Here is a 72,089-nt window from a genome sequence, read left to right on the forward strand (position 1 = left end):
TGATCCATCAAATGATAGTCTAGAATGATAACCTAGGGTTGTTCTGCCGAATCAAATTTTAATGGTAAAATGATAGTTGGTGTACAATTTCAACTAATTCTAACAATGGCCTCAATTTTGTTGTGTGGTTTTTCTTTTCTCTTTCTATGTTTGCGAGGAAACATAGTTTGTTAGCATTGCCTTTTCAGTGAAAAATTGTTTGATTTATGAAACAGTTGAGTCATTTTTTATTCTCAGGGATAGTACTTTGATCATCTAATTATTTACCTGTGAAAAAAATAAATGACTTGCATTGTTAGGAAGAAATGGAGCATAGTTATCGTAAAAGAGGCCGCCCACGGAAGAACATGACGTCGGACATACAAATGGACAATATGGCAATGGCAATCGAACCAAGATTCCCCTTGGTAGCCGGTCAATCAACTCCGAACGCAAAACTCCCGCCGCCTACGCAAAACCGGGCAAAGAACTCGTGCAAATGCAACAAACCCATCCAGCATTGTAAACAGTGCAAACAAAGGCGGTGATGAGGTGGAATACAGGCCACGTAAGAGAGGACGTCCATGCATTGGAATAACTCCAGCTGCTGCCAAACATGTTACATGTGCTACTGAGACGGCGGGGGTTCCCAACGCCCACGTAAACGAACCAGGTGAGATAAGTTATAATTCTATATGACTATCCGCACACGGAGTTCACAAAACGTTTTAACATTAACTTGAAACCACAACAAAGCAGTGCCGCACACAACCTCAGTGCCTACAACTCAGGAGCCGCCTAAAGCACCTACCAGGAATAAACCTGCAGGTACGCCCTTCTTTTTTCCCCAGCATTCTGTAAAAACCGTAACTGAAGAGAGGCATGCAGTAAATGTGTTTTCTACCAACACGTTAAATTAAACAGGCATCGCCCGCAAGGGTGTGACTCATCGCCAAATAGGCCGACCACGCAAGGCCAAACTACCAGGAAACCCCCGCCAATGCCCGACAGACAGCGGCTTGCACACAACAGAACCTTCAAGCTGTGAAAAAACCTCACCAGGTATTACCTTTTCCAATGCGCTTACTTACAAACTGATCTACGGAACTAATGAATATATAACAGTAGTTTAAAATTATTTCCGAGAAACATGCAGGCCCCTCAACTACAACCTCTGAGCACACATCTCTGGAGAGCACAACCCCAGCGGTCATCTTATCTACAAGTAAGCCCCAATTCCTTTAAGCATTTACGCCTATATAAACTACTTTCTACTCATTTCCGACAGAAAAACAAGTACGGTTACTCCACAAGTTTTTTCCCCTCCCTTCAGAGGTTCGTATACCAATTTGAGAACATACTAAACATACCCTGCCAAACAGGTACCATATCTGACATACCAGCGGACAATATGGCAACTGAACCAAGATTCCCCTTGGTAGCCGGTCAATCAACTCCGAACGCAAACCTCCCGCCGCCTACGCAAACCGCTGGCAGCAACTCAGAAGCAAATGCAACAAACCCATCCAGCATTGTAAACAATTCAAACAAAGGCGGTGACGAGGCGGAATACAGGCCACGTAAGAGAGGACGTCCATGCATTGGAATAACTCCAGCTGCTGCCAAACATGTTACTTGTGCTACTGAGATGGCGGGGGTTTCCAACGCCCACGTAAACGAACCAGGTGAGATAAGTTATAATTCTATATGACTATCCGCACACGGAGTTCACAAAACGTTTAACATTAACTTGAAACCACAACAAAGCGAGGTGTCGCACCCAACCTCGTGCCTACAACTCAGAACCGCCTAAAGCACCTACCAGGAATAAACCCGCAGTATGCCCTTCTTTTTTCCCAAAGATTTCGTAAAAACCGTGAATCAAGAGAGGCATGCGAAATGTGTTTTCTACCAACGTGTTAAATTAAACAGGCATCGCCCGCAAGGGTGTGACTCATCGCCAAATAGGCCGACCACGCAAGGCCAAACTACCAGGAAACCCCCGCCAATGCCCGACAGACGGCAGCTTGCACACAATAGAACCTTCAAGTCGTGAAAAAACCTCATCGTGTATTGCCTTTTCCAATGCGCTTACTTACAAACTGATCTACTGAACTAATGTATATATAACAGTAGTTTAAAATTATTTTCGGGAAACATTCAGGCCCCTCAACTACAACCTCTGAACACACATCTCTGGAGAGCACAACCCCAGTGGTCATCTTACCTACAAGTAAGTCCCAATTCCTTTAAGCATTTACGCCTATATAAACTGCTTCCTACTCTACTGTAAGTAGTGAAAAACCGTGAAATGTTACCACCACGAAGAGCAAACGAAATACGCCCTGTCTAAATTAAATTAATGCTGCAAAACCAACAGGGAAATATTTAACAGCATGGAGCTTTGGAGGCCCTACCGAACTCTGTGAGTTTTGTGACGCCCTTGTCTGGAAGGAGGAATCCGTAGGCGAGACCCCCAAAAATGGCCGACCAAAATTCAATATATGCCGCCAAAAGGGGAAGGTAAAACTCACAATGCTCAAAGAGCCTCCAAAATTATTAAAAGAATTACTGGATCCCGTGGGTGGCACACGTTCGGCCGAATTTAGAAGGCTTATCCGGTCGTGTAACACTATATACGCATTCACATCCATGGGTGGCAAAGTCGACAACGCTATTAACAAAGGTGGTGTACCTTACTGCTTCAGACTAGGCGGCTAAAACCACCATAATATCGGCTCACTCCTGCCACCATTGGGGAAACAACCACGATTCATGCAACTATACTTTCATGACACCGATAACGAACTAACAAACCGGGTGACATCCTTGAATGGGGAAGGCAAGAACAGCCTTCAACCGGAAATTTTGGAGGGCCTTTCCTAGATGATGTACGAGCACAACGAAATCGCAAAGGTATGCAAGATGGCCAGGGAGCGTATGGAAAATGAAGACCTAGAACATGTTCAACTACGTCTCAGGGCAGCCCGTAGCAAAGACGACAAACAGTTCAATCTCCCAACAAAGTGAATGAGTTTGCAGGACTCATTATCGGGAATGGGAAACCGAAAAGGGGCACGTGATATCGTAATCCAAGAACGTGCAAGAGGGCTGCAACATCTCGAACTTCACCCGAAATTCATGGCAATGCAAAGATCCCCTAATGTTTCCTTACGATGAGGACAACTATAGATTAGGCATAAAGCACTTAGATGCGCAGCCACAACAAGCAAAAAGAAAAGAAAAACTGTTACAATGCAGGAGTATTACTCTTATAGGTTCCAAGAACGGTGGAAAAATGGGAAACTTATTGACGGGATATGTGTTCTCTGTGGGAGGTTAAGGCAACAGTTTATGTGTGACGTGTTTACGTGTGTTGAGGAGACTCGATTGGATTACGTCCGACACAACCAAAAAACAATTAGAAAATACTCTCTACGTGGCTTAACTAATGTAGTCGCCGCTGGTGAAGTAACCCCTGCTTCACTTGTTCTTCCCCCATCTTATCCCAATTGTTTCAGAAACCTCTTCCAACTATACCAAGACGGACTGGCTATATGCTGATGGGCAGGCCCGCCGGATTTGTTCATCACTTTCACTTGCAACCCAAAATGGGAAGAGATCTCTGAATTCCTAAAAGCCATCCCTGGCCAATTGCCTGAAGACTGTCACGACATCCTTGCTAGAGTGTTCAAAATTAAGCTAGATGAACTCATTGTGGACTTGACCAAGAGAGCTTTCTTTGGTGAAACACTTGAAGGTATTACGTTAATCATTACTTATATTCAATATAACTTATGTTCAACATAATTCAATATACACCGTTATACATGTGCACTAGAACTGTATCCCCAAAAGTTACACGGCCGAAATATCTGACACTGTCAGGAGATGACATTCACGCTAAGCAATGTCTTTTTTCATATTAATTGGTTAGTTATACACTACAGTTCCACAAAATTGGGGTACCACATGTGACAGCAGTCTTATTTCTGTAAAATGAATAAAAAGACAATGACCCACTAGTGGTTTCTAAATACACTACATCCAGAAACACCACAAAATTCATTTGTTACCATCCTTTTTATTTTCCTTTCTACTTCTTTTAAAATTTGTTTAGGTAAATCCCGCTACCCCCAACCTACCAAAATAAATTGAATGCCTACATGCTGAATGTGATATTGTATAAACTAAGGAAAACAAGTGATACGCTACTTTCCAGGGTTGATACCACCGTATAGGTAGCAACCACACTTTAAGAAAAATTTAAGCAGATCATATGTACCTTATTACTAACTTCTTCCATACCACTCAGTTATTTATACAGTGGAGTTCCAGAAAAGAGGGTTGCCGCATGCACACATTTGCTTATTTTTGCGGCCTGAAAGTAAACAAACTGACCCATCGGAGATAGACAAAATTATCAGCGTTGAATTACCAGATAAAGCACAAGATCCTACAGGATATGAAGCAGTCGTGCAATTCATGCTACATGGCCCTTGTGGAGAGGCAAAGACCAGCTCACCCTGTATGGTTGATGGCAAGTGCTCCAAGTACTATCCAAGAGATTTTTGCTCTCACACATCTGTCAGCGACGACGGTTACCCTGTATATCGTCGAAGAAAAGATGGTAAAGAAGCGGAGAAGAACGACCACACTCTTGACAATAGATTTGTTGTCCCTCACAACATTGACCTATTAGTGAAATACCAAGCCCACTTGAATGTGGAATGGTGTAACAAACATAGGTCAGTCAAATACCTATTCAAGTACATGTCCAAAGGGCCGGATATGGCACACGCAAGCCTGCATGAAGTACGTCCTCACATAAACGAAGAGAATGTAAATTAACAAATAGTTGATGAAATTGAAACATATCTTAAATGTAGATATGTGTCTGCTTCCGAAGCTTGCTGGAGGGTGTTCACATTTGAAATACAATACAAGCAACCGCCGGTCCAACGCCTACCTTATCACTTAGAGTTCGAACAAGATGTTTTGTTTGAAGATTCTGAGGCGGCAGATGACATCCTAGAAAGAGTGGGGGATGCAAAAACCACCCTTACTGAATGGATGGTTACAAACCAAAAACATGAAGACGCACGCTCGTTAACATACGCTGAGTTCCCCACTGAATGGGTTTGGGACAACAACGGTAAAGTATGGACAAGACGGAAAAAGGGTTTCAAAATCGAGAGGATATACTTCGCTAACCCAAATTCTGGAGAGTCGTACTACTTACGTCTTCTACTAAACATTGTGAAGGGGGCAAAATGTTTTGCAGATATCCGCACTGTGGACAAAATTGTTCACCCTACATATAAGTCAGCTTGCAATGCTCTTGGCCTATTAGACGGAGACGAGGAATGGCATGTAGCCTTGACCGAAACAGCATCATGGGCAACTGCTCAACAACTACGACAAATGTTTGCAACATTGCTACTATTCTGTGAGGTCGCAGATCCAAAACAGTTGTGGCTAGATCACTGGAAAGAATTGTCAGCAACGACGCCTTGGATAGGCCAAGAGCATTGCAAGCTCTTATCAACTTGATTTCTAATAAAATCCTTATGTTTTTCTGTTTGTAAAATTGACTGAAAGGTTCGGGCATTTGAGACGCGAAGTTGCTTAGTGTTTTTAAAATATGTAAAAGTTGACTGAAATGACTTATTGGGTAATGGTGGAGTCAGTGTCACATGCTTTTTCTTTCGGTTTACATATTTCATTTGTTGTTGGTGGCTAGAATTAAGGTTGTGACTTAAACCTTCGATTCTTTGTGTATGGACAGTTTATCCTTTGCTATATGTATATAGAATTCTCGTAGATTAGTATTAGGTTTTCTTTTTTAATTTATACGTTTTCCCTTTTGGCCTTTTTTTTCTCCTTAGGACCGTATATTTATATGCTATATAGTATTAACTGTGTTTCTGTTATTATTAATTTACTTTTAATTTATAATTGTATTCCCTCTTTAAATTAGACCTTTGATTCTGCTAAATTGCTTGTTGTTGATGTTTCAGTTTTTTAAATTTCTTTACTATTCTTTTCAATTAATGCTGTTTACATTGGTGTTATTGTACGTTTTGTGTTGTCCTGGTTATTTATTGTTTAGTAGTAGTGGTCATTTTAATTGTTTTGATTATTTTGTATGTTTTTATTATCATTGAATTGAATATTAAATTAGATTAGCTGTTAGAAGTCCTCTTATATCTCAATTTTTCTCTTCTCTTTGTAACGGTGATTTTTTGTTTGTGTTTTGTATTTAAGACTTGGTTATTATTTTCGTGGTTATTTGCATTCTCTTTTATTAATTCTACTGATCAATACTCTTTTATTATTTGATCTTCTTGTCTTTTTAGATTACATTAATTAATTAATTTGTGGTGCTTGATATGTATATATATATATATATATATATATATATATATATATATATATAACCTATTTTATTCCATACATATCATGTTGTATTCATCTTATAATCTTTCCTTTTCATTTGTTGTTTATTTTCCAGTTGATTCTTGTTTACGCAATGGCCGTTACTGACGTTGGTGACGTAGTGGAGGTGATGTTTTTCGAGTTGGGCTTTATTGGTTCCTATTTTCTTGCAACCATAGTATATTTATTGGGAGATGCTGAAGTGTATGTTCAGTTTCACCAGCTTTTGTCACCCACTGGTTCTCGCCTTCTGAGAGACGTTATTGGGGTTGAGCACATACGTCCTTTGGCCCCTTCATTGCGAGGATGGAGTATGGTCTTTATGATCACGTTGACGTGTTTGTCAACGATGGCTGGTGGACCGGGCGTGTTATAGACGTCTCCGGTGTAGAAGGTTACTATGAGATATTTTTTGAAATGTATGATGAGGTTTCGTATAATGTTAACTATGAGATGCGCCCGCGTCTCGATTGGGAGAATAATAGGTGGGTGGGCGCATCTCGATTGGGAGATACGTGTCAACCCAAGAAAACCACCCACCTATTATTCTCCCAATCGAGATGCGGGCGCATCTCATAGTTAACATTATACGAAACCTCATCATACATTTCAAAAAATATCTCATAGTAACCTTCTACACCGGAGACGTCTATAACACGCCCGGTCCACCAGCCATCGTTGACAAACACGTCAACGTGATCATAAAGACCATACTCCATCCTCGCAATGAAGGGGCCAAAGGACGTATGTGCTCAACCCCAATAACGTCTCTCAGAAGGCGAGAACCAGTGGGTGACAAAAGCTGGTGAAACTGAACATACACTTCAGCATCTCCCAATAAATATACTATGGTTGCAAGAAAATAGGAACCAATAAAGCCCAGCTCGAAAAACATCACCTCCACTACGTCACCAACGCTGTAACGGGCCATTGCAGAAACAAGAATCAACCTGGAAAATAAACAACAAATGAAAAGGAAACAAAAAAATGATAAGATGAATACAACAGGATATGTATGGAATAAAATAGGTTATATATATATATATATATATATATATATATATATACATATCAAGCACCACAAATTAATTAATTAATGGAATATAAAAAGACAAGAAGATCAAATAATAAAAGAGTATTGATCAGTAGAATTAATAAAAGAGAATGCAAACAACCACGAAAATAATAATCAAGTCTTAAATACAAAACACAAACAAAAAATCACCGTTACAAAGAGAAGAGAAAAACTGAGATATAAAAGGACTTCTAACAGTTAATAATCTAATTTAATATTCAATTCAATGATAATAAAAACATACAAAATAATCAAAACAATTAAAATGACCACTACTACTAAACAATAAATAACCAGGACAACACAAAACGTACAATAACACCAATGTAAACAACATTAATTGAAAAGAATAGTAAAGAAATTTAAAAAACTGAAACATCAACAACAAGCAATTTAGCAGGATCAAAGGTCTAATTAAAGAGGGAATACAATTATAAATTAAAAGTAAATTAATAATAACAGACACACAGTTAATACTATATAGCATATAAATATACGGTCATAAGGAGGAAAAAAAACAAAAGGCCAAAAGGGAAAACGTATAAATTAAAAAGGGTTATTTAACAAGATTACTCCAAACTATAGGTAGGCTTCCCGAAATACTCTAAATTTCATTTAATTCGAGAATAAACCAAACTATTAACCGTTTCTTCTCATATTAGAATAGAGTAACCGACTACCTGATAATCAGGTTATTACTACTTTCTTTTTAATAATATTTGAGTTATCACCTCCTCCTCCACCATTAACATCTAAGCTCAACCATCATAGTCTATTACATATCACCTATCGCCTATCACCGCCAGCCTCGATCATCCGTCGTACAACGAAGCTCGATTGCAGGTGCAACTCACATTTATCAGTTGTTGCAACCAAAAATGAAAGACTTCTCTCCACTTGTGCGCATTACTATAAGACACCAAACTGAATCAAAAAAATCGAAAAATAGTCTGAGTAATCTGGGCATCTCATATTCTAATCTGTACCGGAAGGTACCAAACCAAACCAAAAGTGCACATGGGCTTCAACTTGTGCGCACCACTATCCACCATTATTGATCCTCCTTGACTTCTCTCCACTTTTTTCCCTATTTTTTCCGTATTTTCGTTAATCTGGGATTTGGTACTCAACTTTATAATTTTTAGTAGATCTTGAACTTTTATATGAAGCAAAGGCTTTAATTTTTGTTGGTTTGTTCAAGTTTGTGTGGTTATTTTGCAGACCTAATTGACTAAGGTTGGGTTTTAATCTGGTATTTTGTTTCAAGACCTTAATTTGGGGAAGAATAATTGGGTGTTTAATGGTGAAGATTAGAGGGAAGAAGATGGAGGTGTGCAGTGTTTTAAAAATTCAGGGGTGTGGATTTGGGAAGAAGAAAAATGGTGGATTTGGGAAGATGAAGAGGTGGGACCCTTCTTACTTTTACTGGCTATTATAGGTTAGTAAACGGGCAATACTGTTTAAAGAGAAAGGGTGTAGTTCGGTATAAAGGTAGTTAAAATATAGCTTGAAGTATTTTGAGAAGCATCTAAATAGTATGGAGTATTTTTATTAAATAACCCAATTAAAAAAGAAAACATAATACTAATCTACGAGACTTCTATATACATATAGCAAAGGATAAACTGTCCATACACAGCAACTGAAGGTTTAAGTCACAACCTTAATTCTAGCCACCAACAACAAATGAAATATGTAAACCGAAAGAAAAAGCATGTGACACTGATTCCACCATTACCCAATACACAAATTCTCCCTTATGACGGAGGGTATCCGTCACAAACTTGTGACGGGTACCATATTATCTCACAAAAAACCCATAAGGGTGAGAGAAGGAGCACATGGGGTGGGTGCCCACCTTGTCCCCTCTACCCATCTCCACTCACAAAATACATGTCGCAAGATCCGACCCGTCACAAGGGAGACCTACTGTACCCAATAAGTCATTTTAGTCAACTTTTACATATTTTAAAAAGACATAAAGATTACTATGCCGCGTCACAAATGCCCGAACCTTTCAGTCAATTTTACCAACAGAAAAACATAAGGATTACTATGCCGCGTAAAGAAAAACCTATAATTGAGTCAATATTAGAAAACCGTAGGAAAGGAGCGTTCACTTATTCAAAAGGATCAACAAAAATAATGATAAAAGAACACTGAAAAGACAACATCACAAAACAAGCTTTTCAAAAAATAAGGAATTGCAGCTGAACAACAATAATTACTGTTCCGGGTGTAATTCCAGAGCGAGTATTGTTACCACCCGTGGCTTGTAGAATGATGTCTTGAGTTGGATTCTTCGTCTCTATCGTTCCTCTCGGCCTCTCCTGCAACAATGAACGAACTGAGGGCTTGGCTTTGTGCCAAGCGTACTCAATTGTTCCGGGTGTAATTCCAGAGCAAGTATTGTTACCACCCGTGGCTTGTAGAATGATGTCTTGAGTTGGATTCTTCGTCTCTATCGTTCTTCTCGGCCTCTCCTACAACAATGAACGAACTGAGGGCTTGGCTTTGTGCCAAGCGTACTCACTCCGACGCTCAAGTCAGTAAACTTAGAGGGGTAAGTTGTTGTTACTTGGCTAAGGATGTATTGTAGAGAGATAAGGAAGATATTACCAGATAAATAGTGATTCTTAGGTTAATTTTTGGATGCTTTCCTCAATGAAGGTTGAGGAGTATTTATAGACTTTCACCTTTTGTCACGTAGTGGCCAAGTGGCCAAGTGGCTAGCAGGTGGAAAGACCGTTCTACCCTCGGCCGCTGGACCCATGGCAGGCCGGCCGAGGGTCTTGGATATGAGTACGCGGATATGTGTCCCGGCTGACTGGTTGCCACGCCGAGACCGAGGTGACAGGCCGATAGGCTTCATCGGCTAGGCTGTCTAAGTCGTTGACTTTGCTGTGGATATCCTTGACCTTGCTCAATGTGTTGACTTGGTCAGCGGTGCAGAATATGCCCCATCAATTTGCCCCCAGCGTAGTCTATGCCGTGGTATGGGCTCCGATGTATGCTGAACGTATATTCTGCGCAAGTAATTTCTGAAACTCTTTTTGGTATCGGCTTCTTCTCCCTCGGCCTGGTTCTTTTTAGGCCGTACCATATATATCCCCCCTCTGCATGGGTGTTTAAAGGACATCCGATGTGGAAGAGAAAGTGACGCTGGCCGAGACCAGGGTTGGGAGCGCCGGTTGTTTTTGATTGCCCCCAGGCCGGTGCTTCCTAGCTTGGTTGATCATGTGGCCGACGGATAGCAGATACCTAGGAGTTTGTTGAGGAAGATGAATAGGCGAAGAGAGGTGAAGGGGCGTGTTGAAGACGCTTGATCACTGTTGCATTGATTGACGTTTGACTGTTGCGACGATTGACTTTCCATGGTTGCATGTCTGACACGTGTCTGTTTGCTGATTGGCTGGCGCTTCATGGGCTGTTCTCTGATTGGTCCTTCTTCATGGGCTTTTCCCTATAAATAGGGCAGTTATTCCGTGAAATTGGCCACCAATTTCATTCTCTCCAAAATTTTCCTTTATCTAAACTTTTAAGGGTTTCTTTGTCTTCTAATTTTCAGGGTTGTTACTCCGGCGAGTGTTTTTCTTCAAGGTAAACAAACGAATTTCCTCACTTCTTATTTTGTTAAATACTCATTGCTATCATGTCTTCTGCTGACGCCGGGACAAGCACTTCTGCGCCGGGGGGTTCCCCGCCGCGTCTTGATGGGGAGGGGATACTAGACGCCATCCCGATAAGGTTTGGGGGCCCTAGGTCTCCTTCTCCCGAAGTTGATCCTCAAGTTTTGGAGGAATGGGAGGATGACGATGACGTCGATCATGACGCAGACGATTTTGGTGATGATGCTGGAAAGGCTGGTCCTAATGAGGGGAGGCAGTACGTTATGGATCACGGCGACGCCTGTAAGGTCCGCCTTGACCGTGCTTGGACCCATAAGTTCGCCAGTTGTTCCGGCGAGACATTTTTCGAGGGCCATTTTTTTTTTTGGCAGGGGATACAAAATTGTTATTCCTGAGGAGGGTCAGGCGATCTGTTGCCCTCCCCCGGGTCACATCGGCGTATACATGCGGCACTTGGAGTACGGGCTCCGGTTTCCTTTGAATGAATACGTTATGGCCATCATTAGGGCCATGAACGTTGTTGTTGCCCAACTGCACCCGTTGACCGTGAGGACCATAGTCGGCTTTGTCTCTTCAAGGGAGAGGCCCCAACGGTGAATTTATTCCGCCAGCTTCACCATCTCCGGCCGTCAATCTCTGGCCGCGTCGGATGGTACAGTGTGCAAATGGAGCAGGGTTATGTCTCTGTTGACAAACTTACTTCTTGCAAGGACTGGAAAGATCGGTGGGTGTACGTTAAGGTGCCGGATGACTATCCGCTGCCCCGCTTCTTTCAGCACCAAGTTAATTTGCGGTGTGAGACCAAGGCGGAGCACGACAGATGGGTCACCCGGAAAAAGCTCAAGATGGATGCCAGCAAGGTCCCTCTTAAGGAGGATGAGAAGCTGGCGATGAGGCTCTTTGAGGCGGACAAGAGTGGGGTGCCGAAGAGATGGATTCCCCCAACGCAGATTATCCTTCAGGATGAGCCGCTCTGCCATGTCGGCCTCATACCGGCCCTAGCACAGGTTGAGTGGGGTCGGTGTGAGGCCCATCACCGCTCTTAACGCTCCTGTTTCTCGAACTTCGATTTATTTCTTCTAGTTAACTCTTGCTTTGTTTCCTTCACAGACCACTTTAGACCGGACCTGTCTGAGGATATCCTCCGGAGGATGGGGCTGCACGAAGATAAAACCGTTGCTAATTTGCATCCCAAGGCTCTAACCCATGACCGCAGGACGTCGCCGAATGATCTCATGGATCAGCAGCTGAAAAGCTTGAATGTGGTGGAGGCCCAGGCGAAGGTTGTTAGTAGCATGCCGCGTCATACGCGAAAAACAAAGTCTTCGGCGGCGAGGGCATCGACATCAGTTCCACCTCCCATTGCTCCTGCTCGGAAGGAGACGGTGGAGATTGTTGATATCACCAATGGGGAGGACTCCGATGAGGAGGGGTCTCCCCTTGTCCGTAAGAGAAAAGAGATAGCCTCTACCACTGCCGTTGCTTCTGCTGCTGGCGAGGAAATGCGTCCTCCGGCGAAGAAGGCCAAGCATGGTACTGATCTATCCTGCGGCCCAGATTTGGCCGGTTCATCAGGCGCTGCTGATGACAGGCTCCCTGGCATGTCTATGCATGTTGATACTGATGCTTTCGTTAAATTTTGCAGATCAGCCGCTGTCGGCCGTCGCTTTTATTGAGCAGCAAGCGGAGGAGAACCCCGCGCAGGCTGGTGATCATAACGCCACCATTGACTCTTCATCCCAGAAGGCTTCCCCCTCCCGACTGCAGGCCGGTGATCGAGACGTCACCACTGATTCTTCATCCCAGAAGGTTTTCCCCTCCCAGCTTGTAGCGGAAAGCGCGAGGTTGATCGAGAAGCTGGCGAGGTGGAACGAGCTGACCGGTGCTCGTATTATAGAGCAGGAGAAGGCCGTGGCTCAATCCGCTCTTGAGCTTGATGCCACTAAGAAGGTGGCCGTGAAGGCGAAGCTGGATCTCCTTAATGAGCAGAGGCTTAGGGGAGATGCTGAGAAAGCGCTCTTGGCTGAGAGAAAACTCAGGGAGGATGCTGAAAAGGAGGTCCTTGCTGAGAGAGCCAAGACCGAGAAATCTTTGCGGCCGAAGTTGTAAAGTTTCTTTGGAGAAGTGTGACCTTGTTCAGAGGCATGCCGACCTTTATTTTCAGCAGAGGAATGAATTCAGGGGCTTGCATCAGATCCAGGGGAAGGTGATTCGGAGCAAGGAGGCCATTATTAGACAAAAGGAGGAGGACATTGAGATGCTCCAAACCGTCATGCTCCCCAACATGTGCACCGAATTCCGGGATCTGGCCGAAGAAGCTGCCAGGGAAGTGATTGAGGAGCTCTTCCCTCTTGCCGGTTCCTTTCCGTGGGACAAATTTGACGAGCTGTTTGACGACAAGCTCAAAGCTAAGGAGAAGGCCGTGGAGGAGAAGGCCAAGGAGGCAGTGAGGGTGAAGCAGGAGGAAGAGGTGGCCGCGGAGAAGGCAGCCCTTGCTGAGAAGGCTAAGGCGGCCAAGGAGGAAGCCGAAAGAATGAGGGCAACGATCTTCTTTGAGGCTAAAGCCGAGGCCGTCAAGCCGAGGCTGCTAGGAAAACTGCCGGGTTGCCCATCGAAGAGGATGCTGCAACTGCCGCTGATGGCGAGCAGCAATAGGCATAGGGAGGCGGGCGGTTGTCACCAGGCTCACCCGGCGTTTCGGATAGCTTCCTCCCTGCTACCTTTTGGCGCTCCAAATGACATATTTGTAACTTTTCTCTGTATTCTCCTCGCTTGTAAAATGTCATTTTTAATAAGAGTTCGTTTCTTCTGCCTCCGGATTGGCCGAGGTCTTTATCTCATTTCTTTTCCTTGTGCTAATAGTCGAGGGCCTCAACTGTTCTTAGCGTTTTGACTTTGCCTCTGGCTTGGCCGAGGTCTTTTTTCGTCTTCGTCCGAGTTGTCTTCTTACGTTATTGATTGAGCGTCTCTTTTGTTTCCGCCTCGGCTTGGCCGAGGCAGCTTAGAGTGTGTATCTCAATTGCGTTTACCGCTTCCAAGGCATTTCGATAGCTTTAGCGAGTATCAACTGCGCTGGTCGTGACCGTCGCGGTGTTTGCTTCTTTGTGGAGACTGCCGCTCTTGTCAGGTGTGACAGTGTGAGCCGGCGTCTGCTTCCTGTTAACGACTGCCGTTGCGTCTACCACTTGGGTGACTGCGACGGCGTCAAACCTCTTGGGGGTGACTGCCGTGGCGTCTACTACTTGGGGTGACTGCGACGGCGCCTGCTTCTTGATAATGACTGCCGCTCTTGTCGATGTGACAGTGTGAGCTGGCGTCTATTTCTTGATGATGATTGCCGTGGCGTCTACCACTTGGAGTGACTGCGACGGCGTCAAACCTCTTGGGGTGACTGCCGTGGCGTCTACTACTTGGGGTGACTGCGACGGCGCCTGCTTCTTGATAATGAATGCCGCTCTTGTCGATGTGACAGTGTGAGCTGGCGTCTATTTCTTGATGATGACTGCCGTGGCGTCTACCACTTGGAGTGGCTGCGACGGCGTCAAACCTCTTGGGGTGACTGCCGTGGCGTCTACTACTTGGGGTGACTGCGACGGCGCCTGCTTCTTGATAATGACTGCCGCTCTTGTCGATGTAACAGTGTGAGCTGGCGTCTGCCTATTGCCGGCGACTTGTGGGAAAATTGACATTTTTGATGGAAGATTTGGACGATTTTTCATTAGGTATAAACATGCGTTGGGGTGCCCACAGCTATTTTGGACACCTCCGCCGCTATACAAAGTTTTCCCGAGATTACCAGCGTCCTAATGGCTCATCTAAGGCACACCTTCCCAGTCAGCCGCTGGTTGCATCCATGAGGTCGCCCTCCTGTTGTAAGGATGGACTCTTACCTTTTTCCGACTTCTTTGCCACTTTGAGGGATTGCGCGTTGCATCCTCTGGCAGCTATCTGGACGTTGACCACCTCGTCCTTCTCGTCTTTGGAGACGATCTTATGCGCTTCCCCCCCGGTCCGAGACATACATCAGTGTTAGGGCCCGGATGGACATCACTGCGTCGGCCTCGCTCAGAGTGACTCGGCCAATAAGAACGTTGTAGGACATTCTTAGCCGCACTCCCTTCGCCGAACATCACCGGCAGTCTGACTGACCCCAGTGGTACCAGGCCGGCCCCAGAGAAGCTGTATAATGGGTTGGTGCAGGGGCTTAAGTCCTTGACTTTCAGACCGAGGCTGAGGAAGCACTCCCTGAACATGATGTTCGTGTAGGCGCCTGTGTCAATCAGGCACCTCTTGACCAGGTGGTTGGATATGTCCAAATTGACTACAAGCGGGTCGCTGTGTGGAGCGATGACTCCTTCGTAGTCCTTCCTTCCAATAGTCATATCGGGGATGTTGGAAGCGGGGATCGCTGTGTTGGGCACAAAGTTGATGGCCTGATATAGCTCGTTCAGGTGCCGTTTGTGCCCATGAGCGGACCCTCCGTTCTCGTTGCCCCTGATGACGACATGGATCACTCCTATCCGTTCGAAGACGGATTTCTTATCTGAACCTATGGCGTCGTCTTTTGGCCTTTGGCAACGTACTTGCCGAGGCTTCCCTTCCGGATCGGTTCTTCAATGGCATTCTTCGGATCTTGGCGGTTGTCGATAAGGTGACCGGTATGGCCGTGGTACTCACAGTACTGGCTCGCGTCACCGTCTCCCTTCGGCTTGGGGGGCCTTTCCCACTTCTGGCCCTCGTTTTTGCTCAGGGCGAAGACCTCGGCGGCCGATACGACGAGGGGGATTTTATCATTATACCGCCTCTGGCGGTACGTTCCCGAACTCCTCCCGGCGCCCATCGAGTCCTGTTTCCTGGCAGGTTTATCAGACCGTGACCTATTATTGTCACGGCGTCTTTCCCCAGACCGTGATCGATTATTGTCACGGCGTCTTTCACCAGATAGTGACCGAATGTTGTCACGGCGTCCTTCATCCGGGTTGTCCCCCCGGCGGCTCTGCTTTTCTGAGGGTTCGGCCTCGCTAGGGCCTACCCAGGTTTGGTGATAGTCCTACACTTTAATGGCTTGATCAGCCAATTTCCTGGCGGCGTCCAAGGTCAGGCCGCCGCTTCTGATGAGCTCGTTTTTTAGGTCTCCTCTTGGGAGGCCTTTCATCGCCGCGAAGGTCGCCCGGTTCATTGCTCGGCTCACGAATTTGCTGAACCTTGGCGTCGAACCTCTTTACATAACTTCGGAGGGACTCGCCTCCCTCCTGTCTGATAGTCAGGAGGTCTGATGTCTCCACGGCCCTCCTCCTGTTGCAGGAATACTGGGCTAGGAACGTGTCCTTCAGATCGGCGTAACAGTATACCGACCCGTCGGGTAGCCCCTTGTACCAACTATGTGCCATCCCATGCAGTGTCGTTGGGAAAATTCGACACCAAACCTCATCGGGTTGCTCCCATACTAACATGTGAGACTCGTAAGCCTCGACGTGGTCGGTCGGGTCACCTTCCCCTTTGTATGCTATAGGTGGTAACTTCAGCTTGGTTGGCACCTGGATTTCTAGGACGTAGGCGCTGAGGGGCTGTCTGACCACATGTCGAACGACACGCGGCGATCGGCTCCTCACATTCCTGGTCCGGCCTCTATCCTCGTGGCGAGAAGGACTTCTCCTCCGACTCTGGTGAGTCGGGCTTCTCCTCCAACTCTGACGGGTTGGGCTTCTTTCGCTCCTCCGGGGTGTGTCTCGTTCGTGCCGCGGCGACGCCGCCTTCTCCCGAGTGCGAGAAGGACTTAGGTCTACCACGACCACTTTGGGCTTCTCCGGTGTCTTGACAGGGTCAGCTTCTCCTAATGCTCCGTCCAAGTTTCTTGGGGTCACATTTTGGGCCCTGGTCTCCTGGACGGTTTCCGCCGCTCTTGTCGGTGTGACATTGTGAGCAGGCGTACTACCAATTAGGTCCAGGAGCATCTTCAGTTTTGCTACGTCAACCACATGTCCCATGATGGTGACCTGGTTGGCCGACAGCGGCGTGTCTGGTATTATCGGCATCCCGAATTCCGGTTGGATCTCTCCGCCGGTGGAGGGCTGCACAACTCCGGACTTGTGGATGGCATCATCTTGGTAGAATTCGGTTTCGTCGGTCACGAATGCCTCTTGTTGTTTCGACATCTTCTTAGCTTTTGGGGTGGGTTTTTTTTTTTGTTTTTTTTTGTTTTTTGTTTGGGAATGAATGTGACTAGCTTCTAGTGTCTTTCCCACAGACGGCGCCAATTGTTCCGGGTGTAATTCCAGAGCGAGTATTGTTACCACCCGTGGCTTGTAGAATGATGTCTTGAGTTGGATTCTTCGTCTCTATCGTTCCTCTCGGCCTCTCCTGCAACAATGAACGAACTGAGGGCTTGGCTTTGTGCCAAGCGTACTCAATTGTTCCGGGTGTAATTCCAGAGCAAGTATTGTTACCACCCGTGGCTTGTAGAATGATGTCTTGAGTTGGATTCTTCGTCTCTATCGTTCCTCTCGGCCTCTCCCCAACAATGAACGGCGAGGGCTTGGCTTTGTGCCAAGCGTACTCACTCTGACGCTCAAGTCAGTAAACTTAGAGGGGTAAGTTGTTGTTACTTGGCTAAGGATGTATTGTAGAGAGATAAGGAAGATATTACCAGATAAATAGTGATTCTTAGGTTAATTTTTGGATGCTTTCCTCAATGAAGGTTGAGGAGTATTTATAGACTTTCACCTTTTGTCACGTAGTGGCCAAGTGGCTAGCAGGTGGAAAGACCGTTCTACCCTCGGCCGCTGGACCCATGGCAGGCCGGCCGAGGGTCTTGGATATGAGTACGCGGATATGTGTCCCTACCGGTGGTTGCCACGCCGAGACCGAGGTGACAGGCCGATAGGCTTCATCGGCTAGGCTGTCTAAGTCGTTGACTTTGCTGTGGATATCCTTGACCTTGCTCAATGTGTTGACTTGGTCAGCGGTACAGAATATGCCCCATCAATTACGATTAAATTAATTATACCATATAAGACACTCTAATTACTCACTACCATAACACCACCATTTACAAACTTTAAAAAAAGGAAAATATAAAAAGCCAATCATGATAAGAATATATAGAAACTAATAATAGCAGTAGTAAAGAAGGTAAAATGCATCAAAAAAAAAAAAAAACACAAAACACAAAACACAAAACAAAAAAGGGAATACCACAGAAACATTAACAGTCAGATCAAGGATAAACCAACAGACACAACATAAAATTTATAAATGTGCATACCAAATACAACTACCACATTACCCCACAAAAATATTTCAAAAAGAACTACAAACAATAAAAGATAAACAACAAAATGGCACCTCAAATTGTCAACATTACAGCCATGGTCCCATCGAAATCGAGATATCAACTCACAGCAAGAGCAACACGTATATGGGAGGTTGTAGCGAACCAAAGCGCCAAGCCATTATCCCTCGACATGGTCCTGCTCGACACACAGGTATTACTTACAAAATCAGAAATAAAACTTTAGTAATGAAAAGAAAGACAAATAGCAAAAAATGATATTGAACAATGCATGTCAACAGGGAGATCATATACACGCGACAATCCCACAAAAGTGGATACACAGCTTCAAAGATGACATCCATGAAGGAAGAATATATGAAGTCGCACACTTTGAGGTTGCAAAGAACAACAGGATTTATAGACCACTACACACCAATGAAAACCTAATCAAATCCACACCTTTTACATCCATCGTTCAGAAAACAGAAGACTCAATCAAAATAGAGAAACACAAATTCGAGTTTCACCAACTGGAATTGATTCACGAAAGGAACAACAAGACAGACTACTTGATAGGTAAATTACCAAAGGTAACACAAAGGTAAGAGAAAATTAACACCGCCAATACAACTAACAACATGTTCAAAATACAGATGTCACGGGCGTCCTAACTGGGGTGGAAAACAAAACAGAAGTACGAACAGGAAAAGGCATAACAGAGATACGAAACATCTACATAGAAGATGAAAGGTAAGACAATCAAACCTACTTTAACACAACGTATAAAAAAACCACAAAAAGCTAACAAGCATAAGTCACAGACAGAATGAAGTCAGGGCCACATTATGGGGAGAGGCAGCAAACTTTATCAACGAGGACGATACACGAGAACTAGGAGTCACCCAAATCATTGTCCTCACATCAGTGAGGGTAGCCCGCTGCAAAGGTAATAAACATTTAAATAAAACAAGCAGCCGTAACAATATGGAACTAACACCAAAAAAAACGCAGATGAATACCAACTAAGTAGCACATACGGAACAAAGGTCTACATCAACCTCCAAATACCGGAAGCCAAAGACCTACTAGAGAGGTAAGAAAAACAGAGGCAAAAAAAACAAAAGACAAGGAAGAGGAAATAAATTTTAACCGAAATATAAAAACAAAATGAAACAGGATTGCAAAGCCGAGAACTGTACAACGCATAGAAAACAACAAACAAGAACAAACGGAGGAAGTTATGCTGGCAAATAGGAAAACACTAATGGAGCTCACAGAGATGGACCAAACTGACCCGGTAAGCACCTTGAAGAAATTATTTATTTAACGCACACCACAAAGAAATTAACCATCTGTAAATGTCCAATGCCCAAATAATTAAAAAAAAATAGAAACAAACTTTCACATGCCGAGGAGTGATATCAAGTGTTCGCACCGACGTGGAATGGAGATACATATCCTGCCCAACATGCAGAAAAGGCCTAGACGCAGACAACGTCTGCCCAAAATGCATAGAGGAAATCCAATACCCAACCCAAAGGTAAAGCCAAAGCACCACAACCACAAAACAAATCAGAAAATTACAAAGTTAACAAAATTATTGCCACAGGTACAGAATACTTGCAACACTAGATGACGGAAACTCGGAAGCAAACATTGTCATCTTTGATAAAGAAGCATAAAAGGTCATCGGAAAACCAGTAGCAAAGGTTCTAGGGATCTACGAAAAGGTAAACAACATAGACAAACATGATCACAACTTTAAGGAAACAAAGATATAACAAAATTAAAATGCAGGAAAAAGGGAAGCAGAAGGTATATGAGATTCTCCAAGACTGCGTTGGGAGACAATTCACATTTAAAGTCATCATCGGAACAACAAACTACGGAGACACAAGAGAACTGAAGGTAGTGAAGACATACTTGGGCGACGAACCAAAAGCGGTAAGAACAAACGCTAATATACGAATAAACCACATACAAAAACCCATCAGCAACTAACATACAACTTCCAAAATACAGGACCCAATTACTCCAGCAATAGGGACTGACTTGGTGATGGAGCCAAAGACACCTGAAAAAGACAAGGGGAAAACAAGTGAAGGGTAAGTAAAAAACAATCAGCAACACCACACCAAATGACTAACACATACACAAGAACCACGTGATAATCCCATAATCAAATGACAGGAAGGATGTGGAAAAGGCAACAATAGAGCCGGTGGAAGACAGATGGCCGGGAGACAAACAAGCGACAACGTCGAGAGGAGGAACCACAAGTCGAGCCGGCGACAGAAGCAACACATGCTTAACAACAACAGAGATTCAAGTAAAAAGACTAATGCAAAGCAGACGACTGAAACAGATAACCACACAGGAGCAATGCAACTACTTATAAACCATTATTAAAACCAAAAGGATCAAATATAACAACACTAAAAGTGTCTTTCAAACCTACATCAGCAAGATCATCAATAAGATTAGTAGCTATTAACTATTGATTACGACTTACTAACATCATGCATGCCCTTCATCATCGAGGCGGTCACTAAGCGGGTTTATGTGGACAACTCCGACATGTCCTTCCCGGTTGTCGGACCTGCGAGTTCCTCACGTTTCATTACCTGGTCATGCGACCAAAATTTGCAAATTTGCAGCTACAAGAACCAAAACAATTAATACACTAACATTACCTCCGTCAATAATATGGACACTTTTCCAAACACGGACACGTCTCTCAAGACTGGCGGAAAATCGACAGATAGTCGTGTTAAACGCCGCTCCCAAACTAGAATCAAATCATATGTACAACTAACCCTAATTTCCCCAAATATTCAGGATCCTAATTGCTTTCGGGGGAGAATAAAAGATGAAAGGCGGGATTAATGGAACGGAACATACAACATAAACGGGAAGGGATGATACAATACTCTTGATTAGTTCGGGTGACGGAATACGAACTTCAAGATCGGATATGGAGTTGAAGGAGGAATTGGGGATCTAGAGATGCCAATTTGTTGTACGGCGGGATTAATTGAATTGGGGATCTAAAATGAGAATAAATGATGAACGGCGGGATTAATGGAACTGGGGATCAAATAGGGACTTAGTTTCAATTAAATTACAAATAAAATAATTAATTAATACCGGCATTAAATCGTAGACACTATTCCAATATTAATAAAAAAATAGATGGTGCAGCTTCTAAAACACCGTACCATATACAATAAATAATCTCCAATAAACGGGAAATAATAGATGTTCAATCCTGTCTCCTATCATATCCATACAAAAACACAATATCAAAATTTTTTGCTCAACAATAGCAAAATCAAACTAAAATTACCCGTCCAAATTAGACCAACACTATCGCACTTCTCATTTACACAATCGACGACACCAATATCTTCACCCCGGACAAAGGGAAAATAAAACCAATGGAGCATCTATTGTTCTGTGCAATGGTATTATGTGACGCACAAACAACAACTACAAATATAATCAACTATAATGGAATAGAGAAATAACAAAACAACCTATACGAGAAAGTTAAATAGCACCACACTAACGAAACAATACAAGATAATCAGAAAACAAACACAAACTAGAAACTAAAAACAAAGAAACCTGTGATTCCCACGGGTCCCAAAACTAGTTAGTATCTAATAAAGAAAAATAGTTTGTTACGTCGTAATAAAATACAAAAAATAATATTTTCATATTTTAAGAGGGACTTTTCTTTTATTATCAAAAGGATATGGATATATCCTGATCCAATCCAGATCTTGTGGATCCGGATATGGATATGGGAATTTCAGATCCTGTAAATATGGATCGGGTCTGAATCTTATAGGATCCTATCCAGATCCTACCCATTGTCATCCCTATTTGAAATGTATACTTGTATTTGAGATAACTTTTACTCTTGATAAAGTCAATTCATAGGGGTAGTTTTATCTCTCTTAGATCTTAAAGGGGGAATTTTCAAAAAAAATCTCTCAGATGTCAAACCTAATTTATTTGCTCCATCAGCTGGCAAGATTGACTCGACCCGAGTGACCTAAGCTGAACCCGAGCAAACCCGATCTCACAGAACCCGAGAACATTGCAACCTCAAACCGACTTTTCCACCTGTGACCTCACACAAACCCGATGATCAGTGACCCAAACCCGAACAAGAACCAAACCCGGCCCGAAATTGACTCGACTCGATACTAAACAAATTAAATTGATGGTCTGACAAATATTAAGTTTAATATTAATCAAGATGAATATATTTAGTATTTAGAATGATACGTTTGATTTAGATATGAAGTAATTAAACTAAATAATGATTAAAAACTAAATTTAATTATCAAAATTGAAGTAATGCGATAAACTAACTGGATTCGACAATGACCCGACCCAAACCTGACCTGAATTGATACATCATCCGACCCCATAACGATCCGACCCGAATCCGATACGACATGACCTAACTTGACCCGACCTAACTGACCCGATTGCCACCTCTAGCCACACCCCACTCATCTTCTTTGTAACACCCTCACTTACCAAGAAGGCTTGCCAAGACCTTCCCAAAAAGTAAGGGCGCTACCATCTCGGTTGCCCGAGTTAAGTATATAAAATAGACCATAAAAGAACAACTATTTTTCTCTTTACAATTTACAGTGGAAACAAAGAGAAAAGAACTAACTATTACACTATAAGAAAGTACAACTAGTGAACTACTATCGACTCAAGCCAACTTTTTGTCATGCGATCACTCTAGCATCGCAGCTACAACAAGACAGTAACCATAGCAACCTGAAAAGTCTCACTGCTCACCATTTGTCGGCAATATCAATTGGATCACCGCATACACAGACAAAGAGAGGAAACACACAAACACACCACACAAGTTAGTAACAGAATAATAAGCCAGTAGAATAAAGTAACGCATGTAAACAATACAACTCAATCCAACGATTGCCAAACTCCACCACTCTAACCACATAGTATCCAATGGTTCCAATCGCAACAAGTAACCAACACCGCCAGTGGGAGACCGCAGTCTTGCCACTTAAGCCTCGCTCATCGCAACGAGCGAACCTAGATCATTAATGTGCGCATCCCCTCGTAACGGGAGCCACAAGGGGCGAACTTGGGAGTGAAGATCATCTCTTGACAGTGGCTTCACAATCAATACCGATAACAACTAACCATACCATCACCGCCATCTCAATACTGTAACTGAGTCAACACAACCATACAACCACAACAAAGATGATCACATAATACAATTAGACAGACAACCATGAACTCAAACTGAGTAGGGAAACCCTACCTTTTCGCTATTCCATAGAAACACATCAATCAATTACCGCGCCAAGCATGAATCCGCGTCTTACCCAACCATGATTATGTCCTATTACTAAACTATCAAGATAGACAATACGATAAACCAATATCCACAAACTAACCTCAAAGAACAAACAGATGTTGACGAGGGCGACGACTCAACTCGATGACTCCATGCATAAGCTATCTCTATTTCCTGATTAGTGTCCAAGGTTAACTCATGATTGGGTGGTGAGAGATAAGAGAATCGCGAGAGAGAGAAAATTCGGTTTAGGAAAAGATGAAAATGTATAGTGGAAATGAATTATGTCGCAGCCTCTCTGCTTTATATTAACACGTTTTCAGAACGCGTACTCGGTCGAGTATGAAACATGCTCGGCTGAGTACCCTCCATTCGGTCGAGTACCCACTTTACTCAGCCGAATGACCCTTACTTGGTCGAGTGACCAATAAGGAATGTGAACTCCCTTTTCCATTCTACCAAGGGTATTTCATGGTCAATGGTTCAGTCAATGGGTCCCTAACAGGGCGGGTATTAAATTCTTCCCTTTCGATCTCTCAACTCATTCGCTGGAGATGTAGCTACTCTTTGGCCCATCTCCGGCGGTCCGATTTTACTTGGACTAGCATTGCGCCGGTTTTAACCTCTTGACCGTTTGGCGTTTTGCACCCTTTTTTAGCGGTATATAGGATAATACGCCATTTAAATGCAATAATATGCGCACTTGAAAGTGGTGTAATGTGTTGTTAGGGCCCGAACAGATGATTATAGTGGAAGATGAGATACCATGGTCATTGCCATGCATATCGAGCCTTTTTCAACTTTCTTTTTCATATGGGTAACTTCTTTTAAATTATTGTATGTAATATCATGGTGAAAATTATCTGAATATATATTGGAACACTCCCATGTTTCCGATGATCTTTAATAAGACATTTTCAAGTAAATAAGTATCTTACCATCTCAGTTATCCGAGGCTGTACATATTAAATCAATAATAAAGATAAATTTAAGAACTTTATCAAAAGTCACAAGGTACATCAGAATCACAAATAGTAAAGTATAGTCTAAACTGGATATAACTATAAAGTAAGACTCTAAGGGCATTCACGCGTCCTCCATCCTCATCCAGCAATCCATATCACGACAACATCATTACTTGTTGATAACTGCTCACCATTTGTCGAATGTATCAAATGGATCATCGCAGATAGCGTTAAAAGATATTGACAAAAGAGAAGGCACAAGTCAACTAACAGTTGAGTAATAAAAATCAAGTTCGTACATAACACAACAATAGACACAATCAATCTCTAACTCAATCCCATCATCAATCAGTAAGTGTGCTACGTATCACATGACATACAATGCATGCTACCGATCACATATTCACATGGCACCCAGAGCATGTTACAAATCACATGACACATATCTCATACTTGTTACTAAACGAATAACAAGACTTGTCTCTCGACGCGTGCTATGGATCACACGACATATATCATGTACGCGTTACGGATCACATGACACATCGTGCTTGATACGAATCGCAAGACACGAACTACCCAGATCATTAATGTGCACATTCTTCTTGTGGCGGGCTACACGAGAAGCGATCTCAGAGTGGAGTCAAACACTCGTATTGACCCCTCATCAACAATCATATCACAATCAATCTCAACATCATATATAGTCCATCAATCCCAACATCATTATACAATCAAGAAGAATCATACTAAGCTGAAAGTTGAGTAGAGATAACCTATTTTCTTTGCAATATGCAAGACCCTTCATGACATTATTAAAAACATGCTAAGTTTGATAATGTAATAAACACGGTCATAATTTATAATAATTAATTCAAACTCTCACATTTGATAACATGGTATTAAATCTCAGTATGAGATTAGGCTATTGGAATCGGTTTAAGTTAAGCTTCAAAAGCGACCAAAATCGAATTGTCCAAGGAATCTGTTTGAGTTAAGCTTCAAAAGCGACCAATATCGAATTTTACAATGCAATTTATACATCTCGATTACAATGTCATAATGCTAACTAATGTTTGACGCCATCACAAAGCCGAAAGCCCAAAAAGCATGCCCCAAAACTTTACATTATGAAAGTATTTAGATAGCTTCGAGTAGACACAAGTAATACAAACAAGTAGTCAAACACCATAAATAAAGGGTGATGCTCATTTATGGACATGTTTTACTCTTTTATGTACGAAAATGACCATTTTACCCTTTTTATTCCAGCTCCCAAATCTTCAATTTTGTTTCTCTATTCAATTTCCTCTTGAATACCGCCACCTCCCTCCACCACTCCTGCCACCACCTTGCCACTGTCCTTCCCGACCTCAGCTTGCCGCCAACCACCGCCTCGCTTGCCTTGATTGACGACATCCACCACACTAATGCCCGACCACCGCCGCTTCTTACTCACCTCTAACCCCAATTGTGCTACTTCCAAATTCCAATTTGTACAGTCTCTTGTGCACAAAAATTGGAGACGTTGACAATCTGTAAAAATTCTGAATCCATGCCATGCGAAATTGGAAATCGAAGCCATCATACTCTTTAATTACAGTTTTGGTGGTTATTGCCTCCGTCAGATTTATTTTTGGGGGTTTTGTTTGTTTCCATAAATTGGTCTGTCCAACCATTGTAATTATTTTCCATGAATTTTAAATCCATCATTTTCACTCCACTCGAGTGCTACTTCTTGATATACTCCGAATAAATTGTGTCTTTGACGGATTTGATTAATTTTATGAGGGAGAGAATTAGAGAAACTTAGAGAGAGAATTAGACAAAGGGTATACAATGAAAAAATAATGAAAAAAAGTCCTTAAAAAAGTAAAATCCGTTCATAAATGAGCAACTACGTAAATAAATCCCGTAAATTAGTTATTGAGTTGAAATATTAAGTGGACATAACAAATGTTAACACACATCCTCAAATTTTAGTGGACAAAAGCACCAAAACTATTCTCACCAACTGATTGATTACTCGGTAGGATTGATTCTAGGAAGACACGATGCAAGCCTCATTCATAGCGTTGGGGACAAACACAAACCCAATAGTATCACCTCATAATCGTCGAATACCACAAATCAAAGCCATTCAAACACCGTCACCACCCAGAACCATGGCTACTTCACCCAAGTGGGCCCAGAAAACCATCACTCTTTCTCCTCTCTCCCGTGGCTGCCACCTCATCACCCCTAAGGTCTTCCCCCCTTTTCATCTTTCATTTTTATTTTATTTTATTTTTGATTGTTGATTGAGTTTTGAAAATATTAATTAATTGTTATGTTGGTTAAATTGGGTGAATTTTACGGTATGTGTCGGGATTCGATTATAAAAACGAGCCTAAACGAGTTTCCGATCAGTGTTACTGAGCTACTGCTTGGATTATATCACTTTGACTGAGCTCGAGTCGAGCTTTGACTTAAATGATTAGAAGTTAGAACCATTTAACTGGGATTAGTCAAATCACTATTTGATGAATTCCAAGTATTGAAAATTGGGAGCTCTTATGAGATTAGGATTAGGCTCCTTAGTCAGCTTTGAGTGGTTAGTTGGACAGTGAAGTCAGTTAGAATTCCGGCATTTCCGAATTGGGCCGAGAAGCTTTGGGCCTAATTTCCCTGCCAAATGAGTATGGAAGTTTGGCGGATGTTCGGTTTTGGTATGTCGAGTTGCAATCACATGTTTCAAATTAGGGTGTTAGTGGCCTGCCCTAGTAGTGAAGCTTGGGACAAGAGCATGCAATTGCTGTTAAAATGGAGAAATTTCGATTGTACCCTTCAGCAGTTGTGTACTGAATGTTATTGGTAGTACAGCACACGCTCCGTGTTTCAGATTTAACATATTTTGTTGACCATGATCATCTAATCGTGTTGAGCAGTAAGCACAAAATAAACTAAGATATTGTGTTGGTTCTTCTGATACCATTGTTTTTAACTGTATCTGTTTGTTTTCATCAGGTATTGAAGGAAATTGGATCGGATTTGTCTGATTTCAGCTGTGGGCTTGCTCATATTTTCTGTGAGTGATCTTAGCAATGCATGTCTTTCGGAACTTAAAATGCTTCAAACTTGTACGAATTTCGCCTTGCACTCATTTGTTTGTTTTTGTGCTTGTAATATTTCAGTGCAGCATACAAGTGCTTCTCTGACCATAAATGAGAATTATGATGGTGATGTCCGAGAAGACACTGAGACATTTCTTAACAGGGTGGTCCCGGAGGTTGGCATTCATCATTTCAGCGTTTTCTTAGATTTGTCCTATTCAGCATGGGGTCTTATGTGTGTCGTTTTTTCTTTCTTTCTCCAGGGTCCTTCTGCACCTTGGCGGCATACATTGGAAGGTTGGTTTACACAGTGACCTGTTGAAAACCATCAAGTAGTCAGATATGTAGCTATTACTTGTCATGACAAAAATCAATTCATCTCTTGCCTAAGTTTTTTGCGGATGTAGACTTTTACAGCTCACTTTAGAAGTTTGCCGACACAATTGTCCTTCCAACATAACATGGCAACATGCCTCATAGACACTTCATTTTAGATCTTTAAAACACCCCCTCCCCTCCCCCACCAATAGTCATGTTTGACATTCCTTGAACTTGCGTCCGACACTTGCAGCCGAGCATGACTGCAGGAGTAACAAAGGTACCCGTAGCGTTTTCTTCTAGCAGTTACAGTAGAAAATCCCTTGGTTCAGAGTGAGAGTTCACTACTATTTGATTGTTTCTATATTCTAATATCTAATGATGAGCAATCGAACCACAGATCCTGTTTTTAGTAACATGCACTTTTATTTCGCTAGTGTTTTTTTTTTTTTTTTTTTTTTTCTTTTCCAGCGTGTTGTCACGGTCAGCCTCTCGCTGATCCAAAACATTGTGTTTTTCGGGCAGAATTGTTCGATGAGCTAAGTTATATACAAAATTTTAGAAGATTCAAAGACATTTAAGAGTTGTTTAGAAGTTAAAAATGTCTTGATCATACTAGTTATATGACTTATATCTGGAGCATTTTGGATTCGTCTAGTACATTCTAAAGACAATTAGACCATTCTAGGAAGTTTTGAAGTAGGATGAGATGTCAATAGATGAACCAATGCTTCTAAATTTGCATTCGAGTGTTTAAGAGTTCTAATCAAGCTTTCTACAAAGAGACTTGTGCTCTCTCTGACTCTCTCAACTTCAACCTTCGTCCTACTAGATTAGATATGAAGAGTGAGTGAGAGTGCCTATTGAGGAGCAAACAAATGTGTATGCGAGCATAATCTTAGCTCGTTGATGCATACACTTGAGGGGCTCGAATTTGAGCCAACATTGTGTGACTTATTCATGACATATTGTTGACGGGTAGCGCATGGGACACCACTTGCTTGTGCAGTTGTGCGTGTCTAGAGAAGTTCGTACCGTGACATTGTGCTTATTTTTAGACTCACTAAATTTATTGCGCTTTTATTTTTGAAGTAGCGCTCATTGAAATCAATTCTTAACACAATTTCGGTCATCTCTACCCTCTCCCCAATAGCAGGGGTAAGACTGCGTACTTCCGATCCCCCACCCCACCTTTTACAGAAGCCCGTGGGGCACTAGTGTGATGTAGCTGTTTTGCTTGGTTTTAGCTGAGCCCTTTTTTGTTAATTTGGGATCTTTGGTATTCTGTATAATGGTTCCTATGCTAATCATATCAGTAATTTCATCTGGAATTGTTTCCTGCTCCTAGAATTTTGGACTGACGAATAAAGGCAATGTCTATGTGTGAGAGACAGAGAGGTCGGAGGGAGGGTTGGATAAGATATTAGCAAGCTGACAGTCAGCTTAAGTTAACCTTTAATCTTGATGATAGTGGTGTGGTCAGAATTTTTTCGGGGAAGTATGAACAATAACGCTCATAATAATATTGCCATTTGTTTTCCTCAAAAGAAAAAAATATTGCCATTTGTGAGTGTTCTTATTTAAAAAAGAGATTTTTCAGCTTTTATCTACTGATGCTGAATTGTAGATATTTGTTCGTTTTATCGTGTTTTTGCAGGACATGATGACATGCCAGCGCATATCAAGTCATCAATGTTTGGTTGCTCACTTACGTAATTACCTTAAGACTTTACCTTGAGTTTCTTTGCTGTATTTTTCTTGATGTTGATGTCAATTTTTGCACTTTCCTTAATCTTATTCTTAATTCTTGTTTAGGATTCCCATAAGTAATGGAAAGCTCAACATGGGAACCTGGCAGGTAACTATCATAACTTTGTTTTTGTACTCTTCTGCTGCAACTTGTAATTCTAGCACTGTTTGCATTAATATTAGAACTTTTCAGTGAGGGTAAGCTAATTGTTCCTTAAGATTTTTTTGGGGGTCATGTAGTACTTCTATATTAGCCATAAAATTGGTGGCGACAACGTATTTTAGGTGATTGGATGTTGGGGTTTCAAATGTGCTACATGAATCAGCCTCTTCGAAAGGCCTGGTACATGGGTGACTGCTTTTCCAAAGTGCTACCTACACGACTCATTTATACGGAGTATGAGTTTTACAAACTTTGCTTGGGTAATGATCACGACATCTAGAGGATTTTGTAAAATTGACCCTTTTCTGGAGAGTATGTACTTGTTAGCTATAGTCGTGAAGGTTAATCATATTAATTTTTCTGCTGATCTGATGTTTGTCAAGACTCGAGTGCAAAGTGAAAGCTATGGAAATCTCCTTTTACGGAAGTTGAGTCTTATACTCATATGGAATCAATTTTTCGTGTAACATAGTGATATAAAAGGCCGCTTGAGTGAGTTGTTTTGGTTAATTATTTTTGGCTTGTGTTCCAAAGTTCCAATAGTCAATAAACCTAGCTACAATAAATTGATGTAGTACTAGGTCAATGTAATTCAACATGCTCCTGGATGTGGCTTATTCATCGAAATGGAGGGAGGTATGTTCATTATGATTATGGATATTCCGAAAACAACCTTTGGACTGATTTGAACACTAGGGGAAAAGGCTGTGTGCGTCAGTCCCTTTACCCGCTACAAATGAGAGCTTTTGTGACCATAGGGTAATGTTCAGTAGGTTTTGTATCTTTAGAGATTTCTAAGTCTTCATTTTTTTTTATCATCCTTAATCAGATATATTTCCTGAATTTGTTATTGTGAAACAGGGTATATGGCTATGTGAGCACCGTGATTATCCCACTCCACGCAAAGTGGTTGTTACACTCAATGGGATATAATTGCTTCACGTTCGAACCTTTAAATCCTGCTGCCTAGCATTTGTATAACGGTGGCATCTTGTGTTTCTCTTGGTGAAACATGTATAGTGACTTTTATGGATGGTAGTAGTCCAGGCATAGTTTGGTCACTCAGTGACTTTGTTCTGAATCTAAAACTTCCTGTATTGTGTTTGACTGAAGTGAAGATACATAAGCTCTTGGGAGTCTTGGCTTACAAATCGATCAGACTGATTGGCCCCTGGCTTAATTTTTAGGGTTGCTAAATATCGGGGTATTTTTGCTTACATTATATACCCCCCTCATCGTTTTGCATGCTCTCTAGGTTCACTGGATATATCATGTTATCGCACCCCCTACAAAAAGATTTTATTAATACTAGACGAGTAATGTCCTAACATCAATATCTAGCGATTCTGGAAAAAAATATCATCTTGGATACCAAGCTTGGGACCAATCACCATACTAATAAGACTTCCCGGATCACATAAAGATTCTCCAAGCAGATTTAGCAAGGAGGGCTTGATTAAAGCAACCAATATTGCGAAGACTAAGGCCCTGTTCTTTTGGACTTAATTTCAGTTCAGTTCAGTTCAGCTCGATTCAGTTCGATTCGATTCAGTTCAGTTTAATTCAATTCAATTCAGTTCAGTTCAGTTCAACTATATTATTGTAATTATTATTAGTATTGTAATTATTATTACTATCGTTGTCGTCGTCGTCTGGTTCTTTGAAAAATATATAAATAGACAGCAGTGTGTAATAACGAAATTTTTAGTTCAGAAATAGGAGTCATGATAAAATAAAAATAAAAATTATTAATGTCAATACATCAAATGCTTGCAATTGTGAAAAATGTTTAGATTCAACGCAAATTACAAAATTTAGTTATTCGGATCATCTACTTCCATATGTTCTTCTTCGTTGTCATTTTGCGACACTCCATCTTCATGCTCTTCGGGATTGTTATCTTTCCAAATAGCTTTAGCTATATCCATTCTCACTTTAGACATAAGGCTCATTCGATTTTTATCATCCAAATTTGTATCTGTTCTCCCAATAACTGCATCATGTTGTACAATTGGGATACCAAGCTTATGCATTCGTATGAAATTATGAAGTGTGAAACATGAAACGATAATTGACATCTGATACTTTGGTAAGATCTGGGCCATAGTTTTCAGCACCTTCCACCTTTTCTTCAATTGACCAAACGCACATTCAACTTTCATTCTTAATGAAGAATGTCGGTAATTGAAATGTTCTAACATTCCTATAGGTGGTCCGTGCTTAAATTAGGCAAATGGGATCGACGTTGGGATCGCAAATAGAGAGAGATATCCAATAGTATTAAGATATCCGGAGTCCACCAAATAGTACTTACCTACAAAGTAAAATAAAAATTGCGTGAGAATCGCAAAATAATGAGCTATAAACAAATAAAGAAAATTAGTTAATACTTACCTTCAGGTGGATGAGGAAAAACATATTTTGAGGCAGTTAGAGAATCTCGCCATACTGTAAGATCATGGGCACTCCCTTCCCAACCCACGTTGATAAATGTAAAAATCCTATCAAATGAACAACAACCCAACACATTCCAAGTCTTACGACCATTGCGATTTCGAAATGGTGTACTAGTACGATCACTAATAATTGCTTCTATATGCATTCCATCTATGGCACCAATAGCATCCTAAATAATAGTAGTAATAGAGATGTTAAAACTCAAAGACATAAGGTAGTAAAAAAAAATATAAAAAAATAGCTAAATGCACGAGGTACAATATTACCTTGAAATAAGGCCAATAAAGTGAGTTATTTTCTACCTCCGGAGGCACCTCAAGTAGATCGCGGTGTGGTCTAATGATATCATGTGACAATATAACCAAGGCATCCAACACTTTTTTAAAATACACACATATTGTAGATATGAAATGCTTGAATCTATCAGCAACATCACGATAGGAAGAGCCTTTGGTCAATATGTATAAACAAATTCCTATTTGTTCGTCCACTTTTATATACTTACCATCAACTAACAAATTCCTTTCAATCATCAAATCTACAAGTTGTAGAAACATTACCCGATCAAGTCGTAGTTGTTCAAAACATGATGTAGCGTTTTCATTCAACAACCTGTGAATGTATTCAGTTCCACTTTCCCCTCTTTCTCTTCTAGGCCGCCTACTTGATTATGTTCGTTGTATACTAGCATCACTTGGTACAAGTGATCTTCGCAATTATTCTAATGCAATAATTATAGATGCACGTCTAACATTATCCATTCTACACTAGAATAATTAAAACACAATTATATCAAGTTCAATTATTTTGATATTAAAGTTCAAATATCTTAACCACAAAGTTCAAACATATGAAAATGAAAAGTTCAAACACCTGAAAATGAAAGGTTCAAACACACAAACTTGAAACTACAAAGTGCTTCTAAAACAAACTAGTAAAGGCGAGCGAACAAGGGATCTACGTCCATCACTCTTAGATAGATCCACTTTTGATTATCATTTTTAAGGGATAGGAATATCTTGGCACGTGTTTCATCACTTAAATATCTGACAGCGGAGACAAAGTACGCGTCACCCGATTCTTCTGCAACTTTCATTCTAGTCAATTCATCACTAACCATCTCAATTTGTAGAAGGTCGCTTACTTGAAGAACCAACACCAGTTCCGGACAATAGTGCGATAACTCTATCAAAACTAGTTTCCCTTCTCTTACGTTCTTCTGGACTAATGGGTTCTTCAACCTTTCGTTTACGCGAGGTTCCCACAAAAACTTTTTGGTCAACTAAAGTTGGTGGAGCTTTATGCTCATCATCAAACATGGTTTCTTTAAATTTTTCATCACCTGAAACTTCATTGTCTTGAGATGTTTCATCATTAGTAAGATCCTCAATTTGCCTACTCAAGTAAGATGGCCCTTTTGCCATTGCCGGAGAAAAACAGCCACCCACCCCATGCGCAAATTTTCCATCTAATAGTTTGCTCATTTCATCAATATTAGCCAATTCTCCTCTGATTATTTTTAGCCCATACTTTCCATTCCGCTGTATAAAATAAATTATAACTTAAATTTAGATTTAACTAATAATATAGCAAATTGGAGGTAATTTTAAGATGAGTTAATAATAATTTACCTCTATGAATGCGTTATATCTCTCCAAAGACTTCTCATCTACAGCAACTTTTTTAGTAATAGGATTGAATGATATGCCAGATAAACCTTGCAATTCCTCCCAACCCTTGTATCTTTCTTTCAAATCTGAATAATGATTTTGCACTTGTTTTCCAGTCACATTACATTCTTTTTGTGCATTAAATTTCTTGGCAATGTTTCCCCAATTAAATTTGCTAACTCCTCTGTTTTTCTCCTCATTTAGAATGTTGAGCAAAATTCTTGAATTTTCATCGGGCCAAGAAGTTCTTCCCATTACATTACTTTCAAATAAATCGACACAAATTCATTAAAATATTATCGATACGAAGATTATATATAAAAGGCATTGTATTGTGGAAATGATGTGCAGGCAAACAAATGATGAAGCAGCTAAGAGTGTACAAGCCCCTAGTCCCTCTCCTGCTCAGTACTGTACTTAAAGAGTTCACTGCTAATTTTGTATGAATTCGGAATTCTTGTTTTGCCATTCTCAAGCCGATGAATTCAATTGACATCGAACAAGGCAAATTCATTAAAAATAAAAACTAATTTAAGCAAACTAGGCTGCTCTAAGTTTAGTCCAGACAACTATAGTCCTCAAGGAAGAGATTCAGCCAAATGACCGATTAAATTCACGGTATAATTTCATTGCACTTGGACTTTCTCGCCTGTAAGAATATTTTATTTACACCCACAATTATATACACCTTGAATATATAACATGAATTTTTATTTTGAAATATTATAATGATAAACAAATATTATTTGAGAAAATTATTTATTTGGTTATCACGTATCATTTCGGACTACGACTCTTGTGCGGTTCGCCGATTCATATAAGAAAACAAGCCAGGAAAGCTACCGCCCTAGTATGATTTCAGATCGCAGATCGGAAAACAAAAAACAAAATTCGAAAATGCTACATGTACACAGACAAACATACAACCAATGTCTCAGGCTATGCACATTCATTGGTAATGCCCTGTTAGAGAAATAAATCCATCTAGTCATACCGCATACCGGAAGTCCCATGGCTTTCTGCCCTAAAACTAAAAACTACAGTATTTATCAAAAAAATAAATGGACACATACTGTAGAGTCTGAAACAATGAAAGTTGATTAATGAAATTCATTAAAATATTATCGATACGAAGATTATTTATCACGTTTTAATATTACAATTGCAAAACAAAAGCAATAAATAAAAACAAACCCATTAAAAAAAATATGTGAATTCAATCAAGGCACAAAAGAATAAAAGGGTAATACATAATTAGTGAATACCTTCAAAAGATTGGTTGTTGCGTCAAGGTAGGATTTTTTTTATGAACAAGTTCTAAGGGGAAAGCAGGTTGAAGGCGCATTATTTGTTAAGAGAAATTTTTGAGTAATACGTAGGTTTTTTTTTTTATTTTGGCTCAGTCCAGTTCAGGTCCATTAAATTCAGTTCAGTTCAGTTCAGTTCAGGTCCATTAAGTTCAGTTCAGTTCAGGTTCATTAAGTTCAGTTCAGTTCAGTTCAGTTCAGTTCAGTTCAGACGGATTCAGTCCAAAAGGACAGGGCCTAAGGCCCCCTTCTCCCACATGCCTACTAAGAAAGTCTTTACTACACCAATGAATAGACTTATTAGTTCTAGTTCCACTCCACCAAAAATGCACCATCAAGGACTGAAGTTTTGATGTTACACTTACCGGTATGCGAAATACCGATAGAGAGAAAAAGGATAGTGAAGAGAGAACAGAACGAATAAGAGTCAGTTTACCAGCCGAAGAAAGAAGAGTATTATTCCAGGAGGATAGCCTTCGCTTAGTTTTTCCGACAAGAAATTTAAATAGCTCCCTCTTAGAAGACCCAATACTTGTTGGTAAGCCAAGATAGTTACCAAGATCATGCTTAAGAGTAAATTTAAAGTCAGTCAAGCACTTTTTGACCATCATGAGTGAGCAATTTGGACTGAAAAGAATAGAGGACTTATCTTTATTAGGGCATTGTCCAGAGGCAACACAATATTCATCGATAAGGTTCATAAGAAAGTCCATATCTCCATAGTCACCACGTAAGAAGAAGAGTGAATCATCTGCAAACAGTAAGTGGGAGATTTCCGGATCGTTCTTACATATCTTAATGCCCTTAATGAGATTACTATCCTGGGCATAGAGAATCATTTGGGATAGGACTTCCGTACACAGCGCGATTTTTTTTTTTTGTAAAAACTAAAATAGAAGTTGGGCAAAATTCCAATATCAAATTGCATTAGGGAGCAGTCAAGCATACTCTTTCACTCCACAAACAATTCATTCATATTTTACTAGTATAGATCCCGCTGTCACGTCCTTATTTATTTGAATGCGGAAAAGACATGTGCCACTCGACCAAACCAACGCTATTTGGGCAAGTCAGGCAATCCTTCACGAACAAGTATCACTACAGAAATAATATTGAAGAAACGATATAATACGAAACTAATAAAGTGCGGAATAATCGTAGAATATCGATAAATAAAATGTATTATTATTGAGAATGAGAAATATAATTACAAGAGTTTCTATACATAAACATTGTAGAGGAAAAAGGATTTTGTGGGAAGAAAAGATTGTGGGAAATGAAGGCCAAATGCCTTCTTATATAGGGGAGGGAAATGGCGGTTGAGAGCGAAGGGGTGCGAGAGACACCCCTTGGTGGTTTTGGTGGGAGGAACCAAGGAAAAGGGGCCTTGGTGTCCCTTGGGGTTGGCGGGAAGAAAAGGGAAGGAGGAACCATTGGTTCCTCTTCCAAAATGGCGCCAAAATGGAGGTGTCTAGGGGGCTGTATGTGTGATTGTGAGAGGAAAGGATAAGGATGAATGTGAGTGTAATACATCACTACCCATGTGCCTCTCATGTGCCGCCTCCTCTAGCTAGGGTGGACTAGGGGTGGACTAGGTAGTGAGCTGCCCTAGTGACCCCCGAGTACTTGTGAGCTGACTTCCACTCCCCGTGAGCTCAGTGAACTTGAGTGAGCTAGTCGTGAGCTGAGTGAGCTAGCGTTGAGCTGCGTATAGTTGCCTTGAGCTTGCTTGAGCGTGCTTTGAGCTTCGATTTGTGTTTGTATGTGGATGTTGAGCTGCCCGAGCGTTGCTAGGCCATGATGCTTGCTCAAATAACCTCAGAATGGCTAAGAAAAAAGTGGCGGGTGACACCGCGCAGTAAATGCGTGGCATTTATAGAATATTTACATTTCTCATTCAAATTTATACCTTAACTTTTTCATATTTCACCTTATTATATTTTGATATGAGAAAAAAAACTAAAAAAATTGAGTATGTCATGAAATTTGTATTTTAATGAATTTTTTTTATCACAAAGTTAAGGGTTTCATTTTATTACTTTCGTTAAATCATCTTAATGATTTTTTTTTTTTCACGAAGCTAATAATATTAGTTTATATTTTTGTTTTATAGAGTGCAAGTATGCATCAAGTCATTTTCAAAGAAAGATTAGCAATTTGTATTTTATAATTTTATACCACTTTTATTTTATTTTGATTAAAACATTCTAATTGAGAATTTAATGAAAAAAAGTATACATTAAAGAAAAGATAATAGTTTGGAAAAAGATCTTATTATTTTCCTTCTATAAATAGATGGAGTTTGGAGGGAAAAATTTGATAAGTTTTATTCTCTTAGTATATAGAGATTATAGTAATGATTGACGGTATACTTATTTTTGGCAGTGATTGAGGATTTTATACTTATTTTTTGACAATCAATTTTTACGTTATTTTTGGGCAAGAGTTGATATGATCTACATTTAGTCAATAGTAAAATAGAAGGGGCATTATACATATTTTTTGGCACTCATTTTTTACGTTAGACTTGTCCTATAGTAGAATACAAAAATTAAAAGCCCAAATCGAAGTTAATATTTTAGGCGGGAAAAAACATAAAATCACCTATTCATTTAGTAAATAGGGGATTGTCGGTCATTCTAATTCACGGTTGATTTCGTGTTCCCCTCCCTCGAAAACCTTATAAATTCTCCATTTTTCAAGCCTTCTAATCAAGCTCCGATAGTAATAGAAAACTCTTCTTATATCATACATCCGAAGCAAAACAGAGTACTACTCACAAGTCACAATTCCAATAATAACAAAGTACAATCCAAACAACATAATACTCCAAAATAAGGTATTTAATTGGATAGGATGCCTGATGATTTTATATATTAGTATTTAATAATTTCAACACTCAAATTGATTCGAGTAATAAACAACTTAAAAGTGACATAGGAAATGCCCTACTTAACTGGATATATCGACTTGACAAGCAACAATAAAATATGTTTTTTGTTTCATCACAGGTAGTGTTTTTTTCTTTTAAATTTTTTTTTACAAGTTTGTTGCTTGATTAAAATTTGGGAGAAATGACAAAATACTACTGAGTATTATGAAAATAAACAAAGTTTACTAGAGAAAATGCTTATAAACATTGAAAATGCAATAAATCTTGTTTTTTTCGGCTGAAATGAGCTAAACTGAAGAAGGTACCTTGAACTCAATGCTGCGAAAGTAACAATAAATTTGAAATGAGCTGAAAAGAAATGATTTAAGTTAGAGAACCGAACCTAATATAACTAAAGTTAAATTGAAATGGGATGAAATTAAACGGCTACTACCTTAAGTTATCAAGTTAGACCTCGTATGATCGCATCTCGTTTTCACTCCTTGGAACATATACTCTCTTTGAGTACCATCTCCCTCCCCCAAATTAATTGCACGACAAAAACCACCAAAACCCTAAAAATCAAACAAAACATTCAATCAACCAAACAACTAGATCCAGATAATCGTCACATTCATCCCAATACCCATATTTTTCGTCCGAATCCAACCTACAAACCTATTAACTCAGGTAACAATCTTCATTTTCGATTTCAATTTCAATTTCAATTTCAAATTTTATCGATCAATTGATTGAAAATGTGATCATATTCTACAGAGATGCACGGAGAAGGTGGTTCCAGCGATGGTGAAAGCCAAGAACCCTCAACTCAAAGGAAGATCCCACCTGCTTCATCCATGTTGTGGGTCCGCAATCTTCGTCGTTATATCGGATCTGGTGCCGGTCTCGGCTCCGAAGCTTTGATGGGTTTGTACATTCTTCTCATCTTCACCCCCCTTTCAATTTCCCACTTTTTTTTTTTTCACCTGAGTATTAGTTATTCTATGAAATTTAGGACGCAATTTTCATTGTGTCATCTCGAAACAACCTCTTCTCGTCATTGCGTGGTTAACTGTAGAGGCAAGACTGCATACATTCGACCCCTTATCCTATAATTTTCCGGCGGCCTTAAGGAACTGGGATAATGCTGTTGTGTGAATAACTGAGCAATAACAATGTACTTTTGTATTTCGCGAGTTTGAATGGGATAGCAAACTCTAGCTATGGATCTGTTTTTTTGTTAATTTTTAGTATTGCGTAGGCATAATTATGTAGCTTTCAGTTAGGAAAGTGGAAGTTTTATAGGATTAATCTCCATGGAAAGGGAGTAACTAATTCAATTCTGCTAGAGAAAGCCAACTGTTTTGCGAAAAAGAAAGTGATTGCTTAGGGAATTATATCAACAACAACATCAAAGCCTTAATCCCAAAATGGTTTGGGGTCGGCTGACATGAATCATCCTTTAGAACCGTCCATAGGTGAACGCACACCTCAAAAAGCGAATAGAAAAGGGAAAATGAAAAACGAAAGGGGGAGCGAAAATGTAATGAAAAACAAAAGAAAGTGATTGCTTAGGGAATTATATCAATGTCTTTAATACTGGTACGAGAGTGATGTATTCTCTCATCTCGGGTTTGAATAATTGAATATGTGCAATGTGTTTAGGGACTGGGCTTGTCATTATTTTGGATTATGAGGTTGTTGGTGATTGATCTTTTTACATGTAGCTATTGATGGTAGTTTTTAGGTACGATTCCATGAAGTTCGCTGGAGACTCTTTGCTTATCGGTTAATTACTCGTGTTTTTTTTAGAGCTTGAAACAAAGAGAATCTTACTTGATATATTCAAGGAGAAGCAACAAAAGAGTGCTGAAGCTGGCTCTATACCAAGCTTCTACAAAAAGGTAGGTTAACTAACTGTATTAGAATTTAGAAATTCTTGTATAATGTATGTTGCCAACAATAGTATCTTTTGTTATCAAAAAGTTAAAATTGCGAACTGTACTATGTAAAAATAATGGTTACTTCTGAGTTTAGCGAGTTATTTTCAAAGGTCATGTGACATGTTTTGAGTTGTCCCTCGCTATGATACAATTCATGTAGACAAGTTTCGAGTTGCTATAAGTGGAAGGGCCAGCTTGTCTTTCCTTCTGTCCTTAGCTGGAGACTGTTGTTGCAAATAGCAATTAAACTTGATAATTTTATCTGCTTTGTTGTTCTCTACAGCAACATTACCCAATGCCTCAAAAGACTTCCATATATGTCGGGGTGGGGTGGTGTTGTGGGGGTGTGATGTAATAGATCACACAAACGTAAGCGTAACAATAATCTTGCTGGGTTTTCTTACGATTCTGTCATAACTCATGAGCAGAAACCAGAGGACGGATCTATCAGTTATAGAGTACAGAGGCTGGCAAAATATCGATTTCTCAAGGTACATGATTATTTCTCTCTTAGATAACTGGTTTTTGTTACAATGTTATGTGATAGGTTTTAAAAGGTCTGACACGCCAGGTCTTCTCTTGAGCTTTTGTAATGAGATACATTATGACTGCTTTGTTGGTGGGGTGGTTGTGCGTCATGGTATATAACATCGTATTTGATTGCAAGAAATGCAAATGTTGTGAAATGAAGAGGATGGAGGGAGTAGTAAACACCACTAGTTATGTTTATTCTGCAACACTTGAAAGATTTGATTTGCAAGAAAAATGAGTGTTTGGTTTGTCGTCTCAATGAATGTACAAGGAGTTTCTCAGATATCCTTAGATAGAATTGACGAAGTTCTTGAATGGGTGTTTATGATGAGCCTGTGGGCTGTGGCTACTGTTGCTGCTAATGGTGATGAGATTTTACATAGCCTGTCACACTGGTGAAGCGTTGATAGATTTCCTATGGAAGAAAGTACCAGAATAAAGGGCAGCTTAGATCCTTGACATGATGAACGTTCATTGCACTGATCTTGATCCTATATAGGCTATATTCTTATGCAAAAGTAGCTAGGACCCGTTGTCTGAACGTCTTCTTCAAAAATTTAAGAACAAGGACAATTGTAGGTTCCCTGGCCGTAAGAAAAGCTCTCAATGGACATTTTTGTCTCGTTAGAATTTCATTCGTTTTTGGTGTTTTCCCCTTCCCTTCCACTATTTGAGGATCGCTTCTCCTTACATTTTGCTCTCTCATTTCACTCTCTTCCACTAAATTATTCTTAGTGTTTGGAATAATGGCTTAAGATTGTGTCAGTGAGCCTTTCAGGCTTTCAGCAGTAGCTTTGATTCTTGATGTACGTTTCTGTAATTTGTTACTCTATTTCTTAAATGTTTTGGTTAAATTTTGTTTCAAGATTTTTTGGTCGTTGAATATCGATTAGCATGTTATTGAATTCGTTTTTCTACTAATTAGTTGCAATGTGCATTCCCATTGTGGCAGAAACAATCAGATCTTTTGCTTAATGCTGATGATTTGGATGCTATGTGGGTTTGCTTGAGAGAAAATTGCGTGATTGATGATGCCACTGGTGCTGAAAAGGTTATTCTTATTCTGATTTGTTATTCTTTTTTGTATCTCTCCTTACCGCTTTTTTTTTTTATTTTTTTTTATTTTTTATTTTTTATTTTTTTTAAATTTTAAAAGCGGGCTTAATAACTCCATGTAATTTTGTTATACGATCTCTATTATATGAACATAACATGGGTTTTTTGAATTTCTCTGTGGTCGCTACTGAAATTTTGGCAAATTTAATCTTTCTACCCTTTTCAATTTTGCCCTTGCAAGATAAAGTTAAATACTATGCTGTTAATGTTTTGTAATTACTGAGGAATGAAATTAGTTAAGACAGTTCTCTATCTTAGGTCTATTTCTTCCTGCATAGTACTCCATATCGTTTGGTATTACTTTGCATTATTTTGCTAACTTATCTCATCTAGCATAGCCTGGCTTCCATGTTTTCTTCATTCAAGCATATAATCTTGCATTTCTGAATTATGGATTCTAAAACTGCAGATGAACTATGAAGACTTCTGTCATATTGCTTCAGTATGCACAGAACAAATTGGCCCTAAATGCCGGCGTTTCTTTAGTCCATCTAATTTCATGAAGTTTGAGAAAGACGACCAGGGAAGAATTGCCATTCTCCCGTTCTATCTTTATGTGATGCGAACGGTATGTTCAGCCGTATTCTTTTTTAGTTTTGGCAGTTTTTTTTAACCTTTTGACAGTTCAACAGATATATGATGTAGATGGTCAGGCGGTCAGCTGATTGATCAGTCAATATATCTTGCCCCTCTTTTTTGCAGTATGGAAGTGTCTCATCACTTGTCTATATTCTACATAAAAGGATGTAAATCATGAAAACCAGATTCATATTATAATCAATTCGAATTCATATACTGACGCGCGTTTCGCTCAAATAGAGCATAATTTGGTAAAATTATTACTCTGTAATTCGGAATTGTGAATCGTTTCGCAATTCAATAGCTAACTAAGCAAGTCTGGTTACCCTGGATGTAATTGTAGATTACCCTTCTCGGTGTCCCATCTATTGATGGTTTTCGTTCTAATAATGGTTTATGTTACGTAGGTTTCACTTACACAAGCAAGAATTGATATGAGTGAGCTTGATGAAGATTCTGATGGCTTTCTTCAACCCCATGTATGTCTCCCTCTTTATGCACTTTACTTATGTCATGCTTAGCAGCTTTAGAAATGAAAAGTGACGCGTTTTAAGATGTTCCACCTATGCTCATTATCTATTCTACAGGAAATGGAAGCTTACATCAGAGGCCTTATACCTAATTTGGCACAATTGCGTGATATGCCATCTGCTTTTGTACAAATGTATTGCCGGATTGCTGCTCACAAATTCTTTTTCTTTTGTGACCCACACAGACGAGGTTAGTCCTGCTCTTTAATTGTAATGTCCTGGTGTGTAACCTGAACATGGAAATTTTGTCCTAAGTGGAGAGTTAAGCTAACAATAAGTTCCCAAACTAAGTAAAAACTTAGCGATGAGGTCCTAAGATTTGGAAGTTTAGCTACATTCTGTGCATCTGTTTCACAGCTTTCACCGTCAAACTTGTTTGATGTGAACTATCTGCATGGCAGAGAAATAATTGCTATGTATTTGAACACAGTTCTGGATAAAATCTTAGCTAATAGCGTGGCTTGTTAACATGTTACACACTGTATCATTCAGGTAGGGTGATGTTTGGATTTTCAAGCAGACCTATTTTTTAGATGCCATAAAAATAGTTACTCCGGCGTGTCACGTGTTGACATGACACCACACTGTGTCCGATACACCTGAATGTGACACCGGCGTTGTACTGCGTGAAGCTCCATTAGAGGTCTTACCTGGATTGTTGCTTTTGTCGATTGAAGGAGAAAGATGGTAGCGGCATCACCCTTTTTTATCGCCGGCCAAGAGGAGGAAGATGAATAGATAGAAAGGGGAGAGAAGTAGTGAACATATATAACTCTTGCGGCTACCCTAAGAAGTTAGATAAATTAAGGATTTTCATTTACAAGGGGGTTATTGGTCTTTTGAGTCACGTGGCAAGTGGCAGGATTTACTCAAAACGTGCCACCTTCTCACTATTTATTGTTTTATCGGGCCTATTGAAAAAAAAAAGAAATGCTCCATCTTTTGTAGTCTCCTTAAGAAAAGGGAAAAAGAAACCAAACAAACTTCTAGAAGCTGGTTCTTTTCGGAAAACAATTTCCATTTGTACACACTTTTGAGATGCCGTGTCGTCTCCATCACTCTGGCCCGTAAAGTTGGTTAAGATACTTGTTTGACCATATCGTCCTATCATCAAAATTTCATGCTTGCGTGTCCGACACGACACTGTGTGGAGAGTCGGAGTAACATAGATCACAGTTTAAGTTTTAAGTTATATACGTGGTACAATTTAGGCTATTGATATCTGGACATCTTGAGCTCTGCTAATGTATGGATACTTATCTAAGTCAATGTCAGTCTAATGTGTCGTTCTACAGAGGTAAAATGCGAAGTCGGTTATTGTTCCTCATTCTCTTTAGACGCTTTGGGTAATTGTGTGTTACCATGGAAGACCGTCTAACCTTGTAATTGACTCATCCTTTGTGACAAAAAGGTGTGTGTCTGTGTGGGTTTGTTTTTGGGGAGAGGAGCGGGTTTCACGCTAAGGGCGGGGCTGATGGAGTGGGTTCAGCCGTTCAGGGAGGTTGGTGTTTGTTTGGGGAGAGATTTAAATGGAGCATTCAGGAGGAGAGGGCAATAAGGCTGGAAATATAATTCGTCTAATTTTTGTTTCTGGTGCTAGCCAACCTTGGTGGTGAGGTCTGCAAGATAGCTAGCGTAGCGGAAATTTCTGGTGTTGTAGGCTGTAGGAGAGAGAGTGGGGGAATATTGTAATTGTGAGCTGTTAAGGTTTTGGAAGGGAGATATTTCGGTAACGAGGTATTTATGGGAACTGGGAAGGGTATTTGGATAGTTTAAACATTTTAGTGTGGTCCGGCCGTCTGGCTAAAAGTTACGCTCTAAAAGTCTCCTAATAATAAATTATAAGTAGTGTAAATTTTAATGGTGGAGTTGACTTAAGTTTGGAGAAAATGCTACTTTATACTAGTAACAGTTTAAACTGTTCTTGGTTATATTCTAGTTTAGGTCCCCATATAATGCTCTAATCTTAGTCTACATGAAATTTGTGAAAACCCATGTGCACTTAAGTGAATACTTTCTGGAACAATAACAGCTATTTAAAACGTTGCATTTCCAGGTTTAGCGAATCATTATGCTGGACAGTTTGACGAGATTGAAGTCTCCATTGCCCCCCCTCTCTTCTTATTCGCCTCTGTTTTCTAGTTTTCTAATAATGTACAGTAGATAATAATAAAAAGAATGTCAAAAGGTCATATATTAGGACCCTTAAATTTATCATTTGTTCTGTGTAGGGAAGGCCTGCATAAAGAAAGTGCTGTTAAGTAACTGTTTGCAGGAGCTGATGGAACTACATCAGGTAGTAATTTGTTCTTTGCAGCCGTAAAATCAAAGTTCACTGCTTCGATTTTCTTGTTGCTACCAGTTTGATCTTTGGAGCTGCATAAATTTCTGGTGTATAACTCTAATTGACTTCCTCCTTTAACTTCAGTAAATATCATAAACAGAGATAGGGACTTTTCCATTTCCATTGGGGAAAGGCTCGCGATTCTAGCAAAATGGCTCAATAAACTTATTGCACTTCCTATATTGTGATGTAGTATTCAGTTGATGCAATTACTGATGGCATTTATTTATCTTTTATTATTTTATTATTGGTCGATGAGATATCTCTATGTTGAACATAGTACTGTTGTGCTTATCCTATCTTTTTTGTCTCGCCATAGGCGGGAGCTATGAGGCTCTAGGGTACTGATGTTGATAAACAAAGATAGTGAACAGCCATTAAAGTCGCATAGGCCCGTTGAACCAATGCATCATTTCGCTAGTTGTTCGTGTCAATGTTCTTTTTTTGAATTTTTTCTAAATATAGTTTAATCTTCACTTCCGTTTCAGGAAAGCGAGGAAGAAGTCACTGATACCGAACAAGCAGAGAATTGGTTCTCTTTGACTTCTGCGCAGCGCATTTGCGGTAAGCGTTTAGTCAAAATATATTGTCCATTGTTCTTTCAACTTGTTTCAAATTATCTGTTATGCTTTATTAAGACTTCTGATAGCCTGCTTTGGATCCTTTAGTTCCAGTTAACCAATTATAACAGCAATCATTACCTAACAAGCGAATTTTTAAAGTTCGACCAACTTAGATTGTGGCATGTTTCAAAAATTGTACCCTTTTGACAAAGTTCGACCAAGGAAAAGGATACAAATTTTGGTTTCTTAGAATTTAACTATGCATTTAACTATGCAATAATGCAACAACAACGAGCCTTAGTTCCAAAATGATTCGGGGTTGGCAAATGATGTATGATTTAGAAACTTGAAATTGTTGCGTATATTTCTGCAATGACTTTTAGGCTCTTACTGTTCTCTTTGCTTATTGTACGTGCCTTAGTTCCAAAATGATTTGGGGTTGGCAAATGATGTATGATTTAGAACTTTAATTTGTTATATCTTTGCAATGACTTTAGTCTCTTACTGTCCTCTTTGCTTTTTGTACATTCTGACAAAGTAAACCAAGCTTAAGCGGTCATGCCAACATCCGCTCCTCTCCCATAAGTAGAGCAAGTCCCAACTCCCAACGGAGATGCCTGATTTTTTAGGCTATATATATCTCAAAGACCCTCATTGTGATTCCTGACTGACATTTCTTCTATTGCCTGATTATTTTTGGACATAACCTTCGTTTCCTGGGATATTTTTCAAAAATATCTGAAGGCATATTGTTGTTTCCTCTTAATAGAGTGTGCATGTGTCTTTCGAATCTGACATTGTACTGTTTTGGATTTCGAAGATATGTTTCTGGCACTTGACAAAGATATGAATGGGACCTTGAGCAAGCAAGAACTTCGTGAATACGCAGACGGAACTCTGACAGATATATTTATTGAGAGGGGTATGCAACTAATCTTTTTGGCTTCTGTGGTATGTTGTGACTTAGAAAAAAAAAATTAAATTTGCATTCTCTATCATATTTAAAATCTGCTTTTATTTCATGACACTGAGGATATGTGGCTACTTTGTTGTTGCTCAATTGGATGATTGTAACACTTAAGTTGTGAAGGTTCATGGAGTGGTGTATGGTGGTAAATCAGTTTGCAATTGTTCAAGACCTGGAACATAATTTTTGTAGCAGCTAACTCATGTTTCCAAAAACAAGAAGCCATAAAAGCAACATGGCACGACATTATTTACTTTGTAGGTGAAAACAATATGGTTGAAATGTTATTGGTGATACTTACCAAGGTCCTTGAATATTCGTCGACATATTTTACTTTTTTGAGATGTACAGTATCTTCTTCATGGGAGCCTTGGCGCACCGGTTAAGGTGTTGCTTTGTGACCGTGAGGTCACAGGTTCAAGTCCTTGGAGTGGCCTCTTGCCAAAATGGCAAGGGAAGGCTTGCCCCAATTACACCCTTGTGGTGGGACCCTTCCACGGACCCTCGCCTAGCGGGGATGGCATCGTGCACCGGGCTGCCCCTTTACAGTATCTTCTTCATGTAGCATAAATTGCTTTAGACATACATATACAGAACCATTAAACCACTGTCTGGCCAAAAAATTAAACTTATATATCTTAGTTATTCGATGGGGGCAGTATCAGAAAATACATTCGTATTTCGTACAAAAACTTCTAGCTTATTTGCTTCTGTCTCATCGAACATCTGGAGTCATACAAAAATCTACTTTAATCTTGACGACATGGGTTCAAATTTGTTACAACTTACACACCAGTGTTACTTGATGAAATATCAATTACCGAAAAACATAAATTTTGCTCTGCTGACCTGATTACGTTTTAGTATTAACTAGTTTTGGTTCCTGTAGTGTTTGATGAGCATGTTTTTGGTTCCTGTGATGTTTGATGAGCATTGTTTTGGTTCCTGTAGTGTTTGATGAACATGTACGACGTGGAAAAAGTGGAGGAGCAAAAACTCGGGAGATGGATTTTGAAAGCTTCCTGGACTTTGTTCTTGCCCTTGAAAACAAAGACACTCCTGAAGGATTGACTTATCTATTCAAATGTCTAGATCTTCATGGAAGAGGTTTCTTAACAACAGCTGATGTCCACACGCTTTTTAGGTACATTTTCTGCTGCATGACTCTTGCAACAAAACCTTTCTATGACTTTCTTATTGACGCTTTTTTGTATTAACTATATTTCTCCCCTCCCTCTCCCACTGATTCGTGTTATCTGACCTCAAATGAATATGGATTTAATGTTGCTGTTGTTGTAATGAGACGGAGTCTTCACGTCTTGTTTTCAGTTCTTATTTCCACATGGCACTTCCAAGCTTTTGTCAAGTTTGGAGTTAACTATTCTGACGACAGTTGTCTTCTCTAAAATGTTCCAAATTTTTAATGATGAGAGCTGGTGACAATACATTGGATTTTAGTGCCCTGGTCCTTTTTAAAGTTTTCTTTTACTAATCACATTGCAATCATAATAAATGGAAGAAAAGAAGGGTATGATCTGTGAGTCTGAGATGTTACCCGATACAATCTTCCTACAAAAAAGTTCTGTAATTTCCTACTCGCAGTTGTGAAGTAATATCTGTGGGTCTCAAACTGACAGATACAATTGACTATCTCTATCCATGCTCTTGAACTTCCTACTCCTATTTGGTGACCATATTAAAGTTTTATACTCGAAATTTCCTCTTTTTCGTGTCATTTGTGTTTATTGGTTCTCTTCGAGGAGGAGAGTGTTCAGCTCAGAAGAAAGAGTTGGCTAGTCAATTATTGTCTTAATTTAGTCAACAAGCTGAATGTAATGTCTGGTATAATGCATCAGGGATGTACACCAGAAGTGGATAGAGGGAGGAAACTATGAATTATGCATTGAAGATGTGAGGGATGAAATATGGGATATGGTGAAGCCTGTTGATCCTTTACAAATAACATTGCAAGATCTACTCTCATGCAAACAAGGTGGCACTGTCGCCAGCATGCTTATCGATGTTCGTGGGTTTTGGGCACATGACAATCGAGAAAATCTTCTCCAAGAAGAAGAGGAGCCCGAGGAAGAGGGTTGAGTCAACATCTTCAGCGAGAACTATGTGCTTTATTGTATGTATCGAACTTGGTCTCTTTAATTCTTGTATGTATGTATACTTGAAGATTGGGGGCATGTATGTACTGTTTGATGATAGGTTTGACAATGGTGTATGAATTATAGTAGTAGTAGTTAATTTCTCACTATGCCAAGACATGACTCCGAACTAAAGAGAAAACTACAAGAAGGAGATACATGGTAAATGTTAATATCACTCTTGTTCGAGATCGTCTGTGGCTATGTTAGGAAACATTAAAACTGAGAAGGGGGTTCCCTCGTAAGTAATTGTGGTGTCGATTGCTCTAGTTTACTTCCACTTTACTTACTTTGTAGGTGTTCCTTTGTTTATTGTGGTTGTGTGTGAGTCGGTCTCCCTACACCTTGTTGTTCAATTTTTGTAGTGAGCATGCTTCCACCCCTAGTAGAGAGAACCCCAACAGGGGACATGCTGCCCAATCAGCATCCACTAGGAAGTACAAGGTGGGAGCACTGAAATTGGTAGAGAGGATATGCACTGCCAAAATATCCAGCTCATGGAGGGACCACTTGCCTAAATTAGGCTTTAGCTTATTTTCCAAGCAAACTTAGACTATAAATAGATTACTATTCTGAGAATAAAGGGCATGAAATGAATGTTTCTTTCCTTTTTTTTTTTTTTTTTTTTTTTTGAGGGGAAAGATCGATTTCATTAATCAAAAGCCATACGGCATCTACAACAGACGTCAAACAAGACAAAATACAATATCGTTGAAATCAAATAAAAACCATCTTTCACGAAACAAAGATCTCTAATTAGATTATAATACGCTTCTGCAAGCCCTCTAAACCGCCGTTTCTTCACACAGCCTTCCGCGAGGGGATCTTTGGATCTGTTGGAGTTTTGAGAAAGATGAGTTTTTTCTGATCTAACCTCTTGTATCCGACGCACCGACATCAGCTGCAACACCATAGGAGAAAACTTGACCGCGTCGATTTCCGCCTAGATCTACGGCTCCCATATTGGGAGATAAAATCCACATAATGTGGGAACAGACCCACCATAAGGGGACAAAACTCTCCAACAGGGAGAGGACAAAATAAGAACACAAAAATCTACATCTAAAAGGAAGCACCAGAACGAGAAGAAAACGAGATCGACAATAAAAAACATGAAAAGAAAAAACGGAACTGCCACCGCCGATCCAACCGTCACTACCACCAAAGCCAACGACTAGCCCTCTCATTCAACTCTCAACCACCAATAAAGAACCAAATCAAGAGAAGCCCACAAAAAAATCAAAAAAAGAAGCAACAGGTGGGCTAAAAGTGATTTAAAACGAAAATTATTGGTGGTTTAGAGATGAATCGCCGGAGATCGGCCTTGGGGAGGCCCAATCACCGGCGTTAGAAAGGACTAGCATATACCAGTCCACTGCATTTCTTTGTAATTTGAAGCCTATCAATCTTAACATAACAAACTCATATGTCAACGAGCTGAAGTATAATTGTTATAACGACAAGTGTATACAGGATGCATATACTGTCAATACCGATTCTCAAGTTTTATTTTTACCCCAAAGTCGCCATCTACAATGACTCGATAAAGACTCCTCATGAGTCATGCAACGTGTTAGGGATAAAAAATACACTTTTTATCAAAGGCGACGTGGCAACACACGAATGGACAAGACAAAAGTAAGAGGATTGATGACGTGGCACCTTCCCATTGGTTGAAGGAAAGATAAGGAATTAATGAGGTGGCATGATGAGGGCCATGGGATTGAAAAGCAAACAAACACAAATTGATAAGTGGAAAAACCCACGTGCAATAAGGGGCCACCTACCAAGTCAATTAACAACTCCCTATTCTCATGGGTTGACCAAGGATATAGGAGCATAAATAGGATGGAGGTTTTTTTAGACTGCTGGTGCGAGGTGCTTGACTATATAAAGGAGAAGAGGGTAACGTTCAAAGGGCATCCAAAAATTACATCTCAAGCAACTGATCACTCCTAAAAATCCCGTCTATACTTAGCAATACTCCGCTACAAAAATAATCTTGTATCTCTTTACTTACGCATTTATCCTCGATCATAGTGAAAAGTTGGTGGGATTCCGACTCCCCCCGCGGTTGTTCCCACACCGGGTTTTCCGCGTCACCAAAAATCCTTCGTGTCGTTCTTTCATTCGTCTTTATTTCGTTCATTATCGTTATTTCATCCGAGTCGTAATTGGCATTAGATTAATCACTATCACTCACATAATTAATTAGTAATCGGTAAAATTTTTACCAAAACACAACGTGACAGCGATTCTACATGGACCCTAATTTAAAAAGTACTACTTTTTAGCATTATTATTGTTGTAATCATTCATGAAAAACACCCAGAATAAGCCGAGGAGACGAAGCGACGAATTCGGGCATAGATATCAGCAAAGAGCTCGGGTGACAAGCAATGACAATGTTCTACACCACATTTATGATGTCTTTTTTATTATTTGAGGCTCTTACCTAGGATTTTTACTCTCCTTAACACAAACCAATTAATCACCTCAAACATCATAAAAACATCATCAAAATTCACCGAAAACCTCAAGTTGGTGCAATTTTAGAAGAAAAGTAATATTTTGGATGTAATTTTCAAAAAAAATTATATAAGGCTGTAATTTTCAAAAAGTGGTTTATAAAAGGCTGTAATCAACAATTTTCTCTATTAATTAATTATATTGGTCTAGTGGTTAATGATACTTTTTCTTAGCTTAGAAGGTCATGGGTTCGATCCTCCAAGTAAGCACTCTTTTTAAATGTTTTTTTTTTCACCATATATTTTACCCAATTAAATATGATTTTTTAATATATAACTCAATTTTTGTTAAATCCTAAATTTCCATGATAATTTTATTAAATCCTAAATTTCAGTTATTTTATTAGGTTTCACTTAGTTTTTGAGTTTTCACCTTTTATCTTTCAAGATTTAATCTATCTTATCAGTTAATTTTATCAAATAGAGCCTAAAACAGATGAAACACTTGTTAGTAAAGTAGAATGAAAAAAACCTGCAAGTAACATATCTGCAGCCAGATTTACGTTGAACAAAGAACCTACAATTAGGACATCTTTTCAAATTCTCTTCCTTTGCTGCATTCATAAACACAACTTCCTCACGCTTACATTTCTCAAGATGATTTGTTTCCCATTTTACCCCACAATCAAAGCAAAAGACCCCTTTACACCGAGGGCAATCTTGTCTTCCTCCACCCTTACATTCATCAATAACCACCTCAGAGCAGCCTTCATAATTGTTCCGGGTGTAATTCCGGAGCAGGAGTTATGACCACTTAAGCTTGTAGAATGACGTCGTTTTGCTTGTCTCTTCCTTTCGCTCTCTCCTGTAAGAATGAACAAACGAGGCTCGGCAGTGCAGAGCGTCTTTCACTTCGACGCTCAAGTCGATGAAACTTAAAGAGATAAGTTGTGTGTTAACTTGGCAAAGTATATTGTAGAGAGATAAGGGAGTTTATACCAGATTTTCGGTTAGTTTTGGGATCGTTTTCTCAATGAGAGAAGTGGAGTATTTATGGCTTTCACCTTTTGTCGTGTGGCCAGGTGGCCAAGTGGGCTGCGGTGGAAAGACTATCTTACCCTCGGCCGAGGGACCCATGTGCCGGGCGGCGGGCCTGGTTGACTCCATCCGAGGGAATTTGGATGTGAGTACGCGGATATGCCTCTCGGCCCGGCTAATTGCGAGGCCGAGACCCAGTGAACCGGGCCGACGAGCTATGTCGGTTAAGGCTGTTAATATGTTGACTTGCTGTCTTTTATCTTTGACCTTGCTCGATGTGTTGACTCGGTCGTGTGGTGCGAAATATGCCCCATCAATTTGCCCCAGCGTAGTCTATGCCGTGGTATGGACCTTCGATGAGTGTTGAGCGTATTACTGCGCATATCGATCTTACGCCTCGGCTTGGTTACTGTTCGGTCGTACCATATCCCCCTCCACATGGTTGTGTAATGGACATCCAATGTGGAAAAGAAAATGTCTTTGGCGAGACCAAGGTTGAGAGTGCCGTTTGTTTTTGATTGCCCCGTGCGTCTTTGCCAAGCTTGGTTGATCACCGGCCGTTAACAAGTAGATACCATGGAGCGTGTCGAAGAAGATTTGTTACTGTATGTCGATTGACATTCCGTGGCTGCATGCTTGACACGTGGCTTGGTGTTGATTGGTGGACGCTTCATGGGCTTTGCTCTGATTGGTCCACTGAATTGGCTTTGCTCTATAAATAGAGCAGTTAGCCCCTCATTTTGACCATCAAACATCATTTTCTTCAAAAATTTTCTCTCTCTAGTTTTTCGAAGAGCTTTCTTTCTCTAACTTTCGAAGCGTTACTCGGCGTAACACTTTCTTCCAAGGTAAACAAACAAATTTTTCCAACTTTTATTTGTTAAGTATTTATTGTCACCATGTCTTCTGCTGATGCTCAACCCAGTACCTCTGCGCCGGGGGGCGAACCGTCGCGTCCTGATGAACATGAGCCACTGGTTGTCACCCCGATAGGGTTCGTGGGGCGCTTGTCGCCTTCTCCTGAAGTTGATGAGAAATATTTGGAGGGTTTCGATGATGATGATGATGAAGAGACCCAATCCGACTCAGAGAGGCCGCGTTATTCGTGGCACGGCGAAGCCTGCTCGATCAATCCTGATCGTGTTTGGACGAATAAGTTCGCTAGTTGTTCCGGTCCTGATATTTTTGAAGACCATTACTCCTTCGGTAGGGGATATAGAATTGTTGTCCCTGAGGGTGATCAGGTAGTCTGTTGCCCTCCCGAAGGCTGTATCGGGGTGTACATCAGACATCTGGAGTATGGGCTCCGATTTCCTCTTAATGAACACGTCGCCGCCATAATTAAAGCTATGAACGTCGCCGTGGCACAACTGCATCCGTTGGCCATTAGGACTATTATTGGCTTCGTGTGGCTTTGTCTCTTTAAAGGGGAGGCCCCACGGTTAACCTGTTCCGCCGCTTCATCATCTTGGCGAGACTACCCTAGGTGGCACGGGGTGGTACGGCGTGCGACGGAGCGGGTTACGTGACCGTCTCTAAGTGACCTCTTGCGAAGGACCGGAAGGGGCGGTGGGTATATGTTGAGGTGCGGAGGACTATCCACTTTGCCCGGTCCTTCCGGCCGCGTCAACTTGCGGTGTGAGAGTCAGGGGGAGCATGATAGATATGTCTCCCGGAATAAGCTTAAGATGGATGGCAAGAAGGTCTATCTTAAGGAGGACGAAGAGCGGGCAATGAGCCTGTTCGAGGCTGAGAAGGATGGCACGCCGAAGGGATGGATGCTCCCGACGCAGATCGTCCTTCAAGACGAGCCGCTTTGCCACGTCGGCCTCATACTGGCCCTCGGCCAGGGTGAGTGGGGTCGGTGTGAGGCCCACTTTTGCTTTTTATGCTTCATGTTGCCCCGGTTTACTTCTTTTACTTAACTCTTGCTTTGTTTCTTGCAGATCGATTTGGCCGTGATCTCCCCGTCTCTATTCTAAAAAGTTGGGACTCGACCGGGCGGGAGAGTTGTTGAGCCGCATCCGAAGGCCGCGCCACGTGATCGCGACCGGACCCGCACGAGCTTATAGAGCGGCGATGAAGGCAATGGATGTGGCGGCTCGAGCGGAGATCGGCGGTAACGTCGTGCCGCGGAGACCAAAAACAACGTCTGCGGCGGCTACGACGCCAACTTCTATTCAATCTTCAATCCCCGCGATCAAAAGGAGCGGTGGTCGTCAATGTTGAAGAGGACGTCACGATTGGGTGTCCTCCTCCTTCAAATAAGAGGAAGGAAACAACGCACCTCTTCTGGCATTCTGCGAGGGGAAGAAGGGGTCACCCAGGCCCTCTGTCCAAGAAGGCCAGAACTGGTACGGATCTAACCCACGGCTCGGATTTAGCAGGTTCTTTAGGCGTTCCTGATGACAGGCTCTCTGACATGTCAATGAATGTTGACATAGATGCTTTGTATGGGTTTTTTGTAGATAAGTCGTCGCCGGCTGTCGTTCTCACTGAACGGCAATTGGAAAAGCAGCCTGTGCAGACGAGCGATCAGAATGTCACCGTCGACTCCTCATCCCAGAAGGTTTCCCCCGCTCAGCTTAGGGCGGAAGGCATAAGGTTGTCCAAGAAGCTGGTGAAGTGGACTGAACTAGCCGGCGCTCATATTATGGAGCAAGAAAAGGTCATGGCTCGAGCTGCCCCTGCGCTTGAACGGCTTAGGCTCGAGCTTGCCGCCGCTAAGAAGGAGGTCGAGAGGTCGAAGGAGGACTTCCAGGCCGCCATGGAGGATTTCCTCGCTGAGCGAAAGCTTAGGGAGGACGCTGAGAAGGCGGTCCTGGCCGAGAGAGCTAAGGTTGAGTCCGCCTTGGCGATCTTCGCTAAGGCTGCGGGAGGAGAAAGACAAATTTGAGGGCGGCTATAAGGCCGCGGTTGAGCAGAAGGAGAGATGGAAGACTCTGCATTCGGCTGAGGCGAAGGAGCATAAGAACACCAAGGCTATCCTTGCTCAGAGGGAGAAGGACATTGAGACGCTGAATACCGTCATCATCCCTTACATGTGTGCCCAGTACCGGGACCAAGCTGAAGATGCTACTAGGGATGCGATCAAAGAGCTCCTTCCAGAATGCAACTTCCCGTGGCAAGATTTTGACCGGCTTCTGGATGAGAAGGCCGCTGCTGCGGAGGCCAAGGCTGCGGATGAGGCGAAGGCGGCGAAGGCCGCTCAGGAGGCTGCGGAGAAGGCGGCCCGGGATGCTAAGGTGAAGGAGGCCAGGGAGGAGACTGAGAGGGAAAAGGCAAGTGAAGCTGCCAAGCTTTCCTCTGGGCCGCCCACCGTTGGTGATGCTTGCTCTGCTGCGGTGGCGAGCAAAGAATAAGCATAGGGAGACGGGCGGTCGTCACCAGATTCACCCGACCCTTCTGACAGCTTTAGCTGTTCGGGGGCCAACTATTGAACCTTTCCTCCCTGCCATCCTTTTGGCGCTTCAAGTCTTAATGTTTGTAACCTTTTGTTGTACCTTCTTTTTTTTGATAAACTTTGGTAAGTTGTGTTTAGGCTATCCCTATGGGGACGGCCGTCGACTTTGTTTTGCCCCACCTGTAAACATTTTTAATAAAGTTTGTCTATTTGCCTTCGGCTTGGCCGAGGCTTTGATCTCATTCTCATTTGAGTTGTCTTCTTACGTTTTTAACATATTGAGCGCTTTTTCGTTTTTACCTTCGGCCTGGCCGAGGCAGTTAGATTGCGTATCTCAACTGTACTTAAACGTTTTTAAACATGTTGGCATGTCGGTCGCTTCCTCCTCCACTCCCGGTCTTAGCCGAGGCGGTCGATTGCGCTTCCCAATCTATTTGTGAACATGTTAGCGTATCGGTCGTTTCCCCGTCACTCCCGGCTTTGGCCGAGGCAATCGAGGTTACGGCTCGACAGCGTTCGTATCTATAGACATATTGATCGCTTCCTCTGCCACTCCCGGATTGGCCGGGGCAGTCAGATTTGCGTTCTCAACTGTACTCATACGTTCTTAAGCATGTTGGTCGCTTTCGCGAGTATCAACTGCATTTGTAGTGACTGCCCGGCTGGCGTCTACTAAGCATGTTGGTCGCTTTCGCGAGTATCAGCTGTCATTGTGGTGATTGCTCGGCTTTGGCCGTGGCGTCTACCTTGGTACGACTACGGAGGGGACTCTTCATTTTGATGGAAAACTAAGATCACTCTTCATTAGAAATAATCACGCGTTGGGGTGCCCACAACAGTCTCGGACACCTCCGCCGCTATATGAAGTATTTTCTAAGGTTGTCTGTGTTCCAGTGGCTTATAGAGGCACTCCCTCCATGTCTGCCAGCCGGTATGTCCCCGGCCTCATTTCTTCAACCACTTTGTAGGGTCCTTCCCAGTTGGCCGTCATTTTACCATGGATGTTTCCTTTGTTTGTTGCGGCCGACTTTCTTAGGACTAGATCTCCTACTCTTAAGTCCCTTTTGTGGACCCTACGGTTGTATGCTCTTCTCATTCGGTTTTGATATACTGCCAAGTTGAGCCGTGCCGTATCTCGACTTTCTTCGACCAGGTCTTGGGAGGCTCTCAGGCCTTCCTCATTTTCGACTGGGTCAAAGGTTTGCGTTCTAAATGTCGGCACCGCTGCTTCAATTGGCAGGACGACTTCAGACCCATAGACTAGGTGGAATGGACTGTACCCTATTGCTTCTTTTTCCGTGGTTCGAAGTGACCACAGGACGCCGGGTAGTTCATCAGCCCATCTTCCCTTTAGATCTGCAACCTTCTTTTTCAAACCGTTCAATATTGTTTTATTAGCCGCTCCGCCTCCTTTGCCGTTGCTACGAGGGTGGCGAGACGGAGGAGTATGCGAATTTGATACCGAGCTCTTCCAGCCAGTTCATCACCATGTCACTCCAAAACTCTCGGCCGTGGTCAAATACCATGACTTGGGGTAACCCAAAACGAGTTATGATGTTCTCTCAAATCACCTTTCTTACGGCCGCCGTGGTCTTGGCAGGTACCGCGACCGCCTCGACCCATTTGGTGAAGTAGTCAACGACGACGATCAGGTACTTCCTTCCTCCGGAGGCCGTTGGAAATGGTCCTAGTAAATCCATCCCCCATTGTGCAAATGGTAGGGGACTAAGTACCGGTTGCAGGTCTCGGGAAGGTGCATGTATTACCGGAGCATACATCTGACAATTCTTGCACTTCTTGGTTTTGGCCCTGGAATCTTTCAGCATGGTAGGCCAGAAGTAGCCGACTCAGAGAGCTTTGTGGGCCAGCGTTCTCGCTCCCATGTGATGTCCACATACGCCTTCGTGAATCTCTGTCAGTATGAGCTCCGCGTCGGCTGGGCCGAAACATTTCAAGAGTGGTCTTATTACGGACCTTCTGTACAATTCTCCTTCAAATACCAAGTACCTTGCGGCGATCCTTCTTATCTTCTGAGAGAGACTGCGGTCCTCCGGTAACTCTTTTGTCAGTTTATATTTCATTATCGGAGTCATCCACGTCGTCTCGGCTTCGATGTCGCCCACCATGCCGACGGTCTCAGTGATGCTTTTAGCATTCCGATGTCCACCAAAGACGGTTCGACCGACATTCTTGATGCTTGAATTGACAAGTTTTGAGAGAGCGTCGGCTCGGTTGTTCTCGGACCTGGGGATGCACTGTATTTGGAAAGATTTCAATTTTGCGGTGTCAACTTTTACCCTTTCCAGGTACCTTACCATCCCATCGTCTCGAGCCTCGTACTCTTCTCTGATTTGATTAGTTACTAAGAGCGAGTTTGTCTTCAACACAATGTGTTCCGCCCCGGCAGCTCTAGCTAACTCGACTCCAGTTATCACCGCCTCATATTCAGATTCGTTATTTGAGGCCGAGAAGGTAAACTTCAAGGCGTACTCAAACTCGTCTCCGTTAGGGCTGGTGATACGGATGCCGGCTCCTGAGCTGTTCGCCGTGGAGGACCCGTCGGTATACACTTCCCATACGCCGGGATGTGATTCTTCTTGATATGTGCACTTAGCCAGAAAGTTTGCAAGCACTTGCCCCTTTATCGAAGGCCTCGGCTTGTACTGGATGCCAAAGCCGGAGAGCTCCACTGCCCATTTGATAAGTCTGCCGGATTTTTCGAATTTTTCTAACGCTTTCTCCAATGGCTGGTCGGTTAAGACCGTCACGGGATGTGCGTCGAAGTAGGGTTTCAGCTTCCTTGCGGCAACGACTACGGCGAGGGTCGCTTTTCGATCGATGGGTAATTTCTTTCGGCGGCCAGGCAGTGTATGGCTGATAAAGTAAATTGGGTGTTCTTTGCTTATTTTCTTCCACGATGATTACGACTCGACCGTGGCCGAGGTAACTCGCTAAGTATAGATATAGCGTCTCCCCAGGCGTCGGCACAGACGGGTCGGAAGTGTTAGAAGGTGGGCTTTCAGCTACTTGAAAGCCGTGCTCTGTTCCTCCCCCACTAAAGTCTTTATTCCCTTTCAAAGACTTTAAAGAAAGGAGTGCTCTTGTCGGCCGACCGAGAGATGAAGCGGGCGAGGGCCGCCATCCTTTCGGTCAGCATCATAACCTCTTTTCGATTCCTCGGCTCCGGTAGGTCCGGTATTGCTTGGACTTTCTCTGGATTGGCATCAATTCTCCTGGTGCTTTGACAAGCACGCCGAGAAACTTGCCGGCCCGACACTCGGTTGCATTTAATTGGGTTAAGCTTCATCTTATACTTCCTTAGTGAACAAAATGTTTCGCTCAAATCGGCCAAGTGCTCGCTGTCAGACTTGCTTTTTACAATAGCATCGTCGACATAAGCCTCGATGTTTCGCCCTTTTTGATCTTGAAACACTTTGTCCACCAGCCTAGTGTAAGTTGCGCCAATGTTCTTCAAACCGAACGGCATCATTTTATACATGTATGTGCGTTCCGGTGATGAATGCGCACTTAGGCATGTCTTCTTCGGCCATAAACACCGATGATACCACGAGAAGGCGTCTAGCAGGCTTAGCATGGTGTAGCCTGCCGTTGCGTCAATTAAACTATCTATTCTAGGCAAGGGATAACAATCTTTAGGGCACGCTTTATTAAGATTGGTAAAATCAACACACATCCTCCACGCCCCTGACGATTTCCTCACCATTACAACATCGGCTAGCCACTCAGGGTAAGTACAAGGCATGATAAAGCCCGCCGCTAATAGTTTGTCTATTTCAGCTTTCATGGCCTCATCCTTCTCGGCCGAGGAGTTCCTCATCTTCTGCTTGACAGGGCGAGCGGTGGAGAGTACGTTCAGCTTGTGAACGATCACCTCCCGGCTCACGCCTGGCATCTCGGCGGCTGAGTGTAACACCCCCATACTCTAAGTGCATTACCAGGACCACCCAGGTATAAGGATGTTACCATCTCTGTTACCCGAGGCAATGATAATCATAAGACAATAAAGAAACATATTTAAATAGTAAATATAATTTAAGTTATTACATGTCTCAAACCAAAACTGTCAAAGGAATTACAAAGTACTCAAACCGTCTACTGATAAAACTATCAAGCTACTAGACATCGTCGACACAGCGGAAGACTTCTAACTGCAACGTGATGACTCATCCCGGCTATCCCGTACGCATCATATCATACTCGCTCAATAATCGCTCACCACCCCGAATGGATCACCACAGTTTTAAAACATTTAAACGGGGTCGATTACTATTTACACAAGTTATATATCAACAAAGACATCAACCAACACACTCAAGCAATCATACACAATCGGACACTCCACTCCATCTCCGTCACCGACCGTCCACTGGACCACCCTGCCCGAGTGGGGGACCGCAGCCGTTCCACCTAAGCCCCGCTCATCATACCGAGCGATAACCCTGTCCCATTAATGTGCACATCCCCTTCCGTGGCGGGTTCCACGAAGGGCGAAACTAGGGCGTGAAGCCACTCCCGCAAGTGACTCCACTCAGCCGAGAACGCATCTCGAGAACCACAGACAAACAATCACAATCACAACATCGTCTGAATCAACCAATTATACTAATTACAGCACAACACCACACCACATGTAAGTAATACTGAGTAGGGAAACCCTACCTGGAACAGCAACTCAATCAGACGGTCTTAACTTCTGTATCAAAATTCCTCTCCTACGAATCCTCCTCCTAACATATAATCATGCAATTGCTACCAATCAAGAAACATAACAAAAACCCCCAATCCCAAAATTAGGGTTTAACGAAACTTAACGAAATACTATAAAATTGGTATGTGGATCTTACCCTCGACGCAAGGATCACAAAGGTATAAAGAAAGATAAAATCTGACCTTCCAAGCTCCGGGATTTGCCAACAATGCGATTGATGCGAAGAACGTAGTTTGTTTTCTCTTTTGAAAGCAATTAGGTTTATAAAAGTGTTTAAAGAAAGTGACGTAAGTAATTATATACCAAATCGCACTATTAACAAAACCCGACAATTCATCACCCAAACCGGCTACTCGATCGAGTAGGTTGAGGTACTCGATCGAGTGCCGGCTACTCTATCGAGTACCTAAGGCTACTCGATAGAGTACCCTGCTACTCTATCGAGTACCTAAGGCTACTCGATAGAGTACCATACAAGTCAGAAACTATTTTAAAAAAAACAAAACACCCTTACTCGACAGAGTAAGGCCTACTCGATAGAGTACCCAGAGGCTCATAAAACCGTAGTATTACACTGAGTATGCGAAGACATCTTTGTTCTTACTCAGCGGGTCTAGGAGATCGACTCGAATTTTGGCTCCGAGGCCGACACCGAAGCGATTCACGGTGCGCCCGGGTCAATTTCCACTTCCTCGGTCTCGGCTCCTTCGACCATGCCGACGTTGGTGTCCATCGATTCGCCCTCTGCGCCGTAAGGATGGGCTCTTCCCTTTCTCCGATTTCTTCGCCACTTTGAGGGATTGCATGTTGCACCCCCTGGAAGATACTTGGACATTGACTATTTCGTCTCTTTCGTCCTTTGAGACGAGCTTTGCGCTTCCCCCGGTCAGAGACATACATCAATGTCAGGGCCCGGATGGACATCACTGCATCGGCCTCGCTCAAAGTGACTCGGCCTATGAGAACATTGTAGGCAGACGAACCATCAATGACCACGAACTCAGATAAAACATTCTTGGCCGCATCCGCTTGGCCGAACATCACCGGCAGTCTGATTGACCCGAGGGGTACCAGGCCGGCCCCAAAGAAGCTGTATAGCGGGTTAGTGCAGGGGCTCAGGTCTCCAATCTTCAGACCGAGATTGAGATAGCACTCCCTGAACATGATGTTTGTGTAGGCGCCTGTGTCAATCAGGCACCTTTTGACCAAGTGGTTGGCTATGTCTAGGTGGACTACAAGCGGGTCGCTGTGCGGGGCAACGACTCCTTCGTAGTACTTCTTTCCGATGGTTATATCGGGGACGGTGGAAGCGGGGATCGATGTTTTGGGCACAAAGTTGATGGCTTGGTATAGCTCATTTAGGTGCCGTTTGTGCCCATTAGCTGACCCACCGTTCTCGTTTCCTCCGATGACAACCTGGATCACTCCCATCCGCTGGAATAGTGATTTTCTATTCGCCCCGTCGGAGCTTGTTTCTGGGCCTCCAGCTACATACTTGCTGAGGGCCCCCTTTCGGATCAGCTCCTCGATGGCGTTCCTCAGATGCCGACAGTTGTCGGTCTTATGGCCGGTTTGGCCGTGATAGTCGCAAAACTGGCTAAGGTCGCCGTCCCCCCTCGCCTTGGGGGGCCTTGCCCATTTCTGCCCTTCATTCTTGCTTAGGGCAAAGACCTCGGCCGGTGATTTGACCAGGGGGGTGAGACTGCTGTACCGCTTCTAGGTGTATGGTCCCGAACTCCCCCCGGCGCCCGCCGAAATCTGTTTCCTATTAAATCTCTCAGGCCGTGACCGATTCCCGTCACGGCGTCCTTCATCTACGTTGTCCCGGCGGCTCCTCCTTTCTGGGTGACCAGCTTCACTGTGGCCTACCCAGGTCTTGTGATAGTCCTCCACCTTTACGGCTCGGTCGGCCATCTTCCTGGCGGTGTCTAGGTTGAGGTCCTCGCACTTGATCAGCTCGTTTTTGAACTCGCCTTTCGGGAGGCCTTTCATCAGTGGGAAGGCCGCCAGTTCGGTGTTCAGCTCACGGATCTGCTGAACTTTTGCGTCGAACCTCTTCACATAGCTTCGGAGGGACTCGTCCTCCCCCTGTTGGATAGTCAGTAGTTCCGATGTCTCCACGGCCCTTCTCTTGTTGCAAGCATACTGGACTATGAAGTTGTCCCTCGGTCGGCATAGCGATATCGAGCCATTAGGTAGCCCCTTGTACCAACTCGGGCCATCCCATGCGGGTCGTTGGGAAGACTCGGCACCATACCTCATCGTCGCTCCCATACCGACATGTACGACTCGAAAGCCTCGGCATGGTCGGTTGGGTCGCTATCCCCTTTGTATGATAGGGCGGCAACTTGGTTTAGTCGGCACGAGACTTCGAGGACATAGGCACTGAGGGGCATCGACCACGTGTCGAATGACACGCGGCGATCGGCTCCTCGCAACCTTAGTCCGGCTTCTCTCCATCTGGCGGGAAGGGCTTCTTGTTGTCCGACTTTGGAGAGTCGGACTTCTTTCATTTCTTCGGGGCAGGCCTCGTTGTTGCCGCGGCGACGCTGTCCTCCCGCGAGTGGGGGAAGGACTTTGGTCTGCCACTAGCACCACGGGCTCCGCCGGCGTCCTGGCATGCCCAGCTCCTTGTATTACTTCGGTCAAGTTGTTCGAAGTAACTTTATGGGCCCTGGTCACCTGTGGAGGCGCTGCCGCCCAATCGTCGTGACGGGGGTAACCGCGTACCACCCATCAGGTCCAGGAATAGCTTCAATTTGGCCGCATCGACCACATGTCCCATGACAGTGACTTGGCTGGTCGGCAGCGGTGTTTCTGGCTCTTTTGGCATCCCGTACTTCACCGGCTCAATGACTCGGCCGGTGGGGGACTGCCCGATCTCAGAATTAGGGAGGTGACTAGCTTTTAGTATCTATCCCCACAGACGGCGCCAATTGTTCCGGGTGTAATTCCGGAGCAGAAGTTATGACCACTTAAGCTTGTAGAATGACGTCGTTTTGCTTGTCTCTTCCTTTCGCTCTCTCCTGTAAGAATGAACAAATTGAGGGCTCGGCTTGGTACCGAGCGTACTCACTCCGACGCTCAAGTCAGTAAACTTAAAGAGATAAGTTGTGTGTTAACTTGGCAAAGTATATTGTAGAGAGATAAGGGAGTTTATACCAAATTTTCGGTTAGTTTTTGGGATCGTTTTCTCAATGAGAGAAGTGGAGTATTTATAGGCTTTCACCTTTTGTCACGTAGTGGCCAAGTGGCTAGCAGGTGGAAAGATTATCTTACCCTCGGCCGAGGGACCCATGTCGGGCCGGCAGGCCTGGTTGACTGCATGCCGAGGGGACTGGATGTGAGTACGCGGATATGCCTCTCGGCCGGCTAATTGCCGAGACCGAGACCCAAGTGATAGGCCGACAGGCTATGTCGGTTAGGCTGTTAATACGTTGACTTGCTGTCTTTTATCTTTGACATTGCTCAATGTGTTGACTCGGTCGTGGGTCACGAGAATATCCCATCAATAAGACACATCGTTAAATGCAGGCACTGTACCCATTATCCGTTATCCATCCATCAACCGACATATTACACCATTCGACAAAGTAATCCTTAGAGACTAGAGACTGGCACTCGAACGGGTCCATTATCGACTCGCCCCCTAAACAAGGGCACCGGATTTGAGCAGCAGTCTTGTTTCGGATATGGCGGGTAATGTATTTGGATATGCATTCTTCGCAGTAAGAATGCGGTTTTGAGCATTTTAGCCACCAATGTTTGTTCATGTACACGCTTTCTTTTAATGGTGTTTTCTTCTCAAAGCATATCTCACACTGACACATATTAGGGTTTTGTATTCTTCCCATGTCGAGTTTGTTGAGAATCCGCTCCAATTATCTGTTTAGCTTTTATATTCTTTATTTTCGGTGAGTTATATAAAATAAGATTTGAACGGAGATATATGTACTAATCACTGTGTACAAGATAAATGATACTCCCTCCGTACCACACCAATGGTAACATGGTAAAAAATGAAATATTTAAGAAAATAGGGTAAAAGTAGGGGCAAAGATGGATTGTAAAGTGAATATAAGGGATTAAATTATTGGGTTGGTGAGTTGGCCACAAGTGGTCATTGTGTAAATATAATGAGAATATAAGGGTATTATTGTAAAAAAACAGCCTATTTATAGTATGTTACCATTGGTGTGGTACGACCTTATTAAGTAAGTGTAATAACCATTTAATTGCAGTACGGAGGAGTATGTAAGAATAGGTTAGAATAGAGATTGTAGGATTTTACCAATAATAACATTTGTAACAAAGTTACGTAGGAATAGGAATATAGGATTATACTAATAAATATAATATTTTTGTATTTTTATTTTTTTTTATGCGGTTTTGAGTCATGAGATTATTTGAGTGATGAAACAATAATTGAACTAACCTTGAGATTGAGTAAACAATTCTTATAATACTTTAATGGTCTTTAATTTGCACATGGGTTTTGAAAGAGTTTTATTTTATTATCTTGTTTTGGCTATGCTGGTGGTAAGTTGGCATCGATGTTAATGTTGATGCTATGATAAAGATTCTGGGATACGCCGGGTGTATAAGATTATCGTACACCCTAATTAATGATATATCTCTCCATTTTTTAATATATGACGTTTTGCTTTTTTGAGGTAAGTCTTTGACTTTAATATTTACAAAAATATATTTGGTAAAAAATTTAAAAAATTATACCATTAAATTCCTTATGAAAAACTCTTTCATATGAGTATACATATCACTATATTTAAGCATATAATTTAAGAGACATTGAAGAGAGAAGTGTGTGTCTCGAAATGTGAGAAAGTCATATATAGAAAAATAGAGGGAGTACCTTTAACTATATTCCATTTAGATTTTGTTTTATTATTTATGAAAAATGTGGGTAATTTTAATATTTTTCTATATTCCAGCTTACATTTTTTATACGGGCAAACTAGTACGGACTACAGAGTAAGTCTCGATGGATCACATGATTTTTTGTATAATAAATACGGAGGATTAACTACTACGCAACCGTCCAAAATCCAACTCAATCAAAGAGAACTCAACCAAACTTTGTGAATCTCCTGTCAAGTCTCTCAACAATCTTTCAATCAATGGCAGCATCTAATCTACAATCCCTGTCTTTACCCTTGAAAACCCGAATCCTCCTCAAATTCCTCAGCCTCGTCAGCGACACTGTCCGCCGCGACAACGGTACCGTCAATCGCCGCGTCTTCAACCTCTTTGATCGCCGCGTTTCCGCCAACCCCACCCCTATCAACTCCGTCTCTACTCACGACATCACCGTCGACCCCACCACCAATCTCTCTTTCCGCCTCTTCCTACCTCACCACCCAACCACCACCACGTCACCCATCCCCGTCATTGTTTTCTTCCACGGTGGCGGCTTCACCTTACTCTCCCCCTCCTCCTTCGCTTACGACGCTGTCTGTCGCCGTCTTGCTCGGAGACTCAACGCCGTCGTGTGCTCCGTCGATTATCGTCTTGCTCCGGAGAACAAGTTCCCTTGTCAATACGAAGACGGCATTTCCGTCCTCCAATTCCTCGACACCCGCCGCCACGAAATCCCTCTGTGGCCCCAAAATGCCTCCGTGTCGCGCTGTTGTGTCTACGACTACCATTAATCATCACATGATTTTTTGTATAATAAACTAGTTTAGGACCCGTGCAAGTTGCACGGGTAGGTAGAAGAGAATAATTGGATAGAAAATTTTACACAGTAGTCTTACAATGTTAATGTAGTATAGTATCGTTATCGGATTGTGAAATTCTGTGTTAGAAAAAACGTAGAACGGATATATCCGTCCTAAGGGAGAATTATTGTTTAAAAAATTTATAATTATTAAAAAAAAAAAGAAAAAAATAATTACAAACACACACCGACCGACTAACGATATCAATACCCACCCTTCTCTCTCTCATTTGCTATCATACAAAGGCGGATCTAGAGGGGGGCCGGGTGGACACGTGCCCACCATGAAATTTGAGAAATAAATATTTTTGAGTGCATACATAACCATATTGCAAATATCGCTCAGTTGGTTAAGGTTCTCATTTGCAAACAGCAGGTGCCTTGTTCGATTCCTTGTGTCCTACCTCAAGGTAATAGGTTAACTTAGTAATATAACTTAGTAAAAATTACAAATAACCACCATGTATTTGCATTTTTACAAATAACACCCAAACTTTCATGTATACTCTCCAATCACCACCGTATATCTACCTCGAGACTCGTCTTCGTTATTTTCCGACTCGTTAATTAACGATTTATGTCTAATGCCCATATTACCCTTTCTCTAGCTACATTACTCCTTGTCCCCAAAATCATTCGAGATCATTTATAAAATACACCCAAATCACATGAATTGATGAATCCCTAACTAAATCCCCAAATCCATAGATCAATTGCTTACAAGAGACCCAAAACCATCGATCAATTGCGCACAATCTTTCAACCTCGATCTGCTAAAGGGCAAGAAGTTGAAGGTTATTGGTTGCAAAAAACGCGGGATGAGAAATCAGCAGTATGCCAGGTTATATATAGCATATCCGACGAAAATCGATTCAATGCAGAGACAATACTCGATTCAATTTTGGGACGAAAACCGTTTACAAAAAAGGGACGAAATTTAAAAACGCAAACTGGGACTAATGGATGGCATGATAATGGTATGAGCTTAGTTGTAGCTTTGTAGATAGTCGAAATGGTGTGAACTATGAAGATCCTGACTTGTGATCAATTGATCATGGATTTGGGGATTTAGGCAATGATTTGGAGGATTTGGGATTCATGTGATTTGGGTGTATTTTACAAATGATCTCGAATGATTTTTGGAGTAAAGCGTAATGTAGGGAAAGGGTAATATAGGTATTAAACATAAATTGTTAATTAACGAGTCGGAAAATAAGAAAAACGAGTCTCGAGACAGATATACGGTGGTGATTGGGGAGTATACATGAAAGTTTGGGTGTTATTTGTAAAAATGCAAATACATGGTTGTTATTTGTAAAACTACACAAATACATGGTGGTTATTTGTAATTTTTCCTATAACTTATAATACAAGATCTTATTTATCATTAACTATAACTACATTTATTTTAAATTCAAAATAATATATTATTTATCAGATTACAAAATAACCCGGATTAATTACTTTTCACTTTTACTTTATACAACACTAGTCTTAAACCCGTGCAAATTGCACGGGCTTGTTGTTAAGAGGTAAAATTTAATAATTATCTTTTCATGTGTGGTTAATATAATATTGTTGCCTTAAGAGGTCATATTTAATATTTTCAATTTGTAAATGAATGTTAGCATTGAATTGAATTAGTAATTTTATGTGCGGTAAATACAATATTGTGATCTTGGACGAAATTTAAGTAAAATTACAATGGCCTTATGAAGATGGGCATTTTGATCACTATTATATATAAAGGTTTATATAATATGATTAGTATATGTAAGCCTATAAAAAACTTACCGATCCAAAAAACAGACTAAAATCTACCTTAAAATGACCTCTAGTTTAATCTAAACGCGAAATGACTCTATCCGATAGTAACTCCCATATTTAGGGTTACCACATGCCCGACCGGCGACCCGACCCGCCCATACAAACCTGTATTTCCCAAACCCAAAAACATTCGACCGGTTATCCTACCCGACACGAAATGATCGAAGTACTTGTAACCCGTCTAATCAACCCGTTTGAAAAGGTCGAGGTATACGTGAGGAATTTTAATAAAGTCTCTACTTCATTATTCATAATCACAAATTCATATTTAAGAACGGTGTATTAGTCATAAGCTTCAAATGGTATATTATATAAGATAAAAACAAAATGTTTAGCCATTAACAAAAAACACTGTCTTATCTATCACAAAATCTCATTTGTGACGTACGTATTAAATCACTTTGTAGTGACGGTTACCATTTTCTCTCACAAATGACCCAAATAGAAGAGAGAGGGAAGCACATGGAGGTGCCCCCACCTTGTCCCCCCTATTCGTTTTGTGAATGACATTACCCGTCATTTGCTCCGACTCGTCTTCAGCAAGACTAATTGCTTATCTATTCTAGTGGAAAGTTATTTTGCTTTCGTCTTGCGAAAGACTAATTGATAAATTATAGTGTCGTGACTCGTGCGTCATAAACATGCTACTCATATAAAAAAATACCCGTACCAAACCCATTTTCTCGCCATTTGCTTAGCCCGTATTAAGTTAGCCCATCTAGGGTAAAACAATGATAAAACATAAGATCATTGAAAAACTTGCTTACTCCTAATCAAGCCCTTACTCCCAAATCATGGACTATACAACCAGTTGTATATGTTGTATGGTATAGAATATGAGCTTTGTGATTAAGTATCCGAGCTTTATGTTAAAAAATATGAGCTTTATTAGAAAGTATTGAACTCATCCATTTACACATTAAAAACATGAATTTTGAATTAGCTCAGAAAGAATATATATAAACTCGAATTCTTATGCCTTGGTTGTACAATGTATAATCCTATTTATGCCTTACTCCTTTAGACACCGCTCTATCTTCCACTCCATTTTCTAGACTATTTACATAGAAAACCCTAGCAAAACACTCTTTTTTCCCCCCAAAAACAGACTCTCTCCCTCTTTTCTGCAATATTAAAAAACAAAAACTACCATAAACTCTATAGTAGAGATCGCCATCATCTTTTTTATTCGTCTCATATAATAGAGATTGAAGCTTGAAGAAGGGCATTGACATGCATGTTGTCAAAGTAGCCTGATCTTTGAATAGCCGTGTATTATTTTACTAAAAAATTATAAAAATTGAGTTTTTTTTTTCCTTTTACATTTTCACTTTTCTTTTCTGATCTTTAAATGAAAAATCAAATCCCTTTTGAAAAAAAAGGTTGGCACACATAACAGTGACTACATAAATAAGCATTTTTAATAAGTTTTATTTATACATATTAAGCATTACTCCCTCCGTACCAGACCAATGGTAACACTTACCTAATATGGCCGTACCACACCAATGGTAACATTCCTTATTTGACCAACAACATTACCAAATTATCCTTATATCCATTTGATATTTACATAAAATGTCATTACATACCCACCTATCAACTCACAATTAAACCCACAATTACATACCCCACCTATTTTCTTCCCTCTTTACCCCTGCTTTTACCCTCTTTTCTTAAAAACTCCATTTTTACCACGTTACCATTTGTATGGTATGGACGGAGTATTTTTTAGAGTCAAAAATCAGATTCACGGATCTCAAAAATAATTTTGATGATATAATTTGTATGATTAATTTATGAGATTTACTAATATCTGTTTGAGTATTTTTGTTGCATAAGCATATTTAGTCACTTGCAATATAATAAAGAGTAACTACAACACAAAATCATAAAAACATTTTTTCGTGCATCAATAATTACTATAGTAGGCTACACAATATTTATAACGGATAATTCACGCGGTACCCCTAAAATTTATTTATGTTTTTTTAAGATTAATATATAACTATATACGTATATACTGAATTTCTAGATTGTATTTTACCAGTTCTTGTTGTTTTTTTAATCAAGTTGACAAAAAAATATAGTTAATAGTTATTTATGAAGTTAATTAATGGGTGATTTATGTTAATCACAATTAACAAAAAAGATTGTTGCACACTGATGATGTAAATAAAAGAAGCACAAAACGTGAGTGGGCCACTTTAAAAAAATATAAAAAAATTAAACTTAGGCTGACACGTCAGCTCTGTGGTTGTTCGTTTAATATATAGGACTAGTTGGAAAGCCCGTGCGTTGCACGGGGCACCCATTAGGATTATCTGTAAAATATATTCTTAAGTTGATAAAAAAAAGTCCAACTATGTTGAATCATTGATGAAAAAGAAATTTGTGGTAGGTGCAATTGATATCCGATGAATTATTAGTGCTTTTAGCATAAAAGATTTATGATTCAGTAGTATAACATCAAGTAACTTAGTTACAATATGTAGTTAGTTTTTTCATTGTTACAGACATAAACCTGCTTTTAATTACATATAAAACACTCTCTCTATAAACATGGTGGAACTCACCAAAATGAACCCTTAATGACATAAACATGCCTTTATGAGTATTGCAAATTAATTTAACCTACAACAACTACGTAAAACTAAATGATGTTACGTAAAACAACAGGTATCATAATTATATATATTTAGTGTGTTCAGAGAAAATGTTAGATCTCTTGCAGTATAATTTTACTTTGACTATCTACAATTAAGAGTATTTGCTCCTTATAAACCTCCCGCAAAATCAAATCCAAACCGAATCCAATAGAATTATTAGTCTCTAAACAACAATTAAAAAATATATGTGATTCTATTATAGAGAATGCACAGGGAACCTAGTAATAACATTTGTGACAATATTAGTTAGTAGTTTATGACATCATTAAAATCGTTGGTTACCAACTGAAAACGTTGGTTTACATTACCATGCTCTGGTAATAGAAAACTATTAAATTTAACAAAAGCCAAACCATGCTGAGAATGGGGGCAAACAAAGGGATTTAGATGAGGATTGATTAATCATTAGTTCCCATAACAAAAATTAAGCGAAAACGTTGTAACATTTGGTATTAACAATATCAGTTGCACATCATTCAAAGATATAGTTGGATTATAGAGTTACCATTCTTACTGTCTCACGCACTATCGGGTTTTAATCGAAATAATCTTAACTATTTACAATTAAGACTATTTGACCAAAATTTCATTTTTCTTAAATTTTTATAAGTATTTGGTAGATAAATTATTTACCAAAATAAGAGTAGCATGTGAGAAATAAGTTACCTGTTTTTTATTTTTAATCCTTCAATTTATAATTGTTCCGGGTGTAATTCCAGAGCAGTTATTTGTTACCACCCGTGCTTGTAGAATGACGTCTTTGGTTGAATCCTCCTTGCGGTCTCCTGAAACAATGAACAAACTGAGGGCTCGGCTTTGGACCGAGCGAACTCACTCCGACGCTCAAGTCAGTAAACTTAAAGGGATAAGCTGTTGTTACTTGGCGAAGTACGTATTGTAGAGAGATAAGGAAGATGTTACCAGATGAATAGTGTATTCTAGGTTAAATTGTGGATCCTTTCCTCAATGAGGGTTGAGGAGTATTTATAGACTTTCACCTTTTGTCACGTAGTGGCCAAGTGGCCAAGTGGCTAGCAGGTGGAAAGACTGATCTGCCCTAGGTCGAGGGACCCATGGCAGGCCGGCGGGCCCTGTTGACTCGCCGCCGAGGGGTCTTGGAAATGATTTCGCGGATATGTGCCC

The 72,089-nt window shown here is 41.2% G+C and overlaps 4 protein-coding genes and 1 non-coding gene across 5 annotated transcripts; 4 read left to right on the forward strand and 1 right to left on the reverse strand.

Annotated features, from left to right (window-relative positions):
• The first annotated feature begins 1,390 nt into the window (after positions 1-1,390).
• Positions 1,391-5,532, forward strand: LOC141640705 (uncharacterized). Its single transcript, XM_074449391.1, has 4 exons — positions 1,391-1,664; positions 3,551-3,739; positions 4,295-4,727; positions 4,869-5,532. Exons 1-4 carry the CDS (start codon positions 1,391-1,393, stop codon positions 5,530-5,532), a joined length of 1,560 nt encoding a protein of 519 aa, XP_074305492.1.
• A 21,144-nt stretch (positions 5,533-26,676) lies between these two features.
• Positions 26,677-31,194, forward strand: LOC141599114 (uncharacterized). Its single transcript, XM_074419029.1, has 7 exons — positions 26,677-26,967; positions 27,728-27,788; positions 27,895-27,989; positions 28,077-28,110; positions 29,789-29,843; positions 29,947-29,989; positions 30,905-31,194. Exons 1-7 carry the CDS (start codon positions 26,776-26,778, stop codon positions 30,974-30,976), a joined length of 552 nt encoding a protein of 183 aa, XP_074275130.1. The 5' UTR covers positions 26,677-26,775; the 3' UTR covers positions 30,977-31,194.
• Positions 31,195-35,028: 3,834 nt separating this feature from the next.
• On the reverse strand, positions 35,029-36,316 carry LOC141640709 (uncharacterized). Its single transcript, XM_074449395.1, has 3 exons — positions 35,843-36,316; positions 35,172-35,207; positions 35,029-35,070 (listed from the first exon to the last, which is right to left on the reverse strand). The coding sequence occupies exons 1-3, from the start codon at positions 36,314-36,316 to the stop codon at positions 35,029-35,031; spliced, it is 552 nt and encodes a 183-aa protein (XP_074305496.1).
• Positions 36,317-38,812: 2,496 nt separating this feature from the next.
• On the forward strand, positions 38,813-49,267 carry LOC141599105 (putative serine/threonine-protein phosphatase 2A regulatory subunit B'' subunit TON2). Its single transcript, XM_074419016.1, has 13 exons — positions 38,813-39,039; positions 39,127-39,276; positions 40,162-40,253; positions 40,721-40,783; positions 41,776-41,874; positions 42,349-42,507; positions 42,926-42,997; positions 43,106-43,238; positions 45,280-45,344; positions 45,881-45,956; positions 46,776-46,877; positions 47,874-48,066; positions 48,779-49,267. The coding sequence occupies exons 1-13, from the start codon at positions 38,829-38,831 to the stop codon at positions 49,017-49,019; spliced, it is 1,656 nt and encodes a 551-aa protein (XP_074275117.1). The 5' UTR covers positions 38,813-38,828; the 3' UTR covers positions 49,020-49,267.
• LOC141622699 (small nucleolar RNA snoR104) lies at positions 48,449-48,567 on the forward strand. Its single transcript, XR_012533067.1, has one exon. It is a non-coding gene; the product is annotated as a small nucleolar RNA snoR104 (small nucleolar RNA).
• Positions 49,268-72,089: the final 22,822 nt, after the last annotated feature.

Source organism: Silene latifolia, chromosome 1, assembly GCF_048544455.1.
Source record: "Silene latifolia isolate original U9 population chromosome 1, ASM4854445v1, whole genome shotgun sequence".
Lineage (NCBI taxonomy): Eukaryota > Viridiplantae > Streptophyta > Magnoliopsida > Caryophyllales > Caryophyllaceae > Silene > Silene latifolia.

Bases quoted from the DNA above. Each gene is read 5' to 3' on its own strand.
- LOC141640705 (XM_074449391.1), top strand. From the start codon at position 1,391: ATGGCAACTGAACCAAGATTCCCCTTGGTAGCCGGTCAATCAACTCCG. The intron at 3,740-4,294 runs GTATTACGTTAA...CATACCACTCAG, and splicing joins CTTTGGTGAAACACTTGAAG to TTATTTATACAGTGGAGTTC. The intron at 4,728-4,868 runs GTCAGTCAAATA...TCTTAAATGTAG, and splicing joins GAATGGTGTAACAAACATAG to ATATGTGTCTGCTTCCGAAG.
- LOC141599114 (XM_074419029.1), top strand. From the start codon at position 26,776: ATGCAAGCCTCATTCATAGCGTTGGGGACAAACACAAACCCAATAGTA. The intron at 26,968-27,727 runs GTCTTCCCCCCT...TGTTTTCATCAG, and splicing joins GCCACCTCATCACCCCTAAG to GTATTGAAGGAAATTGGATC. The intron at 29,844-29,946 runs GTAATTACCTTA...ATTCTTGTTTAG, and splicing joins ATGTTTGGTTGCTCACTTAC to GATTCCCATAAGTAATGGAA.
- LOC141640709 (XM_074449395.1), bottom strand. From the start codon at position 36,316: ATGATTCTCTATGCCCAGGATAGTAATCTCATTAAGGGCATTAAGATA. The intron at 35,208-35,842 runs GTAAGTGTAACA...TAAATACTGTAG, and splicing joins TATCGGTATTTCGCATACCG to TTTTTAGTTTTAGGGCAGAA. The intron at 35,071-35,171 runs GTATGCGGTATG...GTGTACATGTAG, and splicing joins AGAAAGCCATGGGACTTCCG to CATTTTCGAATTTTGTTTTT.
- LOC141599105 (XM_074419016.1), top strand. From the start codon at position 38,829: ATGATCGCATCTCGTTTTCACTCCTTGGAACATATACTCTCTTTGAGT. The intron at 39,277-40,161 runs GTTTGTACATTC...TGTTTTTTTTAG, and splicing joins CGGCTCCGAAGCTTTGATGG to AGCTTGAAACAAAGAGAATC. The intron at 45,345-45,880 runs GTAGTAATTTGT...CTTCCGTTTCAG, and splicing joins AGCTGATGGAACTACATCAG to GAAAGCGAGGAAGAAGTCAC.